Raw genomic sequence first — 72,089 nt, forward strand, 5'->3', positions numbered from 1 at the left:
GTCGCCCTTGACAACTGCTGTAGTGCTTCCTGTGTCTGTTTGGAAAAAGAGGGTGTAGGAGATCTAGGACTCATAGGTGGGCATGGCACTAGCTGAATGATTTGCTCAAGGCCATTAGACGATTGTGCCATTTGCTTTGTTGAGTGAGCAGCCTTGCCATGAGCAATGTTGTGCCTATGATGCTTGTTCTCCCCTTGGCAAATCAAAGGCTCTTTGGGCACTAATGATTTTTGTGCATGCTCAATGGCTACATATGACATCTGTCTATTTATCATGCTAGGTTGAGGCTCTTTCTTTCGAACAGTCATGTCTGGTTTGTTGCCTCGAGACCTAGAGTTTCTCTTAGATTTCCTCCTATGCTTCATTGCTTTTGATGCACTCAGGCCTTCAGTTGATGGAGGCGGTTTAGCAAGGGATTTTGGTATCCAAATCCATCAGTTACCTGCGTAGTACCCTTGAGCACGTAGCAATGCTTTGGATATCCATCGTGGCATTGTGCTGACCCTCCATCGATACCTGTGTCTATAAGGCTTGGGCTTCTTTTGGGGTCTTCTACGATATTTGTAAGTCCAAAGCCCGTCCTTGGCATTGTCTCTTGACCTTCTTGTTTCAGGCATGGCCTCACTCACTGGTTCTCATTGTTCGACATGTGATTGTATTAACTCTTCCAACAAATCCTTGCTCTCGTCAGCAAGCTTGAATGTTATGTCAGCACCTTGCTTGCCTTTCCCTTGAGGTTTTATTAGGTCACCCTTGCTAAAAGTTGTGACTATCCTCACACCCGGTAGTGTCAGGTGTATCCTCTGTGCTACATAGTCGGCCTCACACTTGGTCGCCCTTTTGAAGGGTCTTCCTAGGAGGGTTTCTTTCCCGCAGCTAGCACTATTTGGAGGAACATGAAATAGGATAGGCAAGCTTTCCGTTTCAATTGTTGCAAGGATTTTGCACTTCCCTATGAGTGCTTGTGGGTGTCCCCCATAAGGGCTTAGAGTTGCACTAGTCAGTGTGAGCTCTAGTTGGCCTAGTAGGGTCCATGATTCATAGGTCAAGATGTTAAAATATGCTCCTTCATCAATCAGAGCATCGATAGTATGCTCTCTTTTCGCGGTGAGTTTGACCCTAAGATAAGCAGGTGGTACTATGTCTTCATCTTCCAAGTCTTGGCTTGTAAATTTAAGCCTTCTGACAGATGCCTTTAAGTCCCTAACTGCACAGTTAGACGCAGATTCTCTACTGAGGTCTTGGGTCGTTTGTGCAGTGCTGCTCAAGGTACATCTATCGTCAGGACTATCATGTCTAGTGATCCTCGCATTGATAGCTTGATGATGTTGCATTCTGCTTCAACTAGACGCAGTTCAAACACAATGTATATGTGTTCTTGTGGTGTGGCCTTTTTGCCCTGGATGGCTAGATTGGCGCGTTGAGATTCTAGGGTCTCTATTTCTCTCTGTTCGGGTATGGGCTTTTGGTTGCTCTTTTACAAGTGAGGATCCATGCTCGTGTAGAGCCATTACTACACTAGGGTCTAATTTGGAGGACCTGTCACGATGCGCGTTTTCCCTCCAACCTACTTGGGGGAGGTGTAGAGGGGGCAGAGCCCCCTCTACGAGGGTCCGGGGGAGCAGTCCCCCCCGGCCCGCAGGGCCGTTACGGTAAACACCATGCGCAATTTGGAGGACCGTTATAGCCAAATTTTGAACTACTTGCTCTAAGTTTCAGCCCAATGATGGATCTGTGATGTGCCTTTAGCTCTACGTAGCCTTTGGGGTCAATTTTGGGGTTTAGATGCGCCAAAATTTGTGTTCTAGATACCTGTTTGATTTTAACGGTTTTTTGTCCGATTCTCAGATGTCCGATTTTCAGGAGTCTGATTATCAGAATGGGACGTCCGATTTTGGGTTGGTCCGATCGGCCCAGTGGCCCGATTTTGGTCACGTCCGATTTCTGGAATCGAATGTCCGATTTTGGCAGGTGCTCGATTTTGAGTGGTTCGATTCTAGGAATCGGATCGAACAGGGTGGTCCGATTATGGGTAGTCCTGGTCCGATCCTGGGTGGTCCGATTCTGGACTGGTCCGATTTTGGGTGGTCCGATTCTGGGTGGTCCGATTCTAGACTGGTCCGATTCTGGACTAGTCCGATTCTGGACTGGTCTGATTCTGGATTGGTCCGATTCTGGGACTCGGATGGCCTGGTCCGACAGCGCAGACGGTGGCCTGCGAGTTGTGTGCGATGCTCTAGGTCACATCTACTCCACCAAATCATCCAATGCCTTCCAAATAGGTAAAAAACACTACAAGGAAATGCCAAACATGCCGGGAAGCACTATGGTGCTCTAATCAAATGGCACTCCAAGGATCTGTGCCCCTATTTCCCTCTTTTAGCCTATTATACAGCAATAGAAAACCCTACTGTTTGCTTCTTTTTCTTTGTTTTTTCCTATCCTATATGCATAAAATCACAAAGCAATCACCTACGCTACTCCAACATGCTTTTCCAAATCCAAAAACCCAAAAACCTACTTGCTAAGGAGATCGAATACCTCTTCAAACTCCCTCGCTTCCTACCTATCTACCTCAAGCACCAGTTCGGGGAAAACCCTACTCCAATGCTCGATTCAAAGCGTGCAAGCGCTCAAGGCTTGAATCCGTTGGTCCCGGCAACGAAACCAAAATGTGAGAGCTTTCGCTCAACCGCCAAGACCCACGGACCGCTTATTGTTCAAGCGTTCCAAGCCAAGTACTAATGGCTACCTCTCACATAGCCGATGCGCCATCCATATCTACGGGTGTAGTGAGCCTACCTTCATGCCGATCGAGTTACCTCCTCTCCCGCACACTCCAGTAGCTCCACGATCCAAGTGCAAGCTTCAAGCAAGCTCCATCCTCAAGCTCCACGCTCCAAGCTCCATTGCCGCAAGCAAGACAAGAGAAGAGAAGAGAAGGAAGAAGAGAGGAGAAGATGGAGAGCTTCTCGTCCCCGGTCCCTCACCCTCACACACTCACTCCCTCACACTCTCACACTCCCTCTCTCAAGCACAAGCTCAAGCAAGCAAGAACAAGAAGAAGAGGAAGAAGAGGGGAGCCACTTTTGGCCACACACAAGAATGAGCTTCTCATTCACTTTTCAACTTTATATACAAAAACCTAAATCCCTTTTGGGCGGTCATCCCCTTTTCCCCTTTTTTACATGGTCGACCATAGCCTAGCCCTTTTTCCCATTGTCCTTCTATCTTCCTAGCTTCCTTTCCACTGCCCGTCTACATTTACAAATTGCACGGGTGAGAGCCCGGCACTCTTTTACAAGATTTCAGGGTGCGCCTTTTTATTTTAAAATGCACCTTTCCCCTTTTGCATTTGCCTTGGACTTTTAAGGTTGCCCTTGCGTTTTTGGCCTTTTCTCCTATTCTTTCTTCAGTCGGGCTACCTTTTTTCTGCCTTTGCTCTGCGTCTTTTTTATTTCCTTTTGCTTTCTTCGTGTTGGGGTTAACACCACCAAATTTCTTCAGGAGAGGAGTCCCATTGCCTCTCCTGATGCCAAATCCGACCACCTGGACCTTTTGTAACCCATCCACTGAGTGACACTCCAATCCACTATGTGGAGGAGTCAAATGATGATGAGCCCTATGTGAACCCTTATATCTCGTACAATGAAGAGGGCAATCCAATCCTCATGGATTATTGACCAGTATCGGTGATGGCGCTAGGTAGAGGTAGAGGCAAAGGCTTAGTGAAAGGGAAGTGGAACCCGGGAGGAAGAAGCTTGGCAGTGAGAGCTATGGTGTATGGAGAGCAAGAACCAAGAGAGAGAGAAACTCAAAAGTGGGAACTCCAACAACCACAATGTGTGGCCGGGCCTTCCTTTATTCAAACTGTCACTAAAAGAATAAAGAATAAGTGACTGTGACAGGCACCTGCCACCTGCAGTGTGATGTGGTAGATACTATCAGTGTAGTAATACACACGCGGCTAGGCGAAGGCGCCTTTACCCCCAACAACCTCCCACTTAAAGGCGAATCTGCCCCAGTGAGAGAGAAAGAAGAAAATATAGTACAACATGTACACATGTACAATAGGATGAGGAAAAAGACGTCATCTCATCCAATGCCTATCAATTTCCTGAGGAAGGCAAAGCACTCGGTAGTGAGGCTCTTCGTGAGCAAGTCTGTAGGATTCTGCTCAGTTGGAATCTTGACAAGGTCAACAGACCTGTCCTCAATGACCTCGAGAATGAAGTGATACCTCACCTCAATATGTTTTATCTTCACATGGAATACCGGATTCTTGGCCAACTGAATGGCACTCATAGAATCCGAATGCAGTGTAGACATAGCATTTGTCAGACCAAGGTCTGCAATCAAACGGCCTAACCAGATAGCCTCTTTGCAAGCCTTTATGGCTGCAATATACTCGGCCTCCGTAGTAGAAAGGGCCATATACTTTTGCTCCCTGGACATCTAAGAGATAGCCCCTCCAGCATAAGTGAACACATAGCCAGAAGTGGACTTCCTACTGTATACATGTCCTGCATAATCAGAGTCAATGTACCCCACGACTCTTGTATCTTGGCTACCATAACAAAGACACATATCTGATGTGAGTTTTAGGTACCTCATGATACCCTTCACCACATCCAATGTTTCTTACCAGGTATAGCCATAAAACGTGCCACAACCCCAACTGTAAAAGCAATATCTGGACGGGTGGCTATCATGGCATACATAAGACTGCCACAGCTAATGCATAGGGAATCTTGGCCATCTCAGCCCTCTGCTCATCTGAATCGGCCTGTGAAACCTTCACATGAGAAGGTAATGGACATCCAATAAACTTAACATCCTGCATGCGGAAGCACTCAAGGACTTTATGTACATACTCCCTCTGTGACAGATAGAGGAGTCCCTGAGATGTATCACGCGTGATGCGCATACTAAGTATATGAGAGGCATGTCCCAAATCTTTCATCTCAAAGCTCTTCTTGAGCTGAGCCTTAAGAGCATCGAGCTCCTCATGAGCTATCCCTACTAAAAGCATGTCATCCACATAGAGTACCAAAATTAATAAAGAACCATCATGGGCTTTCTTCGTGTACAAGCATGGATCCATAGCACTTCGGTTGTAGCCCTGTGACTGCATGAATGCATCAAACTTATGGTACCATTCCCTAGGTGCCTACTTTAAGCCATATAAAATCTTCTTTAGCTTGCACACTAGGTGTTTCCTGCCAGGGTTTGCAAAGCCCTTAGGCTGCTCCATGTAAATCTCATCATGCAAGTCTCCATTTAAAAAAGTCATCTTGACATCCATCTGGTACAAGTCTAGGTCAAGCTAATGCAAGCCAACGTTGAAATGTGTCTAAGACATCAGATTTTCTCTTGATGGGATAAGCCCAAACCTTACGTTAGTAATCATCTATGAAAGTAACAAAGTATTTTGCTCCACCAAGTGATTGACAGGGCATGGGCCCACATACATCTGAGTGCACAAGAGCCAAGGGCTCACCCATGCGTTTCTTACCAGACCTTTTATGCATATTTCTAGTCTGCCTGCCATACAAACAATGATCACAAGAATCAAAATGCGAAGAGTCAAAAGGCGGAAGATATTGCAAAGCATGGAGCATTTTCATTCCTTTAAGAGACATATGCCCCAAACGAGGATGCCAAAGGGATATATGCAGGATAGAACCCACAGACAAAACATGATCCAATGTAGCTCCAGATACAAGTAAGGGATAAAGGCTGTCAGACTTGGCACCTCTTGCAAGCACAAGCCTTCCATGAGTAATCTTCCATGCAGAGTCTCCAAAAGACACAAAATACCCTGCATCATCAAGCTATCCAGCTGACATAAGACTGCGAGTCAATCAACGCAAGAACATGGCGTACATCATGCAAAACAAGAGAATTGCCAGAAGGAAACTACAGCCTAACATCTCCAATGCCCACAATGTCAAGAGACCTATCATCACCAAGACACATAGAACCAGACATGGTACGATAGGTATGAAACCAATCTTGACAGGGTATCACAAGAAAGGATGCATCCAAATCCAAGAGCCAGCACTATGCATACATAGAATGTATCTCAGAAGCCTGTTAGGCATCGTATGAAGAGGCTACAAGTATGTAATCATCCTCTGAATCAGTCGCCTGCATGACATTAACCTCTTCTATCTTCACACTAGACTTTGCAGGTACAATACTACGCTCAGAAGACTTTTCCTGTACTTTTTCTTTTCCCTTGATCATGGGACTTGGACCTGCACTTCTGAGAGTCCCTGCCCTTATGATAATCATCATGCCTGCCATGTCTGCCACCTCTAATGGTCAATGCATGTGAAGAGCAGGAAGCATCATTGTTTCTCCTGTTGATTTCCTCAGTCAATAAAGCACTCTCAACATCTTTGAATTTCAGCCCATCAAGCTTGTTTGTGCATATGGCCGTACGGAAGACATCCCATGATTCAAGCAAGGTGCCAAGTAGAAACAATGGGTGCAAGTTGTCTTTGAACTCAATACCCTGTGACAACAGACTCTTCATGATAGCATGAAACTGACTGAAATGAGATGAAAGGGAGGTCCCCTCCTTCATGCGAAGGTCCATTAATTGCTTCAGCCAATACATCTGTGACGCAGGGCTCTGCTGCGCATAGAGCTCCTAAATCTTCTCCCATAAATCCCATGCACTCTGATTTTCATCTTCAACAACATTATGATGGACTTCTTCTGAGAGTGGAAAAATAATGATAGACTTGCATAGCTCATCAACTTCCATCCAAACATCATCATCCATATCCTCAAGTTTAACACCCTTGAAACGTAAGGGTTTAATTTGCAACTTCTGCACCAAAACCTGCCATATTTGGGACTTCCAATACCCATAGTTGGTACCATCCAACTTGGAAATGTTAAAGAGAGCTGTGTCTTTCAAATGACCAGCCATATTGTCCCAAATCAAAGCAAAAAAGCAAAATTGCAAGTTGCTGAAATTAGCAAAAAATGCACTAAAAACACTGCTAAAACTGGCTAAAAGGATGGATATCACAAAGAGAAGCACCTATCCACCAAATATGACCAAGATAACATCAAATGGTAAGCATTAACCTCATAGAAGTGCTCAAAATCTGCACATTTTAGCTTGTTGTAATAAATGACAGCAATATGTAAAACAGTCCTAAAATGAAGCAATCACTGATACATATGTAATTGTAACTGCCATGTAGCAAGATACATCCAACAGTGAGTGTCCAGGGGCAAGAAGGTACCAAGAATTGTCAAACCAATAACCTGTCAAGCAAGAGACATCTCATAGATCTAGAAGCCATGCATGTAATGGGTCTCCGAGTAAGAGAAGAGACCAAGCACAAGCACAAGTGATAGAGCAAGAAGCTCAATGCATAAGCATCCAAGATGCATACAAAACTGACAAACCTGTGACAGAGATAGGTGCCTGCCCCAATAGGCATATCAAATCAGCCCACTGCAGACATAAAGCTCCCAAGAGAGCAAATGCATATAATTGTTCCACAGGCTCAGCTCAAGTGTAAATAAGAATCTGTGTACATCCGAATATACCAAGAAGCTCCCATTGGAAGTGAAGTCGGATGCAAAGAGAGCAAGCAACGCTCGAATACATCGAATACATAGCATCAAACATGCCAAATCCCAGTAGGGTACATGTGGAGCATAAATCCCAAGCTATCTCAGACCCGTAGAGCATAAGCCTAAAAGCATTCAAAGAGCATGCAACTGGCAACCAAATCTAATGCCCAGTAGATCCAAATTTCTCAAATACATCTGAAGACAAAGCTCCAATTAAATGTCAAGCATGGGCAAACCAAGTGCCATCCATATCTGACCAAAGCATAAATGCAAGAAGCCTAAATGTCAAGCAGTGACAATAGGCATAAACCGGTCCAAAGCATGACAAGCTTGTAAAATATTACACGGCGCAGCGAACAGAATCTGAGAAAGAGATAGAGAGTACACAACAGATAAGAGGAGAATCAGTAAATTCTTTAACTCCAAACAACTGATACAAAGATGGCTCTGTCCACCCGTGCGCTTCCACTGTGTGAAGCTTAGATGGCGATCTAGACAGAAGATAGGTGAAGAGCTTAAGGCTAGCTGGAACAACAACTCTGACTGGGTGAAAGATGAGTGTAAGATGGCTGCGAAGGGGTTTAGCTTTTATAGCCCGCGAAGGTCGTTAGGTCGGCCTGCTGACCGACCTACCATATGAGCCTCCACTAGTCGGCCAGGGAATATTCCAGGGAATATTCCCTTTACCATCGGGCCGGGGGCGCTGCCCCCGGACCCCCGCCAGGGGGGCCGCTGGCCCCCCTGGGACCCCCCAGCCAGGGGCCGCTTCCGCGGCCCCCGGACCCCACAATAGGGGCCCCTTTTAACTCCCTTACCACGCAACTCAATGCAATGTGCCTCGAGTTGCTACCAGCTTAACCACTCCGTCTAACCCAAAGATTAGACCCACAACAGTCACCTTTTTGCCATCCGGTCACATAGACCTCATCTGATATACAAGTCAGGACTCAACCAATGTCCGGGCTCACATTTGGCTTCTCCTCATAATGGGGGCCTTACAACTTTGAGCACCATGGATCATTGGTAGCACCTAATGAGGGTGGGGCATTGATCATATCTAACACCCCCCCCGTGCGCTTCCACTGTGTGAAGCTTAGATGGCGATCTAGACAGAAGATAGGTGAAGAGCTTAAGGCTAGCTGGAACAACAACTCTGACTGGGTGAAAGATGAGTGTAAGATGGCTGCGAAGGGGTTTAGCTTTTATAGCCCGCGAAGGTCGTTAGGTCGGCCTGCTGACCGACCTACCATATGAGCCTCCACTAGTCGGCCAGGGAATATTCCAGGGAATATTCCCTTTACCATCGGGCCGGGGGCGCTGCCCCCGGACCCCCGCCAGGGGGGCCGCTGGCCCCCCTGGGACCCCCCAGCCAGGGGCCGCTTCCGCGGCCCCCGGACCCCACAATAGGGGCCCCTTTTAACTCCCTTACCACGCAACTCAATGCAATGTGCCTCGAGTTGCTACCAGCTTAACCACTCCGTCTAACCCAAAGATTAGACCCACAACAGTCACCTTTTTGCCATCCGGTCACATAGACCTCATCTGATATACAAGTCAGGACTCAACCAATGTCCGGGCTCACATTTGGCTTCTCCTCATAATGGGGGCCTTACAACTTTGAGCACCATGGATCATTGGTAGCACCTAATGAGGGTGGGGCATTGATCATATCTAACACCCCCCCTCAATGTCCACCCATAGGTGAACTATCTCCTCGGCCCAATGCCGAGTCTCTGAAGATGAACTTGAAGCAGATCCTTCGTAAGTGCTTTGGTGAAGATATCTGCTCCATTCTCCTCTGTTGGACAGTAGACCAATTCCACTATCCCATCCTCCATCAAATCACGCACATAGTGATACTGGATCTCTATATGTTTGGTGCGTGCATGAAACACTGGATTTTTGGCAATGGCGATGCAACTCTGATTGTCACATCTCAGCACAGTTGGTTCTTCATCCTGCACTCCCATATGCCATAGAATCCTTCTCAACCATACGGCCTCACATGCAGCAAAACAAGCTGCCTTGTACTCTGCTTCGGTAGAAGACAATGCCACTGTTGGTTGCTTCTTACTAATCCAAGAGAAAATTCCTGAACCCAAAGAGAAACAATAACCAGAAACTGACTTCCTGGAATCAATGTCTCCTGCCCAATCTGAGTCACAGTTCCCCACAAGAGAAGTTCCGAAACTGTATGTGATACCATAGTCAAGAGTTTTCTTCAAGTATCTGAGCACCCGCATCCCAGCCTTCCAATGACTCTCATGAGGTTTGTTTGAGAACCTGCTCAAAACACCAACAGCAAAACTGATATCTGGTCTGGTGTTACACAAGTAGATTAGACTGCCGACCAACCTCCTATACCTCCCAATGTCTGCTAGTGCTGATGTATCCTCAACGGATAACTTTACATTCACCTCCATAGGTGTAGCTATCTCCTTGCACTCGGTCATGCCAAATGCCTTCAAGATCTCCCATGCATACTTCTTCTGAGAGATGAAGATCTTTCCTGGCTCTTGCCAGACTTCAATCCCCAAACAATAGTGCAGCAAGCCCAAGTCTGTCATTTCAAACTCAAAACTCAAAGCCTTTCGAGTTTGGTTGATCATATCTTCATAGTCACCTGTAATAAGAAGGTCGTCCACATATAGGACAATCACTACAGACTTTTTACCATCCCTGTAAACATACAAGTTAGCATCTGAGGCACATCTTTTGAAGTTTAGGTTTAAAAAGAACCTATCTATCCGCTGGTACCATGCTCTGGGGGCTTGTTTCAGCCCATACAATGCCTTCTTCAGTTTACACACTTTGTTCTCAGAATGGGGGGCCTCAAACCCTGGTGGCTGAGCCACGTACACCTCCTCCTTGAGGTCACCATTTAAGAACGCTGACTTAACATCCATTTGGTACACTGGCCACTTCTTGTGGGCAGCCACTGCAAGTACCGTGCGAATAGTGGTCATTCTGGCAGTTGGGGCAAATGACTCTTGAAAATCAAACCCTTCAACTTGTGAAAATCCTTGGGCAACCAGTCTAGCTTTGTACTTTTCTAAGGTACCATCAGCCTTGTACTTTACCTTCCAGATCCACTTGGTGCCAATAATCTTCCGCTTTGCTGGCCGATCCACTAGCTCCCAAGTGTCATTCTTCATTATGCTGTCATACTCCGCCTGCATAGCAGCCTTCCATGATGGATCTGCAAGTGCTTCTTCTAAGTCAGTTGGCTCCTTTACTTCTCTCATAATCTCAACCATCAAGGCCATGTTGACTATGTGAGCAGAAGCCCTCCTTTGCTCCTCTATTCTCTGAGACCTCCTTGGTCCGTCTGCCTTCTCCTCAACAGATGCAGGCATAGGATTATTGTGGTCATAGAGCTGCTTCACCCAGCGCGGCAATGGCTTTTCCGGTGGGGTGATGTCAGGTTGGTGAACTTTTTCCTCATCATCTGAAGATGATGCTTCCTCCTCCTTAAGGATAGGGATAGCTCTCGGGACAGGTTCATAGTGGACTACTTCTTCGCTTGATGATAAAGTGGAAGACCTTGCCTTCTCCTCCTCCACTGTATGCGGCTCCTCCTTGAACACCACATCACGGCTCGCGATGATCTTCTTTGCCTCTTGGTCATATAACTTGTAAGCCTTCTGCTCATCACTATAACCCAAGAAGATACATTTTCTGCTTTTTGGTTGTAACTTGTTTCTCTTCTCATCTGGAACATGTGCATAACATTCACATCCAAAAATTCTGAAATGTGAAACAGATGGTTTCTTACCAGTGTAAGCCTCATGAGGTGTTTTTCCCTTGAGAGCCTTTGTGTAGCTCCGATTTAGAATGTAGACTGCAGTATTAACAGCTTCAGCCCAAAAATGGTTAGGCAATCCCTTGCCCTTTAGCATGCATCTTGCCATCTCCACAATGGTACGATTCCTGCGTTCCACAACACCATTCTGCTGAGGTGTGTGAGGCGTCGTCAATTGACGCTTGATCCCTTTGCTCTTGCAAAAGCCTTCAAACTCCTTTGAGTTGAACTCACCACCACCATCTGTTCTAAATTTCTTCACACTTTTCCCTGTTTCATTCTCAACAAGTATTAGCCATTCTTTAAACTTACCAAAAGCTTGAGCCTTATCACGAAGGAAGTACACCCACATCTTCCTACTGTAGTCATCGACAATCAACATAAAATAAGAAGATCCCCCCAAGGCCTGTGTAGGCATCTTACCACACAAGTCAGCATGCACCAACTCTAGAGGAGCATGTGCTCTATTCTTGCTTTCTTGTGGAAATGCCTTTCTCTGTTGCTTGCCCATCATACAAGCTTCACATGGTTCCTTCAATTCAGTTATTGTAGGTAGGTGAGCAACCATACCTTGCTTTTGCATCTCCTTCAATACTGCAAATCCGATGTGTCCAAACCTTTCATGCCAAAGCTTACTTGTGCCCACTCCAGCGGTGGCTGTAAGAGCACTTAGCTCATACAGGTTGTTCCTTCTTTCTCCTTTGCCAACAATTGTGCCAGCACTATCAATAATTTCTGCACCTGTCTTCTTGAACCTCACTTCATGACCAAGATCAGTTATGGCAGCAACTGATAAGAGATTTCTCCTGATTTCGGGAACATACAACACATTTGAAAGCTTTTTGACTTCACCATTTGCAGCAACAAAAGAAATAGTACCTGTGCCCGCAGCAGGGCATTTAGCATCATTTCCAACCGTCACAGTGATGGATTCTTGTAGAGGCTGCATAGAACTGTATAGACCTTTCTTGTTGGTCATGTGACGGGAGGCCCCACTATCCAACACCCAAGAGTCAGTGGTAGATTCTTCTTGCGCCGAGGAGCACACTTCCTCAATGGTCGCCATGAATAATTCCAACTCTGCTTCAGCCGTATTGGCTGTCTCTTTCCCTTTACTTTTAAGGGTACCATTCTTTTCATCTGCCTTCTTGACACGACAATCTGCAATTGCATGTCCTTTCTTCTTACAGTAGAAGCACTCTCCTTGAAACTTCTTCTTGCCGCCCTTCTTCTTTTTGTCACCATCATTTTTGGTGGAGGAAACACCTTTGCCTTTTGCATTGGCAGAGAATGCAGCATCTCCATTGTTGCTTCCTTCTCGGGCTTTCAGCCTCAACTCCTCCTCCATTAATAATGCACAAAACTCCTCAAAAGTCAAAGCTTGAGGTCTCACCTGAGTATTAAGGGCAGTTACTAGTCCATCAAACTTTTGTGGACAAATCCGAAGACACCTCCGAGCTAGCTCTTCGCTAGTCTTTTGTATCCCAGCGCCAGCCATCTGGTCGCGCAGATTCTTAATCCGAGTGATGAATGCTTCAACCGTCTCTCCTTCAGCAAACTTCTCCGCTGCTAGTTGATTCTCCAAGTTTTGAATCCTTGTTTGGTTTCGTGTTTCATACTGACTCCTTAGTACATTCCAAGCCTCTGACGCTTTGGTTGTATGCTGAATCAGAGTCAAAACACTGTCAGAACAGCTTGTAACTAAGGCACACAATGCATCTGCATTCCTTCGTTTCCAAGCTCGTAGAAGATCTGCATTCGGAGGAATCATCACACTAGGATTTGATGGGTCGGGGGTAGGCTGTGGTTCTGCGTCAGTCCCCAGCACAGTCTCCAGAAGCTCATAAGAATCAAGGATAGTAGTAATTTTGAACTTCCACAAGGTGTAGTTTGTACCATCTAACTTGCCTTCGCTGAAGGTTGGTGGACGAATCCTCAGTGTTTGAATAGCCGGTACAGCAGCACCACCTCCTGCACCGCTTCCTGATGCGCCAGAACTGCTTCCCGGAGTCGACATCGTTTCTCTTTGCTGTTGAAGCCTTTGCCTCTTGCACGCTCTCCGATCTCTAGAGCCCCCTGGGCTCTGATACCATGTAAAATATTACACGGCGCAGCGAACAGAATCTGAGAAAGAGATAGAGAGTACACAACAGATAAGAGGAGAATCAGTAAATTCTTTAACTCCAAACAACTGATACAAAGATGGCTCTGTCCACCCGTGCGCTTCCACTGTGTGAAGCTTAGATGGCGATCTAGACAGAAGATAGGTGAAGAGCTTAAGGCTAGCTGGAACAACAACTCTGACTGGGTGAAAGATGAGTGTAAGATGGCTGCGAAGGGGTTTAGCTTTTATAGCCCGCGAAGGTCGTTAGGTCGGCCTGCTGACCGACCTACCATATGAGCCTCCACTAGTCGGCCAGGGAATATTCCAGGGAATATTCCCTTTACCATCGGGCCGGGGGCGCTGCCCCCGGACCCCCGCCAGGGGGGCCGCTGGCCCCCCTGGGACCCCCCAGCCAGGGGCCGCTTCCGCGGCCCCCGGACCCCACAATAGGGGCCCCTTTTAACTCCCTTACCACGCAACTCAATGCAATGTGCCTCGAGTTGCTACCAGCTTAACCACTCCGTCTAACCCAAAGATTAGACCCACAACAGTCACCTTTTTGCCATCCGGTCACATAGACCTCATCTGATATACAAGTCAGGACTCAACCAATGTCCGGGCTCACATTTGGCTTCTCCTCATAATGGGGGCCTTACAACTTTGAGCACCATGGATCATTGGTAGCACCTAATGAGGGTGGGGCATTGATCATATCTAACAAAGCTGAAGCTAAATGCCAGTGATGACAACCAAGGCGGAGCCTATTCCAAGCTCAAAAGCATTCTGGAACCAAGAAGAAGTATTTGACAATCTCCAAATACATCTGTATGATCATTCAAACCTCTAGTAGCACCCCGTATCCATGAACCAATGCATACATCAAGTAAATGAGCTTCAGTCCACTATATTATAGCAAGCAATTTACTATTAAATGAAGCTCAAACAATGCTTAAGTCTGCTCCAAATCATTCCCAAAGCATAGACATAGCATCCCATAACATCCGGGCATCAATAGGCATCAAACGGGCAATGCCAAGAAGCATCAAACAGTAAATGTCAAGTGCTGCCCCGTTTTGACAGTCCTGAGACTATGTATACAATAAGGGCTGAAGGGAGAAGCACTCAAATCGATCATCGGGAGCCAAGCACTAATGTCGGGGAGTCCAACAATGATCGGCAAGGTTGCCAAGAGTGCCGGGAAGCTGAGAAAGAGCAAGGAAATGCCAGGAGCAGGTCAGCCCAGCCCCCTAAAAATGCGTGGAAATTTGTGTTGGCTGTTCCTAGGGGCTAGGGGGTCTTCAACAGTCCTCGGGGCACTTGACAATGTCGAGGGGTCTCCAATGCACCCTAGGAAGAAGCCAATGAAGGTCCGGAAGCTCAAGGAGGAGACGAGAGATCAAAACATACCTACAAATGAAGGTGCCATGGCTGCCATTGAAGCTTGAGTTGAAGCTCTTCTAATCTGAGCTGAAGATAATGCCGAACAAGCTCCAATGCCTTTGCTTTGATACCAGTTGAAAGGGAAGTGGAACCCAGGAGGAAGAAGCTTGGCGGTGAGAACTATGGCGGATGGAGAGCAAGAGCCAAGAGAGAGAGAGACTTAAAAGTGAGAACTCCAACAACCACAATGTGTGGCCGGGCCTTCCTTTATTCAAATTGTCACTAAAAGAATAAAGAATAAGTGACTGTGACATGCACCCGCCACTACAGTGTGTTGTGGCGGGTATTGTCAGTGTAGTAATACACGGGTAGCTAGGCAGAGGTGCCTTTACCCCCAACACTTAGGAGGGCAGACCCAAGAGCCTATCTCATGTTGGATTTCCGGTCATCCAGGATACATCTCCTCATGCTACCCTAAAAGAGAGCAAGCTAATCAAGAAAAGGCCAATCTTAGGTGCCCAGATTGTGGAATCACTCACTTGTTTGCCAAATGCCCTAGACAAAAGCCACCCTCTAGTCCGCGGTGAACAAGCCATCAGTACCATTGGGGATGTTTGGAGTTGAGACATTTGACAGAGAGGATACACCTATCCCGTTACACATTATGACTCGTGCATAGATGAAGCAAGCCAGCATATCACTGCCTAGACCTAGCAATCTAGACATAGCCTCAATCAGAAAGAAGAGCCATAGGTGAAGAAAAAAGAAAACTGATGCAAGGGTCACACTTAAAACCAAGAGTGCCACAACACTGCCTATTGGAAAGAAGGTTACCAATGCAGAGGCAGTGACATCCACTCCAAAGACAATTGAGAAGGGGAATGGCAAGGTAGGGGAGTACCCCAATCCAAAACACGAGCTCGAAGCCGTAGAGAAGGTCAAGGAGTGGGTGAAAGAGGCCCAAGAACACTTGAAAGACGTTGAACCTATCCTAGAGGATGAAATCGATGAGCTCTCTAGCGTGAGCACACAAGGGTAAAATCGAGATGTATCAGTACCATAGGTGTGGCATCATAGAGATGGAGCTTAGACGCTACGGGCCAACAAACTAGCGAGGGCCAATGACCAAGGAGTGTTGAATTTAGGAGAGACATAGGTAGCGGATAACCTCCTCACTACATTAGTGGACGACCCCTGTGACTTTGCCTTTGGGAGATCTGCTTAGGCAGCACCCAATACTATGGCAAGGGTTGAAGTAGTGGATTGAAGGACCAATGGAGCAAGGGACAGCTGACCTACATGATCATGATGCGGTAACTTAGATACCCTGCCTAACGCTACACTCAGTGCCCAAGTTGTTACATGTGAATGCTTTTTGGGAGGGCATAGAGATACATGCAATCCTAGCATTAGGAGATGCCACACAAAAAGAGATCGTGGACACAGGGGCAGGAGTTAGTGTGCTTAGCCATGTAATACTCTTGGCTTGGGGTAACTCACCTGTCAAGAATGCTAGGTTTAATGTTACATTGGCCAATGGAATGAAGGTTAGGCCATTTGGAGTGTTGAAGAACTGGCCGTTGAAGATTGCAAGTGTTCAGTTTTCTGTGAACTTCATTGTCATGAATAGAGTGGACTACAACATCCTGTTGGCAGACCCTAGATAAGGAATGTGCAAGTCATAGAGAACTAGGGCAATGGTTTGATCTTCTTAGGTACCCGAACAAAAGCAGTGAGAGTGGAGAATGCCTGGAAGACCGCTTCAATTGACTTGGATGCCATCTCTGCCATGCTAAAGGGTGATGCACAAGTAAGGAACTCTTATAGGCTACTCACAAACTATATCCCTTGCCTAGAGGATGAGCAAGATTGGATGCATGTACTTGCTATAATCGATCTACCATTCTCAAATGAGGAGAAGAGGAATACAAGCAAGTTGCAAAGAAAGTGAGAGTGCCCAAGAAGGAGCCTACAGTGCCACTTTGCATGATGGCCAGAAGCTCTTGCAGCCAATCCAAACATGTTACATTCCACATGTCAGACAACAAGCAAGAACTCCTTGAGATCTTAGAGCATCTGATGAACAAGCTAGCTGGAAACCTAGCACCCAATCTCAAACCCCTCAAGGATCTCTTGGACAAGCCCAAGTGGAGGTGGACCAAGATGCATGATCTCAACTTGATGTACCATTGGGCCCTAGTCACCGATGAGAAAGAATGGAGCATCGAGGCTAAGGAGATGACAAGCAGTCCGATGAGGACAGTTCAAACCATGATTAGAAAGACTGTTATTATCCATGAACAAAGACTGCAAAGAGGAGGATAGTAAAGAGGAGACTGGCACGGTAAATCTTGAAACCCCAGATGGAAAGGACACAGGCCTCTTTAACGAGAGTTTCATTAGGAAGTGTTACCCTCCCATGCATCCATTGCACGAGCCTCCCATGCTAGAGCCCCCTGTGAAAGTCTAAGTTGCCACATTAACAAAAATTGAGGAAGAAGATGAGGAGGCAATGGCACCCACGTACCTGCGCATGACTATCACTACCAAGCAAACACACACATTTAATGTATTGATCAAAGAGGGTGCTAATTTTAATATCTTGACTCATGATCATTGAGTTCAAATTGGCATACCATAGTTACAACCCACTAATGCTAAACTCAGCCCATATGGGGGCTGATCATACACACTTTTGGGAAAGTGCAAGGTTGCTATCTCTATCGAGTCTAAAAGCCTACCCATGATCTTTTAAGTGTTGCCAAATACGAAGGATGCAGGTACGGAATCATTGTGTTAGGATGTACACACTTTGTAATGTCGACTACCACTCACAGCACATTCATCTAGCCATCGGTAACGTACATATAATCATGGCTTTCACCAAGGGCAGCACAGCTCCATCAAAGCTTGCAAAGCCATCGGTAGAGCAACCCACCACTAAGCCTGAGGGGGATTGTAACTCATCCCCACTTGCCAAACCTCAAAGCTAGCAAACTGCTGAAATCAAAGCTAAGGCCTAGGAACCACAACTCAAATGGATGCCTAAACATCAAGGGCCGCCGCCTAAAAGCACAGAATCATGACCTCGCAAGGCTAGGAACTCATATTTGAGACCTAGGAGGTAGAGAAGGAACTATAGGCATCAATGAGCAAGCACCAACAATGGGTCCCCAAAATCTTATTGCAAATGCAAGGCTATTACAAGGGTAATGTCTGGATATGGGTACCTAAAGCCAAGATGGCCAAGGGCACTACTCAAATGCCACGTGCAACCTTGACCACACCAAGCTATGTGATAGAAAATGCCCCAATGCCACAAATGACTCAGGTTGCGAAGCCCATAGAGCCTCAAACCCATAAGCTGACAAAGACTAAACAAGTCTATCGACAAAAGCCACAGTAGCCTGCTACTCACACATTGCCTCAACCTAGTCTTGCTAGTGTTCCTAAAACCTCACCAGAGTCTAATAGCATGACATCTGCATCACAAGCCAAGCCGAGTGCACCAATGACTCAACCGCACCATCAAGAACAACTAAATCTACAACTATCAGCTCTGATAAATTATTTAGTTTCGTCAAACCCCAACCACCTACATGCCTTAGACCCTCTTGCAAACAAAGATCAATTCTTACTTTGGTTGTGGAATTTACTGAAAATACGAGGAATGACTTGGTTGCTTGCCTTCGACGGTTGGATGCCACATTTACTACACTTGTAACATCTATGATCAACTAGACCTAGGTCTTTTAGACAAGCCTTTAGCAATAGAGGTACATAGCTACCTTGTTCATGGGAGGAATCTAAATTTGTATTTGTTAAGGCTCCCCAAGCATCCAAGGAATTAATTGCCACCGAGATATCCCAAGAACACACATGAAAAAAATGCCTCATTACGTCTTATGACAAGAGCATAGTCCTTGCCACCGACTAGGAAATGGAGGAGTTGAAATAACTTGATGATAATGACTCCTCTTTCTTGAGGAAATGGTATGCTCTTTGACTTCATTAGGAGCAAGAGGGCTACCAAATCATGACCGACACTGAGCAACAATGTGGAATCAAAACCTCAGAGTATGACCCCACGTATATAGCTCCAACCTCCTATAGGGTGTTGACCACCATTCATAACCAACGACCCCTAGAAGAGCACCTCTCCTTACCCACCTATATTTAGATCGAATTTTGACTAAGGAGAAGTTATACATTTCCAGTCAAATAGACTCCGGTGACTTCCTCATAGATGTTCTCACCTATATCACTCAAGTAGGCATCTGTCCTTTCGACATGGACCACTATGCTAATCTAAAATATAATCCAAATTTCTATGCTTGGCTCATGCAAAAGCAAAACATCGAGAGCATGTGCTGAATGCCCTTGACCTCTCAAACCTTAATCCTAGAAAATGATTCTTCTCAATTCCAAAGGGGAGGGGGGTAAGGGGAATCAAACACATAAGGTGAATGAGACATGCAAGGAAAAAAGCCTCAATCAATGTCCAAAAGCAGAAAAGAGTGGATGAAAATCAACTTGTGATTGAGGAAAAGTGTCATAAATTTTTTGGAATGAATGGACTGCTTGAAGGAAATTTCTCTTTTTATACTTAAGCATTTTATTATTTCCATAAAAGCATAATCAATTGCTTCTTACCTTTTACTAAGAAATTATCTTAAGGACACTAATGGTGAACTATGATATCATGGCAGGAACTCAAAATGGCAGCACAGCAAGATTGAGCCCATCGACTTCCATTCATGGAAGAAGAAAGGCCAAGGTACCATATCTCCCTTGAGAACCACGCCTACAACCAGCTAAAGTTCAAGACTATCCACTATATTGGAGAAGTCGTGGCCAAGGAGGAGGTTGCCAAAAGAGTCGTAGAATCGTGTAATCTGGTAAAATATGTCAATAAATTTGGGCAGGAGAATGACCACACTAAATGCGTAGAGTTCTTGAGAACCTACGTTCTTGATAGAGAATGTGGCACAGTGACTGTTGGAAGAGGAGAAGGAGCCAAGAAGGTACAGGTCCAACTCAATAAGGTCTTGGTGGAGAAGGCACCAGGGCTGGAACCCCAGGTGGAAAGGGGACCGAAAAGAGATGTCTATACCATGTTAAACATGAAGAAAGACCAGGTTCTGACCAATGATGGCATCAACATTCAAGACATCCCCAACCAAGAGATAAGGCTCCAAGCAAGGGTCATCCACTCCCTATTCTCCAGCCAAAGGTATAATTTGCTCATGCATAGAATCAACGTGCCCATGTTAGAGAGCTTGGTAACCCACTCACTGGATGAGGTCGATTGGAATGAATATGTGAGAAAGATGATCAACCAATCAACTAAATGTCAGGATTGTGGGAGAGAAGGAAGGAGTCTCACTTGTAGCTTTCTTGCTTGCACAATGGGGGAATACACACGGAGATGGAGGCTGAAAACAGTTTTTCTCTTCTTAGTTGTGTAAGCCAAAAAAAAACTCTCATACAAAGAAATAGAAGAACCCTATATATGGGTCTCAAACCAAACTCAACTAACTAAGGTGGCATACTAACTGAGCCACGAACTAGAGTAGATAAGGATAGCTATCATGTAGCTATTATTCAGGGGCGGTGTACCAACCGCATCTGCAACTGACAAGTCGGTGACATAAATACACAACGGTCACCCTGGCATATCACGAGTGGAGCTCGATATCTCAACACTCCCCCTCGAGCTCAATCCCAATTCCTGCACACTAAGCAGGTCTCTGAACTTGTGCAGCTTCTCTGCGCCTAATGCCTTCGTGAATATGTCAGCTACCTGATCCTCTGTGCTGACATAAACTAGATCAATAAGACCTAGTAAAACCCTCTCCCGCACATAGTGATAATGCACCTCAATGTGATTTGTTCTAGCATGATAGACTGGGTTATTTGCCAAGTGTATACTACTCATGTTGTCACAATAAATGACAACTGACCCATCTGTAGACTGATACATATCATAAAGTAGCTTATGCAACCAAGCTACCTCACATGCAGCCATTGCTGCACCCCTGTACTCAGCCTCTGTGCTCGACAAGGCAACTGTAGGCTGTTTCTTGCTGCTCCAAGTGACTGTAGCACTCCCAAAGGAGAACACATATCCACTGGTAGATCGTCTATCAGAAATGCTACCAGCCCAATCAGCATCAGTGTATCCATGCAACTGTATCTGAACTCAACACTAAAGGCACTGGCCCTTGGAAGCAGGTCGACATGTGGAGAATACCATGGAGAATCCCCAGCATCAAAAGGTGGAGCTGAAAGAAAGAAACCATCATCAAAAGCCTCATTCATTGGGTATGGGGGAGTTCTGATAGCTCTTATCCAAGAGGCAATGAAAGAGACACAGAGAATGATGAAGAAGAAGGGGTCAAAGAGACACCAGAAAGGTCACCTCCCCACCATGAACGAGAGCGATCTAGTGAGAGAACAGTAAGTGACAAAGAGGAGGAAAAGAAAACACAATCTAGCTGTGGAAGGGCTAAGAAAGCAAAGTAAAAGACTGCACAGGAGAAGCAAGAAGAAGAAAGCAAGAAAAAGGAGAAGGCAGACTTAGAAAAGGCTAAGAAGGAATCTAAGAAAGTGGAGGAAGAACGACAAAAGAAAGAAAAGGAGGAGTTAGAAAGGTTAAAAGAAGAATCAAAGAGAACCAAACAAGAGAAAAGGAGAAAGGCAGCTAAAAAAGAGGAAATTTTGAAAAGGAAGAAAGAAGAGGACATCACGCTAGCAACGGGCATGTCAATAGAACAATAGTGTAGACAAGACGAGCTGGGTGCTATGAGACCACCACGAGATGAAGGCCTAGGCTCAAGTACCCAAGTTCCAGAGATCTTTCCGCCTCTAGTCAAAGAGGGCAAGGGCAAGGGCCTTATTGATCCCATCCCTAGTCTCCTAGTGCCCACTACCACCCCTACAACCACAACCACCCATGGCTGCATGCCTAAAGTTGATGCTAGCAACATGTTGGCCTGGGTGCAATTCTTGGTGAATAAGGAAATAGCCCAAGGGACAAGTGAAGGTACCCCTATAGTAGAAATAAGCGACCGACAGCAGCAGACACCGAGTCGAGAAGGACCTTAAGAGACAGAGGGTGGAAGCCTCCATGACCTCCATTCCCACAATGATGACGCCACCTGCAAACTATGATGAGTACGTCAAGAGCTTCTCTCGCAGTTAGAGAAAGCAAAGGAGAATAAGAAGGTAGCAGGGCTGAGTTAGAAGCCGAAAAGGAGTCCATGGCGGTGCTCCAATTAGAGAAGACCCGCCAAGTAGCCATGTGCTAAAAAGAAATACATGAGCGAAAGGTAAAGCTCAAAGCTAAGGAGGGCGAATAAGGAAGGTGAAAGGCAAGGCTAGCTGAGAAGAAACAGGGTATGGTGAGGATGCAGCAATGCATCGAGGAGCTGGCACAGTTGTATGAAGAGTTGTAAGAAGAAATGAAGAATGTCCAAGATGCCACAAAAATGCTAGAGGCAGCACGAGAGGAAAGGGCATGCATGTATCAAGTGGAGATAGAGATTTTGAAAAAAGAGGCAGCCTTGGGGCAAGAAGAGCAAAAGAGGTTTGAGAGAGAAATTGAAGATCAAGAGTAAAGACTCATAATCCTGGCTCAAAGGTAAGGGGAGAGTCTGAAAGAAATAGGAGATAAAGTGTTAGTAGAGAGTAAGGTGGTAAAGACTGCTCAAGTGAGCCTAGAGACCCAAAAACATGCCTTCCTTAACACAATACTGGATATCACTCAAACTGAAAAAGGGGAGACTGTTGAACCATTGAAGAGAAAGCTGGGTATTTCCCGCAGGGCCCTGAGAGCAGGATTGCATATGCCAGCACAACTAATGGGTGTTAACCTTAGCTGCGAAGGACACAAGAGTTACCTACTAAGGGCATGCTTGACCCCACAAGAAGTGGATGCCCTAGGATTTGCGGAGGAAGCATAATAGTAGGACAAGCAAGAGGGCAAGGCGGGAACAAGTTTTGAGATGGGCCTCAAGAGGAAGAACTCATTCCACTGCCCCCTTCCCCTTGACCAATAGAGCACCAACGAGTGGAAACCTCTGTAGAAAGGAAAACTACACTTAAAAGGAAGAGAGAATAGATGGTAGAGCAAGCATGCATGCTCAACCAGCAACAATGCCAATAACACCTATCCTACTAGGTGAAGAAGACCTCCCAGCGAACTTCCATGTTGAACTCATAATCTGGGAGCAACAAGAGAATGCTCGCGAGCCCTTCAACTTTAATTTCCAATTCCCTGCCAATTTGAACAGAGTAATGTCAATCAAGGTAGTGCAAGAGGTAATTAACATTGGAAGAAGGCTAGGAAACAGATGGACATCCGAGAGAGCACAGAACCCTATCCTATGGGGGACAGAGGGAACAAATTATTGGTAGAACAAAGTTTTTGAAGTGCCTAGGTCAGTGAAGGGCTATGAATGCCAACCAAAGTGGAGAATATGAGTTTTTTAGGGAAATATGGATGTCTGGATGGCATTTTGCAACACCTCCCCTTCAAAAGGAATAACCCGACTTTCATGCCATATCCGAGAAGGGTAGAAGTGGATTGTAATTCGAGCATCCATAGCAGATATGATTTCCAGGGATCTACAATGTAAATGCTACTAAACCCAAAGAAGCCCTCATCTTCACGCTACACGACCTATATGAATCTATAGCCCACTTCATTAATGAGTTCTCTTCGTGTCCCGATCTCACCTTCATCACCATGTGTAACTATCTTAGATTGCTTAGGATACTACTAAGGCAGGATCCACTTCCCTCATTTTGCTTAGCCCTATTAGAAGATATGAATGATAGCCGCTTCACCTGCTGCAATCATCCATTTCTTTCCACCACCACTCTCCAAGTACATATGAACCTCAAGGGGTACATGCAAAGTTGGAAATTCCTTGAAAAATCTCTTAAGCCCTCAGAACCACCCTCTCTCAACTTGAATGACAAGCACTAGCTTCTCGTCATAGTTATGTAATTCAAAAAAAAGGAGAAGAAGAAGAAGAGAAAGAAAAAAAAACAAAAAACAAAGGAAAAAGGAAAAAGAAAAAAAAGAGAGAATGAAATCATAAGAAAAGTAATCAAATCACCTCACTACACGTAGGCCACAACCACTGCACCTATAGGGGTTCTCAAGTTAGGTGCATCCGCCGGTCGGCCGGCTCTATCTCTAACCCCCTAGCCCATTTTGATTCCCCACATCATGCTTAGGGCACATCAAGGGTAGGACATACCTAGGGAGGTCACACTCGCCTATGGTTAGACCTATCTCCCTAAGACATGCACTACACCTACAACGATGCATGAACTGGGTTCTCAAGTGTGGGACAACACCGTAGGTTGACCCAGCTCCACTAGCACTTGCACCATGCACTACATGGAGAGGTAGATACACCCCTTAGGAAGTGCACAACTTTGTCTTGCAGGTTAAGATCACGTTGTATCAACCTCGGAGGGCACGAGGAGGGATTCATCCAACACCATTGTCGATTTCAAGGATAGATATGTCCATCCGCCATTCTCCAAGAAGGATCCGTCCAACACCATCTTCAATTTCAAAGGATAGATCCACCTACCGTCAGCGTTATAGGGAGGGACCTGCCCCAACACCATCTTGAATTTCAAGGGCAGTCCAGAGAGAGATTATGTCATATAGATTATACGTATATTGAGACTGGACATGGACAAGATAAGGATATTGAGTTATGGCATAGAAAAATTAGGAATGTTAACTTCAAGCTAAATCAAATGTAGTTAGATAGATTGTTCGTGGGCTTCTACAATTTGGCTATGTCAACGATGATCGTAAATTTGAGGCATGTCAATTTGGCAAGCAGTCTAGACTCGTGTTTCCAAAGAGGAGGAGAGCTAGCACATATCCTTTGGAAATGGTATATTTAGATATTTGGGTTCCATGTCAGAATGTTTTTTTGAGTGGGAGATGCAAGTTTTACATTACATTTATTGATGATTTCAGTAGAATGACATGGGTTTATTTCTCACAACATAAAAGTGAGGTTTTGAGAAGTTTTTGGAGTTCAAAGTCATATCAAAAAAGCAGTTTGGAAGTTACATAGAGTGCCTAAGTTCAAAAAATGGAATTGAATATATGTCAAATGAGTTCTCTAACTACTTAAAAGAATGGTGTTGGAAAAAGAAAGAACAAGACCATTACAAAAGTTATAAGAGCTATGATGAATGAGATGCATATTTCTTTAACCTATTGGGCTAAGGTAGTACATATTGTAGCTCATATCATGAATAGGACTTCTATAGCATTGGCTCATCACATGTTACCATATGAGAAGGCATATGCAAGAACACCTACAGTTGCATATTTTAGGGTGTCTAGTTGTGTATGCTATGTTCATGTCCCTGATGTTTTGAGAAGAAAAATGGAATTGAAGGCTATCAAATGTATTTTCCTTGGCTATCCAATGGAGAAGAAGGGTTATAAATGCTATGATCCTATCACGAGAGAGGTCTACATAAACAAGGATATAAGGCTCAATGAATATGAGTCTTGGTATAGACCTAGAGTTGTAGTTGAGATGGATGCTTATGAAAGCAGTAATGATGATGGTTATAGGAAGAAAATTGTAGCAAACAATAGTCAAACAAATTAGCATATTGAGGACATATTTGGACCTCAAGTTTTGTTGGGATAAAGGGCAGTTCCCAATGCAATGGTCATGCCTGCCCTTAAGGGCTGACCTGTACATGATTTATATACCTATCTAAAACATTATTGAGGTACCCTTCAGTACCACCAAAAGACTGTTTCTCTGTCTCTCATCTCTCTCAACCTACATCAACAACTTCACTCCATTATCCGTGCATACAACAAAGTGGTATCAGAGCATGCAGAACTCGGGAGTTGGAGCTGGGCATTGTGAAGCATGAGCTTGGGAACAAGTAGAATAAGTCTATGAGAAATGTCACAGGTTGTGGGCAGCTATAGCTCAACGACACAGTGGAGCTTCTCTTTCCTATTTTGTCTGTAGCCTATCTAGGCTTGTTTGGCCTTCCTTGGGTACCATTGGTGGCCCCCTTGAGCCTCCTCACCTTCAACATCTCAAGTAAGTCTTCAGGATAGCTCACACTGATTTGCGCCTATTGCAGGCTGACATTGACAGGCATCTCCTCAGGGACTTTGCACTTCAGTGGACATATTTTGGGCAGCTCTAACATATTTGGATGCTTGACATAGACCTTGAGCATTTGCATTGGCCATTGCTATTGACATTGGGCTGATACATTTAGTCCAGAGTAGGGAATATATAGTTTTACAGGCTATATACATAGGGAAACACACATCTTTATGGGTTTGATGCTCACATGCCATGCTCATATAATAGCTATTGGATGCCGGTGGATGCTGGATGTCTTGGAGGTCATGTGCCATTAGCTTGAAGTCTTTTTTGGGCTGATCTTGGCACATATTTGAATTAGTTTGTAGACTTACTTGTGGCTGGAATACATAGTCCATAGCCTGAAATTTGCAGACAACACTGTCTTGAGATGACATTGGTCCTTGGACATGTATGTTGATGCATATACATGCTCATATGATGTCAAGACATTGCGGAATGATATGCCTATGACTTGAAGTGCATTTGGGTTGATTTTGACTAAGTTTTTACTTAGTTTTGACAGGGATTTGTTGGCTGTAATGAACAAGGCTGAATGCCACTTTGAGGATTTATGCATTATATCCTGCTTCCAGACTTGATTTCGAGCATCCAGAATGATGTATTGATGCTTGACTTTGATGTCATGTATGTGGAAATGGATTTGGGAAGATCTTATGCTTGTTTTGGAGGATTGAAATCTTGCTCTTGACTGTCATAAAACTCAGGTCACATGGACAAATATGAGAGGGTTTTTCTTGAACTCTATGCTTTTTGATTGAGTTGGTCGACACTGTTTTGGTATTGGATTACCCGCATACACTTTGGGAAGTGATTGGACATGTTTTATATGTCATCTTTGGGCTGAAATGCATCGGTTTTTTGTAGACATTTTGAAGTTGTATACAGTGGACAGCAGGTCTTGTCTTGCAGATAGGTCATACATTCAACTGTCAAATGCTTGTTGGACATACACTGATGTATGTAACCGAGTCTATATGCCATTGATATGCTAGGTTATGATCAGTAAAATAATCTGAATCAAAGATTTTGGAATCTCTTGCTGGTTGAAATTTACAGTCCTTCTTGGTCACTTGTCTTGACATTTTTGGCTTGCATCTGCATACTTTTGGGCTGCAACTATGACTGGCAGTAGTTACAATAGCAATCTATTGCACATCAAGAAGCTTGAAGGAGTACACAACTTTGCAGTTTGGCAAAAGCAGTGCTATAACATCTTGTTGTGGAAGCAGCAAGCAAATCCAATCAAACAGAAGGGGATAAAACCAACTAATGTAGATCAAGATGATTGGGATGAGCTGAATGAGCTTGCTTGCTCAACCATCAAGCTTTCAGTTTTCGATGCTTTGTTGTTCAACATAGGAGGGCTTGATATTGCCTATGCTATTTGGACATGACTGGAGGAATTGTATGCCTAGAAAAGTGCTGCAAGCAAAGAAACTCATGGATTTGTGCATGAAAGAAGGCATTGCCATGTCTACTCACCTCAATGAGTTTAATTCCATTTTCATCCAGCTTGTTGCCTTGAAGTTAAACATTGATGAGGAATTCAAAGCTACGTTCTTGCTATGCACTCTGCCAGAGGGCTGGGATACTTTTAGGATTGCTATGAGCAATTCTAATGCCATGTTATTGTATTCAGATGTAGAGAGTGCTCTACTCATGGAAAAAATGAATTGACAGAACAATGCGTCTAGCAAGTCTTCTAGTGCTTTGAAAACTAGAGGTAGATTGCAACAGAAAGGGAAATCTGATAGCAAGGGATACAATAAATCCCGTGGTAAGGATAATGAATGCCATCACTGTGTGGCAAGAAGGGTTACTTCAAACGTGACTGCTATAGATGGAAGAAAGAGAAAGGGAAAGACAAGAAGATAGATGACAACAAAGAAGAGAAGAAAGAGAGTCAGCTTGCTAAGAAGAGCAGTGCAAAGATTGAAGAGGTGAATGTAGTCAACCATGAGAGCGACAGTGGGAATGATGTCCTTTTTGTCTCTTCTTGTTTCAATGCACATGCCTTGATTGCAGATACGGATGATGATATGCACACTTGGATTTTAGATTCAGGTGCCTCTTTTCATGCCACCCCTCATCGTGAGCGGTTTTCTGACTACAGTGGGGGCAAACATGGAGTTGTCCATCTTGGGGACAACTATGCATGTGACATTGCAAGTATTGGTAGTGTGTAGCTGCAATTTCAACATGGATATGTCTTCACTCTTCACAATGTTAGGCATGTACCTCAGCTCAAGAAGAGCTTGATAAGTACTGGTTAGCTAGATGATGATGGTTTTCATACCACCTTTGGTTCTACCTCTAGAGAAGGAACTTCCCCTACCTCTAGGCATAAAGTCTCAACAACCAAAAGAGCTATAACTACGTGCAAAGCTATCTTCATGATCATATAGAGATCCTCTAGCTATGGATGAGCTACCATGACCTCCCTAATGTTAGAATACACTATCCTAACTAGCATTTTTCACACGAATAGATGCATTAAGGCCCACCAACTTTATTTCTTCAGTAAGTAACAAAGCAACCAACTCCTCAAAGTTAGCCATAGAGCTGCCTCTCATAGAAATAGAGGTGTCAAGGGACGTGTATGCAGATCCAAGTCCATTTGAAGTAAGAGAAACGAAATCATCATCATTCACATGTGCATTTATTGAAGCAAGGGCCTCCACAATTTGCTTTATCTCAATAACATAATCACTAATGGTGTGATTGCCATACCATGCACCATGTAATCTCTACTTTAGTATAACTTCCTTGCCTCTGTGTAAGTGCCATGCATTGTCTCAATGATCTCCTAAGCATCTTTACATGTACTAGCCTTCTTGATGTGTAGGATCAATGTCTCTGAAATGCAGAAAGATATCCAATGTAAAACCTTTCTATTTTTACCTTTCTAATCTTTGTAAGCCTTCACTTGTTTCTTTGTGAGCTCTTTAGGAATTTCAAAGCATGCATTTTCACTTGTAATGAGGTCTCGTAGACCTCTCTCCGTAAGAAAATTTTCCATGCAATAGGACGATACACTATAGTTGTCTTAGTCAACTTGTCACCAATAATTTGAGTAATCTATGCTGTTTCTAATATTATGATAACTACAAATTCAAAAAAACTAGTAATATACAATGTGGAAATCCCTATTTAAGCATGCGAACAAGTTTAGCACGAATCACTCAAATTCGAGACAAAAAAACATTAAAACGCCCAAGAAAATATACATAAATAGAGTTCCTATTATATGGTTATCATACATGTATACAACTACTATCACGTACATCCATATGTCCTACATTTAATATCTAGCCAGAAACAATGAAAATGAAGCTCAAATGGTGCCCGTCCAATCCAAAAAGCATCAAAATATGGGTCTACAATTGACCATTTTCCTTGCTTTAAAAAAAAACAAATTTTAATGCCAAGAATGAAGTCTTATACAAGCTCAATCCATAATAATATTTCTAGATTTTTTGGGATATTTTTTCCCTTCAAATTGCCACCCAAAAGTTATGTAGAAATGGCCTTTTTATCCTTGAAAAAGCTAGTTTTATCCACTGTAGTGTGAATGTAGAAAGTGTGAATCATTTCACTAAAATAACAAATTCTAGGAGCTCTAGTGTGGAAGTAGCTTTTGAAATAACCAGTTCTTTTATTCTCTAGTGTGAACACTAAAAAAAAAAAAACCAGTTCAATGCTTGACTAGTGTGAAAAGGATTGAGTGGGGGGGAGGGGGGGTGCCAGAGCCAAGTTTTAATTAAGCTTTAGATAAGGCTTAAGAAGCCTTTGAGAAAGGGAGAAAAGCCATGGCTACCTACGCTGATTTTCGCCATGCCTTTTACATGTGGCAAAATGATCGATTGCGACGACTGATGCTTTTATCTTGTCCGATTTGATTGAGAGCTTGAAACTCAAATACAACCATAGCAATGACTTTTAAAAAAAGAAACTCTTCTCTATCTCTATTGTTGAAGAAGGCCCTTGCTTCCATTGATAAGAAAACCTCGGGCTTCAGCAAGTTGCCCTTGTGCTTTTTTCTCACAAGCAAGCCCCCTACTCAAGCTAGGCCTGAGCTTAAGCAGTCCCCAAGCTTCCAACATCCAACCATGAACCAAATTTGTAACCAAAATTGATCAAAGCCTTGTTGTCATACATTGATTCCAGCCTCTTTTACTTCCCAAAAACATCTAGAGCGAGCTCAAGAGCTCTCGAATTTGAGCTACAATAGCTCTTCGAATCCACGTACCTATTTCAAGTTGATTAGATGAGTATTTGTACCCAATTTAATGGTAGACAGTAAGCTTTCAAGTTAATGTAGGCCTCGATTCGTCGTGTTTCTCAATCTGATCTTTCACTTCGGCACTCCTGCTTTGATACCAATTGAAAGGATGCAATTTAGATGCATAACAGAAGGGAGATGTCATAGATATGGAGGCTCAATCCATTGTCTTCTTCTTCATCTTCATTCTTCTCTATCTTTCATTGTCAACAGTCTACACACCAAGTACCTCTCAAAGTGATAGATACCTTTTGACTTTTAAGTCACTTTACACAAAGCCTCTAATTTATTTAATGCATACACAAGATATAGACTTAGCCTATCTCCTGCAGGCCATGGTTTTGCATAGTTGGGTAGGCAGAGAGAGAGAGAGAGAGAGAGAGAGAGAGAGAGAGAGAGAGAGAGAGAGAGAGAGAGAGAGAGAGAGAGAGAGAGAGAGAGAGAGAGAGAGAGAGAGAGAGAGAGAGAGAGAGAGAGAGATCTGTAGGCCATCGACCATCGCTCCACCGAGCCCACAACTACCTCCCAAACATTGTCATTAGAACCACTAGTTGTCGCAGGTCTATAGCTGAGCAAGCACACACACACACACACACACACACACACACAGATATCTCTCCTTGTTTTCTGTCCAACCTGCCTCTCTCTTCGTTTGCTTGTCTTGCATACACAACTTCTCTCTCTCTTTCTCTCCCTCCCATGCATACGTTCCCCCCCCAAAAAAAATCAATTAATTAAAAAAATCAATGTTTACACATGAAGCTTAAGATTGTTTTTCTACCTCCCTTTCACATAACATACTTGCTTTTTCCTTGATCAATCAACCAAAAAAAAAGTCAATTTTTATATATGCAACTTGATTGTTTTTTATTTATATTTTTTCTCAATTTTTTCATTTATATAAATTTTTCCATATGTACTATGGTCCAAATTTAATATACCTTAACATTCTAGATTGTCAAACAAAAATTTCCCTTATAATTCTTGAACACAAGATCAATAATAAAGAAAAAAAGCCAAAACAAACCTCAAATCCACATTCACATTCATCTTTTAAAAATTACAGAAATGAAAAAAATAGAAAAATTACATTAAAAATAACATGTGAAAAAAGAAAAATAGAAAAGAGTCCTAGGCTGAAAGAAGATCCCTTGTGAGTGTGTGCGATTTGGCGCTAAAAGAAGGTTTAATCTGGATTTTAGTTACCTGAATAATTCACAGAGACGGCTTCTTTCTTTTGCACGTTCTTTTCATCTTCACAGAAACTGCCTGTATGGCCTTCTCTTCTTCTTCTTCTTCCTCTTTCCACTTCTCCGTTCCATGGACGCCCCCCCGTGATGGAGAGAGGCCTCCCAACGTCTGCGACCCCCGAACCGCAGACATTTACTCCCTGCGCCTTCCCCCTTCCTCGCTTTCCATGGCCGAGCAGAAACGGCTTCGCAGCGCAGTACATGAGCCCTCTCCCACCACTCCTCTCGTTTCCAGTTTGTGCGTCGCGAACGGACTTGCTTACCAGTCCAAATGCGGCACGCAAACCCTAACCAGGGATCCCGTCCCCTCTGCCGGAGACTCTGGTCAAGAAGGCGGCTATGGCGTACAACGCCGGCCCAGACAGCGGCCTTCGGAACATAAAATTGCAATGCAAAGAACCGACAGGCATGGTAGTCTTTCAGAGCGCAGCTGCAGCGGCGTCACAGAGTACGAGGATTACAATCGGCCGAGAAAAAGGATTGGGAAGCGCCTCACGAGACACAGAAATTTAGAGGAAGATTCGCATTTCGACGCCCTTCAACATTATGTCCCGTGTTCGAATGATATGGAATCCTTCTATGCAGATGCAGCAAGGAAAAATGGCAAAGTTGGGAATCCTTTTTCAACAGCGAGGAATTCATCTGCAGAAGCGGCTCATTTTGATGCCCTAGAGCATTACAACGATTTGGTATCTTTACACTTCGATGCAGAAGCTTATAACTCAAGGAACAATCCTATGGACATTGCAAATACGATTGGCATGGACTTAGACGCTCCCATATCAGGTGCGAAGTTACAAACTGGAACAACAAGTTCACAACGTTGTTCAGGTAGTGAGAGGTCTGAGGAGGAGGCTAACCATGAAATTAGCCCCGTAGTAATGGACACCGTTCCATTATGCACCACAGAAGTGCAGAATACACTGAAAATCGTTGAGTCAATAGAAGATAGTGATTCATCTAATCCGAATGCCAACTTCCCTGAATCGTGTTACTCCAATGAGTCCTGTTTAACAGAAGCACAGGCTGGCAAATCAGACAAGGTAGACGCTGCTAGAGCTGAAAGTCAGGGTTACATTAGTCAGGAGCAAAAAATTCGAATGGAATTAAACAAAGCTGCTGCTATTGCAAGACGCAACATGAGAGTTTGTGAAGAGAATGTTGTTGAAGCAGAAGGTAGGTTTGTCAACTTAATAATTTTTGTATAGTCAACATTCGGATTAATATCTACCTGAGACATTTAAGTGCCATGGTAAAGGTCATATTGGCCTAGCAATGAGCAATCGTGCTATTATGATGTTTAACTCAAATCATTTTCCTGGTATTGGGGTTCCAATGATTTATGATCACCGTGATAAATTTTTATCAGGATGAATGTCTTAGGTGACTTGGAACCGGTGTGCCATTTTCTTCAAGTATTTACAGAGTTTGTGGTATTGTTTTCAATAAATCAGCAAAAGGTCTGCCTTTTCCCAAATTTCGGAGTTTATTAGTGGAGAAATCATGGCTAGAAGCCATTGGAGGAGAACTTCAGAAGCCATACATGGAGCGCCTTTATCAGTATGTTTGCCAGGAAGCGGCTGCAAAGATTCCCATATATCCGCCACCTGCCAAACTGTTCAATGCTTTCAATTCTTGTCCTCTGGAGAAAGTGAAAGTGGTTATTATTGGCCAGGTAACTCATTTATTTAAGATGGTTTAGTAGTTTTTAAAGGAGGTACATGCCTCTCATGAAGTGGATTTGGATGGACACGTGCTTGCATCCGTTAATCCCCAAAAGGCCTAAGTCAATGGAATTTAACCTACAGATTAATCTGATACTGTTGTTGTTGTTGGCATGTGAGTTGTACTCGTTGCTGAGAGCTTGTGTTAGGAAGCCTTTTGGCTCTCCTCCCAAAGCACCATGACCTAGTGATTCCTTATACTTTTAACACATGCTCAGATCATTGCCTGCATTTCCAGGATCCATACCATGGGCCAGGGCAAGCTATGGGTCTTTGCTTTTCTGTTGAGAAAGGTCTAAAGCTTCCATCAAGCCTTGCTAATATCTTCAAGGAGTTGAAGAACGATCTTAAATTACCATTTCCATCACATGGGAACTTGGAGAAGTGGGCACATCAGGTTCTAAGCTTATCTTTATCTTTCAAAGACATGTTCTCTCTCTGTATACTTGATTTTGCCTATCTTTTGAGGTCAACACTCGCCTTGCAGATGTGAACAGAGGGTTTTCAATAAGGCAGAATATCTGACTTTCATCAGTTTTCTTCTGCTGACAGGGAGTTCTTTTACTGAACACTGTCCTAACAGGTGAGTTTTATGAATGTGGGAAACTTTTTTTGCTGTTTTTCTCATGCTCTGCTACAATGTATGACATACCATTTTTATGCAGTGCGTGACCATCATGCAAATTCACATGCGAAAAAGGGCTGGGAACCATTTACAGATGCTGCCATTCGTGCAGTGGTTCAACAACGAGATGGTGTCGTTTTTCTTCTTTGGGGAAATTCTGCTCAAGAGAAATTAAGGTGCTCTGCTCATTTAAAAAGAACATGGAATTCATGTATCTGTTTTGTTCATACTCCAATCTGTTGCCATTTCCACTTACAGGATTATCAATCGGACAAGTCATCACATTCTGAAGGCTGCTCATCCGTCAGGCATCTCAGCCAACAAAGGATTTTTTAATTGCAGGTTATACATAGTAGTGATTCCATACTGTCCTCTAACTTTTATTACTTCACACCTTTGGCTTCATCAAATCCCATCTTTTGCAGGCATTTTTCCGAAACAAACAAAATTTTGGAAGATCAAGGAATGCTTCCAATTGATTGGCAGTTGTAATCACTTACAAAGTCCAATATGTATATTTGAGGTATAGGATAAATTAAAACCCCAGTCAAACATGTGTATGAGGTTGGTGCTACGAGATAGCCACAGTTTCTGGGAGGTTGGTTTGTGCCTCCTCCAATACACAAGATGTAGACTGAAGGAGGAGCTCCTATGTAGAATCAGAGACCAGTGAACTGTGCAGACTATCAGTTGGAAGTTGTTGGCACACTCAGCCAACTATCACTCCAAGGTTACAGTGGAAAGTTGTTCAATCATTTGTTGATCACAAAATGAGCATTTATGTCATGTGGGAGGAGTTCTATATCCTCTGGACCTTCAAAATTAAATACTATGAAGATTTGAATACACTTGTTACATTGATTCACACCAAGCTACCTTTGATGGCTACACCATTCTTTTGTATCCATATCCAGAAATGCATATTCTCTGTTTGGGGTTTCAGGTTAACTTGGTTAGAGAAACACTCGAGCCAAGTTTATGAAGTTAAAACAATACTTTTGCTGAAACATAAAAAGTTATCACATGCTAAACATGTTCATGATAGTGAGTTTATTCTGTCTGTATATGGTCAGATTTTCAAAACAGAAAGGAAGATGATCAATTGTATCCCATTTTTCTCTAGTGTGCTAGATATTGGAATCAAGATTGAGGTAATAAATCCCAATGGGTCACTACCAGACTGGCTATAAAATTAGTAGACTATAGTCACCACTATGTGGCGTGGGTCTTCAATACGATACTTTTATGCAAACCAGCCATAAATAATTTAGGTTGGTGTCAAATCTCAGGACAGACCATTCTTTATGTGCATCTGATGTCTTGCTTTCAATGTTAGGTTGTACCATCCACATATGGCAGCACACCTCTCTCTCTCATTCCATACTATTAAAAAAATTTCCAGTGTTATGTCCACACATGCACACAAAATATGAAATTCGAGTTTGTATATCTTTGAAACATAAAATCAATAATGCAACAAATGCTAAACGTCTTCTTTACTCATCTTGCATGCTTGCAAACTGTTTATATATATGATGTATATGGTATGTGTTGGAATTCAATCTATTGTTACGCCTGCATGGTGTAAGAAGAGGATGTGGTTACCACATCACAGGTATTTCTAATGTCCCTAACAGGGCAGTTCTAGGCATCCTCAGAACTGTTGTACAAGTAAAGAAGAAGATAATACCACATCAAGCTCAGGTACAAAATCTCCAAATAATCACAAGTGAACCAGCAACATGAGGAGCCATTTTGGAAAACCCTTGAGTGAATGGATGACGGAGACCATACATTCACAATGTCAAATAATAAGACAGCCTTCACCACGTAAAGTATGTGCAATAGTCACAAACTTTAAGGGTCACCAGATAGAAGCACTTACAGACACGGGAAGCACAATTTCATCTATTAGTCACAAATTAGCAATGAAAGCACCAATCATAAAGACACAAGAAATAACGGTACTTTTTGGGAAGAATAAGGACTTATATCACACAAATCAGATCACAAACCTACACATTACACTATAACAAACTACACACAAACATGCTTTTAATCTCTTCCTACAAAGTCATATTAGGACTAGATTGGCTACTTGCACAACAAGCAATCCTAGACTTTAGAGCACAAAGAATAAAATTAGACAACAGCACAACGATGCCACTCACCGCAATAGATAATAGAGAAGCCATAGCCTGCATACTTGTTAAATGCACCACCTCTAATACCACAAACCATCTGAGCACAAGAGATTAGAGATATACTTAAAAAATACAAGACTTAACTCCAGCACAAAACACCACTACTACTATACATCTACCAATCTTTCATGAAATAAGAACATGTACAACAAAACCAATCAAAGTGGCAATATGAAAGAGATCCCCAAAAGAAAATTAGTATATTAATGATGTAGTGAAGGAGATGATAGCAAAAGGAGTCATCATACCATCATCCAGTGACTGGACCTCAGAGCCACACTTAGTAAAGAAAGATGCTGGAACATACAGATTTTGTATAGACTTCCGTCCCCTCAACAAAGGCACACAGCATGATGTATATCCTTTCCCAAGAGTGGATGACTTATTGGATACATTGGCCCACTCAAGGTACTTCACCTCTCTTGATTTTGCATCCAGGTATTGGTGAATAGCACTCTCACCAACTGATGCTCATAAAACAGCCTTTCGAACAACAAGCAGCTTATATGAATTCACCCGAATTCCATTCGAATTAAGTGATGATGGTAGCACATTCCAGCGCATGGGCAATTAGATCTTCACTGATTTAATAGAAAGAAGAGTCTTGGTAATATACTTCGATGACATACTGATTCATACAGAGACTGGGAACAGCATGAGGCAAGATCTCAAGCAAGCAATGCAGAAATCAATACAACTAAGTTACCTTGACTTCAGCAAAGAATTCAAACTGTAGACCGATGCATCCAATTCTAGCTTAGGAGCTGTATTGTTACAACAAGGAGAAGATAGCAAATGGCAGTCAATATCCTACATAAGCCGTGCAATAACAAAGACAGAAGAAAACTACAGTACAACAGAAAAAGAGTTATTAGCCATAGTTTGGGCCATAAACAAGCTGCACCCATATTTACATGGCAAAATATTTCTGATCGAGACCGACCATCAGCCAGTGATACCAATGATGCAAAAATCATATCCACCAAGGCGACTATTGAGGTGGATTCTCGCCCTACAAGAATACAGCTTCATCATAAGATACACAAAAGGAAAAACAAACAACATCGCAGACAGCTTGTCAAGGATACCAGAAATACAAAAATGTCCAGGTATGTCAGATACCCACTGATCTGGACACATTAGCAACAATGCAACAATCAGATCCACAGTTACAACAGATAATCTAAGCAATGAGAAAGGAGCCAACACATAAAATGGCAAAATCTTTTCTCAATTAATTAGTACATACTTGGAATACTATCACACTAACCCAACGTTTGGCCATTTGGGTTTCCACAAGCTGCTAGCAAATCTGAGAAATAAATACTACTGGCCCAGAATGAGAAACAGTATATCACAGAATACATACAATCATGCACCACATAAGTCCCCCCCAACAAACTATGGAATGTTGCAGCCAATCACAGCAGCAACTCTGTTTGAAATTATTGGACCCTTCCCAAAATCACAGACTGGAAATAGATACATTGTATTAGTAACAGATTATCTAACTAGATGGGGTGAAACACAGGCTTTACTAGATAGCACATCATCAAGAGTGGCAGACTTCATGCTGAAAAAGATAATCCTCTAGCACTCCTGCCCACAACACATATTGTCAGATCAGGGCCAGCAGTTTAAAAGCGAAATTATGAAAGTATTAGCACAGAGCATGGGCATTCAACAAATATTTACCTCTCCATATCATCCTTAGACAAATGGGCTAACCGAAAGATTAAACAAGACAATAAAGCAGATGCTAGCTATGTACATAGACTCATTGCTGCCAAATTGGGATGAGATGCTGCCCTTTGTCACACAAGCATACCGGATGTCCGTGCAATCATTCACAAGAATCAGCCCCTTCAAGGCACTATATGGGCGTGATCCAACTTTTCCATCTGATCTCAGTACAATCCAGATTCAACCAAAAATAGTGATGCAATAGATTGGTATGCATACATGTCCACATATCAACCCATGCTTCGCTCTGCCATCCACAGAAGCCTGTAGCAGGCACAAAACAAACAGAAAAAGATTTATGACTCAACACATAGACACAAAGAATATAATTGAGGGCAGCCCGTCAGTATCTGTTATCAGATTAGAAAGCCAGGATTATCTGAATCCTCCCTCCACCGCAGGATTGGACCCTTCAAAGTTCAGGAACGAATAAGGAAATACGCATATCGAGTGAAGCACCTAAAAAAAGGCACAACAATAGTGGCTCATGTCCATTGTCGCAAACTCTTCTTCCAGCCATTTGAAGCAGACAATAGAAATCAGCAAAGGATTAGAGAAGCACATCGCCCTTTCGAGCAACCTGCACAACAAAAAGCAACATTAGGACTCCGGAAGGAACAGACAGGAATCATCACAGATCAACAAAGACAACACGACAAGTTAGACACAAACTTCAGCAACAACATGCACACAAGGGTAGTGCTAGCGACAAAAACCAGAAAAACCGCAAAGCACGTAGCAACAACAGGCATGAAATGGGAAGGGGCAGACCAGAACCAGAACCAGACCAGACGACTCCGCGGGTCCACACAGATCGACAGCATGAACAGCCAGAGAAGATCACTCCAACACAGTGACACACCCAACCATGCTAAAAGCCCAAGAGACTATCGAGTCAACACTCAAAACCAACCACAGTCGCCAATAGCGCTGGATGCTCTTTTCCAGCCAGCCAGCCAGCCACCTCACAGCTACACGTGGCTCGCCCTAAAAGCGCGTTGCTGCCACATCGCGGGCAGTTCTAACGTGCCTAGACTCACCCCGGCGGCCCCAGTGCGAAGGGGCAGGCGTGATTTTTGCGGGCGGGGGCGGCAGCACCCGCCCCCGCATTCTCTTTTTCTTCTTGTGGGGGAGGTGGGGGCTGCCACATGGCACTCGTCCCCCACCTCTCCTTAACTAATAGTATAAATGTTCCTAACATGCTAGTTCTTGGCATTGCCCATAAATGTTACTATTTAAACTATATGCCCATAGCGCACTATCAATTCCATCAATTTATCACAAGCACTTTCACTTAGTGGAAAAAGTTCAGTATATCTCTGAGAGAGTAGCAGTAAGGAATAAGAAGTTAATACAAGGGCTCCATCTGGATCAAAGGCTTCCTGTGAAACTGAGCACATTACACTATTATCGAACTTTAGATTCCCACTATTAAGAAGTATTTAGCATTAGACCATATTATCTCATGATGAGCTTATTAAAATGTTAGCTTTGTAATATGCACATTAGCAATTGATTTGACAAACATTCTTAGATAGCTATTGAAAAAAAATCGTAATTGAAAGTGCATCAAACTGTGCATTCTTGATGATATCAAAATAAAATCTTTCCTTATGATGTCGTGACCTTGGGATTATTAAAACTTTTTAAAAGATCCCAAACAGGAGTATCCCATTCTATCTCAAAAATGACCAAACCTAGATAGTTTCTCTTGTTAGACTTGACTCCCATTTCTATGATTATTTCCAAATCATGTTGTAGAGCATGCATTTCTTGTCCATCTGTACACACTACATCTATCTTAGCTCCCAACAAAAACTAGCTAAAAATACAATCATTTCAACACTCAACATATTTTCACACTTAATCACGGAGCGTCCTCACAACCTTGGAAAAAGAGAATAAAAGCTCTAAAATAACAAATTTCAATCATAAAATCTAGCTCGAACAAATCTACGACCCCTTCTAATAACTTGCATCTTGCAAACAAGTCTGACAAAAGGAAAACACCTTGTATCCATTAATTCATCCTTAAAAGATTAAATCATGATAAATTTATAAAGGATATAGTAGGCTTCATCTGTCCATTTCAAATTCATAAAAAATCAAGCAATCACCAAGGAAACACAATCTTGATTAGCTCCATAAAACCATGAACCCTTCATACACAACTCACACACCACATATACAAACTATACATTAAACAATTACCTGAATGGCACCTCCAAAAAAATAGAATATATCATTATGGCCCAGCAAAGATACATCAAGAATCAATGGAGTGTATGATGCTTAAAAGCTTGATGGTTTCAGCAACTATCTATGGAAAGGGATTCATCCACAAATGTCTTGGAAGGATTTTGAAAGAATTGTAAACAACACATTCTCTCCACAAGTACAATATATCTGCTCGGAAGACATAGAGCATGGAAAGATAATATGGCCAACCAATGGGGATCAACATCCACATTAGTATTAAGTCACAATTTATATACTAGCTTCTGATCATTATGAGAATGACGATGCATGTACACTAAGTACCAAGCAAAATGAGTTGTCAATCTAATTGAAAGATCAACAGATTGATGATAGATTTGGAAAAATAACTATGATAAGCTTGTATAGGACTCTTCCATTTCCCTAGAATAACAAGCTAATTCATCTAGGGATCTGTCAACAAATCAGCGTGACTCCATCCTCTACGTCTAGGTATCTGCAAATAAAAACCCGAGTAGCTACTAGCCAACTGAGGTGGATCAAAATTAAAAGATATGGAAGAAAGAAGAGGAACACACATTAAAGGATGAAGTGACGGATATGCAAAATCATAAAAAGAAGAAAGATTTAAAGATGGATATTCATGTAGTTTTGATAGAATTTGATAAGAAAGAAGTTAATAAATATATTGGAAAAGTGAAAAAGAGTGTAGTAGACAAAGGAGGACAAGGAGGGGGTGAAAAAACACAATCTATGATGAACAAACAAGGAGTAAAAATAAGAATTTGGGGATTCGTTTGAGATTAAAAAAGAAGTGGAGGAATAATATGTGGAGTCGATTGAAGTATGGATAAATAAGAATCAAATCTATGGGCCATCCATTGAAAATAAACAAGTGAAGGTACTGATGGGCATAAAATAGATCAATGTTTGCAAGCTTCAAATAAGGATGTGTTAAAAGGAGCTTATGTAGAAATGTGGGCTAAAAGATCCTCCCTTAGTTGGTTAGCATTTTGTTGATGTGTAGATGCTTTTAATTGGCGAGGATTCACGGCAACATAATCTATCATTAGATACCAAGAAACTTTAGGACAATTAATCACTTTGGATGAATAATCTTGAAAAAACTCATCTATTCTTATCTCCAAATGTCGAACATAAATGACAGCTTGCAAAATAATATCTCCCACATACTAAGACAAATTCTCATATTTTGGAATCACAATATCACCTTGAATATACATGTAAGCCATCGACATGGTATCTGGTGTAATAGAGGCTTGAAATACCACCCTCTCCAATTTCATAAGGATATCAGATGACCAAGCACTACTCCATCCATCCTCTAGAGGACACAAATCGATAGTGGACAACTTCATATAAAAGGCTAGCTTTTGTTGTTGATAATGCACAAAAAGGAGTGATCTAGTAGGATATATTCCATAAATTGCTCAAAATTGGTCCACAAAAGTTGCATTCTAGATTGAATCCTTGGCTTGAAATAATGAACATAGCATTGCATTACATTGGAGAGCAATCAAGTCTATATCTAACAAAGAAGGCACTGGGGATACACTAGGACTTTGTGGAATAGAGCGTAACTAAGCCAATTGGTGGAACAAAGCATAACTAAGCCAATTTTTCTTTTAACTCCTTGATTTGGGTATTCTAGCTATCAATTGTGGAGTTTGCTGACTGTAGCTCTACTGTATGTGCAACAATTAAAGCTTAAACTCTCGATTTTCATTAGAAAGGCGGTTGCTTTCCTCAGTAACAGTAGCTACCTTAATTTTGGCTATAGTTAATTGGGCTTGCAAAGAGGATCTTTCCACTTTTTGCAATTCTAATAATCTAATATGTTGCTTCATTTGTTTGAATAGATTAGAAAGGGTTTCTTTAGTAAAGACAAGCTCTGTAGTAGCCTTGCAAAACTCCTCCTTAGACTGCTATATCTCCTCATAACAAGAATAATATAACTAGTAAATAGAGGTAGTAATTGATATCTCAATGGAGATTCTAATATCCTTACATAAGAAAAAAATGACATCTCTTGTTACTAGGCATTGCAGAGAAGGAACTGATGTGTCTATATTACCATCTTTGTGTGCCCTAAACAAGTTTATAGATGTAAGGCATGCAAGAAGAGCACTTTTTGATATAGTAGGGATTAACACTAGAGAAACTCGAATAGTTTTAGCCACATACTTTAAGTGCATTCTTTGGATCACCAAAGAAGGAGGAGAATCATTATCTTCAAGGATGGATCCAAGATCATATGAAGGAGGAGGAACCACTTAAAGGGTTTCAAAATGTGATGAAATTTCTTCGGTAGGGTTGCATACAAATATGACCTATAGGTGACGTTAGTCATAGTATCCCTAGTGACCCTAATAAAATGTTGATCCATTTTTATACAAAGGTATGAGCTTTAGTCAATGACCACTCCTTTAAGCAACATTCTAGAGGCAGTGAGCAAATCCTCGGACAAGTAATTGGATGGAGTCTTGGCACGCATAAACCTATCCTGAAGAAATTGACACAACATATTCCAAAATGGGTATGAGATCATTGCCATTGAGACATCTGAGGTAGTGAGAACTTTCTTAGGATCTAGGATGGTATGTGTTTGTTCCTGTAACACCTTGATAATGTCCTCATTATGTCCTACTAGGAGAACCTCTCTACGGTAAGGAAGAGACAAAGCCTTTTACAAGCCTCTAGGCATCATTGTAATAGTGATATCTCGGACAGAACATCTCACTTGCTATAAGAGGATAATAACTCATCACATAAAGCAAGATGATCCAGAATCAGTGTGGCAATGAAAGAGCCATAAAATTGGAAAGGTCAACATTAATAATAAGATCCGATTTCAATAGTGAAGAATAATCTTGATAGACCAAAGGAACACATTTATGGAGTTGAGGTGCCATTCAAATGTTTAGAGAACACACACTCCACACAGACACATAAGAAGATACTTGAAAATAGAAAATAACACATGGATAAGATTTCAATCAAAGAACTACGTGGACACGATACAATCAACTTTTCCAAACAATCCACAATCCTATGGAAAAATTTTGACATGACTTATACACTTTCTAAAAATCCATAAAAACACAAAAATAAATTACAAAAAAATACATGTCATGTTTTTGGTCTTTTTCTTCATGTTGTCAACTTTTACATTGGTTGGATTACATTTTAGTTTCTTTCGTAGATGTGGCCGTTCCTTTTTAGTGTGCGCATTTAGATTAGGGTACATACACATACCTTGCATGCATCAAAATTTTCCCTTTTTTGTGCACATTAATCTCCATATAATTTCTAAAATAAACTCAACTAATCATATTTTTCCATGCGCATTTGTGCCCAGCATACCATTAAAATAAAATAAAATAAACTCATCATTCACATTGCATGTGCTTCATGCGTCAAATACACACATCTTCATATGCCAAACACACCCATTACTAATAATTTGTAAAATACACCTAATATATTAAAATTTACTTCGTACACACTGTACCTCTTTCACCTAATTAAGGAATATATTGCAAGGTTTGTGGGTAATGCAATCTGCCTCTAGTGAGTCTTTGTCGATGTCAAATCTAGTCCATGGTATTCTTGTTGTTATGATATTTTGTAAGTTATTATGGCTAGGAAATAATTTGTATTCTTTTATTTTTTTATTGCTTGATACGTAGATTAGGGTGCTTGCCTGTTGCATCTGATTCGAAAATGTAAATATCAATGGGAAATGTAAAATTTAAAATGCTATTTTTAGGGATTTTTAAAGATTTTTCCATTCTTCTAAGCTATTTTTGTAAAATTTTAAGGATTTGAAATGGAAAATTTCAAGTTTTGAGTGGTTTTTTATTTTTTATTTTAAGTAATTTTAAATGATATTTGATATCTAAAAATTTATGGTTTTATTTTTTATTTTTAATATTTTTTTGGGTAATTTTATGATTTTGTTTTATTTTTATGTATTTTTTGTTTTTGTTTTTATTTTATTGTGAATGTTAACTTTATTTTTGTGTTTAAAGGTTTTCAATAATTTAAAATAAATGTTTTAGGTTAGCAGGTGCAGCTAGGGCCGCAATCTTCTTAATTTTGGTAGGGTTTATTGGTATTCCTTGTGCGGAGACAATGTGGCCCAACAAAATGCTTGAAGAGACTTCAAAGAGTTTTAGGTTAGTTGGTGCAGCTTCTTGGACTGTTCTTCTGCAATTTGCACCTGATTGTATCTACTAAAATTATCCAGCAAGGAATAGAGCTCATTATCTATCATTGTGTCTAACAATTGTTCGGTGAAGGGGATATGAAAATGATATTTCTTTATTTTGGAATTCAGCTTTTGGAAGTTCATATAGATTTGCAACTTTCCATTCTTCTTAGGTATGACCATAATGGACAAAACCCATTCACTATTGGCCATTTGCTAGATAAAATCATCTTCTAAAAGCTTCAATGACTTTGTTTTCACCAGGGCCGAGTCACTTGGATTCATCTGCCTTTGTTGTTGCAATACAGGCTAAGTATCAGGCTCTAGGTTGATGTAATGTTGACACACAGTGGGATCAATCTCCTTTAATTCTTTACAAGACCAAGCAAAAGCATCGAGTTTCTCCTTCAATAGGTTATGAAGAGTCAATATCTCATCTTCTAGAATGCCGTAGTCCACTTTGAGACGTCTTTCCATGCCATTTGCACTAATAAAAGTCAATTTCTTTTCACCTTCCACTTCTTGAATGATGGTCCCACAGATTGCTTTTGGATATAGATCTGACTCGTTCAAGGGAGTGGTGTTCTTGTGTGATGCTCCGCTAGAACCACCTTCAAACTTTAGTGGGGACTCATTTGGCTCTTTGGAATGCTGAAATGATATCAAGATTGTTTTGGATTTTTTTAAAAGAGTTAATTACTTATTGACTCAAGAACTCTTTTGAGGATGCATCTAGGGATGTTGTTGGCAAGGTATATCATCATCATCCTTTCTCAAGAAGGGTAGTTTAGGGTGACAAGAGCCACTACTAAAGGAATGGTTATTTTTCTTAATCCACTTCTTATAAATCTATTACTTATGATGAGATTCGTTTACCAATCCAAAGGGTACCATAGTCATTCTGTCCACTAACAATATGGGATCTTTAGCTTCTATGGCCTTTGGGATTTCCTCCTCATTAGTATCCTCTTTCGGCTGGATAGATTCTTCCATGTCACTTTCATAATCTGTATCTTTACTCTCATCATCGTCCTCTTCGGACTTTGTCTTTGCCTTTATAGGGGCTTTGTAAGAGAAAAATATGCTCTCTATTTTTACTTTTTGAAGTGGGAGTTCACACTCGACCGCTAAGACCCACGGACTGCTTATTGTTTCAAGTGTTTCAAATGAGCTCTAATGGCTATCTCTCACCTAGCCAACGTGCCTCTGATCCTACGAGCGTAGTGAGCTTACCTTGATGCCCGAATGATAGCCTCCTCCCTCAAGCACAATGGTAGCTCCATGATTCATGATGCAAGCTCAATCCTCTACCGTCAAGCTCCATCCACCATAGTCACGCGCGCGAGATGAGAAGAGAGGAGAAGAGAAGAGAAGATGAGAGGAGAAGATGGAGAGCTTCTCCACCACAGTTCCTCACCCTCACAAACTCACTTTCTCACACTCTCACACTCCCTCTCTCAAGCACAAGCACAAGTACAAGCAAGAGGAAGAGAAGAGAATAAGAAAAGAGCTACTTTTGCCACACACCAAGAATGAGCTTCTCATTCACTTTTTGAATTTATATACAAGCCCTAAATCCTTTGGGCACCCATTCCCCTTTTTTGCATGACTGAGCATCTTGCCAAGGTTATCATTTCCTATTCCCTTCTATTTACCTTATCCCTTTATCTATGCCCATCTAGATTTTACAATTTGCATAGGAGGGAGCCTAGCGCTCTTTTACAAAATTTTAGGGGCGTCTTTCAAAAAATGCACCTTCCATCTTTTACATTTTTCTGAGATTGCCTTTGCGTCTTTTGCCTTTTCTTCTTCTTGTTGACTTCATTGGGTTTACATTTCAAAATTTTCTTAGATTTTATTTTTTTTTCTTTTTTTAAAATCCTGAACTAGGGTTAACATTACCCCCCTCCTAGTTGAGTGCAAGTCCCATGGCACTGGTGGTTCTTTGTTGATGATGATGAGACCTTGTGGGGATTAGTAGTGGAAGAGAAGCTTATCGAATGATTGAGGTGGGATTGAGGTGGTGGAGGCCGAGGGTATGTCAAGTGAAGGACGGGGCCTTCGAGGTTGGTGGTCAGTCACCTTCATCTTTACTTGAAAGGAAAAGAAAAGTGTGTTGTCTAGGGGGTGTGTCTACCTTACCATGCGGTGTAATGTGCTCATGCTAGTGGAATTGGGAACTGGGTCAATCTTGGGTGTTGTCCTATACTGGAGGACCTAGCTTGTGCATAAGGAAGGTGCGATGGGCAAAACTTAGGGAGACAGGTCTAAGCATAGGCGAGTGTGACCTTTCTAGGTATGTCCTGCCCTTGATGTGCCCTAAGCGTAAAGTGGGGAATCAAAAGTAGCTAGGTGGTTAGAGATGGAGCCGGTAGTGACCACAAAAGTCTCAAATGGATCTTTACTCAACCAAACCTCAATATGAGGCAGCACCGGTAAATTGAAGTCTTGCAAGAATTTGATTTTGAAATCAAGTTCAAACCTAGAAAAGAGAATGTGATTGTTGATGCATTAAGTCGTAAAGATTTTCTAAATGCACTTATCATGAAAGAGCCATCTAAAGGAGAGACGTTAGCTACCATGATATCGATGCTTAGCAATCTAATCATTAAGCTAGCCAAAGAAGAGGCAGACAAGGATCCTAAGTATTAGCTAATGCTTAGAGAAATCCTAGTTAAGGACACTGATAGAGTCAAATACCAAAATTTCGATGTGGATGATGGACTTGTGTCTATTTTAGGACAAGGCTCTGCATTCCCCTCAGTCAAGTCTTGAAAAAGAAGATATTATGGGAAGCCCATGACTCCCCATTCTCAAGACGCCTTGGCTATGCAAAAACTCTCAATGCAGTCAAGAAAAGTTACTATTGGGAAAGACTAAAGGATGATGTACTTAGATATGTTACTGAATGTCTAAGTTGCCAGCTGGTGAAAGCTGAGCGTGTCAAAATGCCAGGCAAGCTCCAACCACTTGACATTCCACAAATGCAATGGGAGTTCATCAGTATGGTTTTCATAGTTGGCTTACCTTCTGTTCAAGGAGAGTATAATTCAATCATGGTGATTGTGGATATGTTGACAAAGGTTACTCATCTTATCCTAGTCAAGACCAACTACAAAGCTTTAGATATTGCACGACTATTTGTGAAAGAAATCTTTAGGCTTCATGGATTTCCTAAACGAATCATTAGTGACCGCGACTCTCTGTTTACGTCACATTTATGGAGAAGCCTATTTGAAGCAATTGGAACCCAACTTTGCTTTAGCACAACTTACCATCCCCAAATTGATGATCAAATAGAGCGGTTAATCAGGTCACTGAATATATACTGAGAGCTTATTGTTCCAGAGTGGATTTGTGGATAAAAATGGGTGATTACACCTAGTGAAGCAATTTTCATTCACGTCCTCTAAGAGGGTCATGCAAAAAGGATGGTAATAGGGTAGCTCGCATCACCAACCTAGCCATAGCATAGCTATCTATGCAAGCATTAAGATAAAAATTTTAGGGGTGGGAGAGGCGGTATTCTTGTGGTGTGGGATCCTGTTTAAGTAGTACCCTAAGTAATCTAAGATAATTATAAGTAGTGATAAAGGCAAGATCTAGGAAATAAGTGAACTCATTAAGAAAATGGGCAATTGAGTCCCGTAAGTGATTCTCGGAGAAGGTTAGGGCATCCTTCAGCTTGGTCGCATTTACATTATATATTTTCGAGAAATCATATCTGCCGTGGATGTCATGGTTGAAGTCCAACCCTATCCTTCTCAGATATGGCATGTATGTGGGGTTGTTTCTCTCGAAGGGTAGTGTGTTGCAAAATGATATCCAAGCATCCATGTTGTCATCCCAGATTCTCATCCACCACTTTGGTTGGGACTCGTAGCCTTTCACTGTAATGGGCACCTCCATGACTTTGTTCTCCCAGTAATTAGGTGCTTCCATTCCCCACTGCGTTGGATTCTTCTCCCTCTCTTGGTTCCACCTCTCGCCGAGCCTTCCTCCCATGCTTATCACCTCCTCCACCAATTTGGTTGATAGTATTGTGCATAGTGTAGAGAAGAATTTGAAGGTGAAGTTGAAGAGTTGGCGGCCGTTCTCTTTCTACTCCCACACTATGAGCTCTGCATTCCAATTCATTAGGAAACAATCTTTTCATATTGGAATGGGTGCTTCTCGGGATACTATGGGTTGGGCTTTCAATCTTCTCCTTGCCCACTCCAACATCCTCATTCTCTTCCTCTTGATTTCTTCTTTCCTCTCGGAAGTGGTGTCCACCTATTGCTGCATTTTTGGTCGTGGAGAGGAAGGTTACATGACTAGCTCATCGTTTGGTTGCCCCATTTAAAATTCTAGCCTTGCTTCCACAAGTGGCCTTTGCATTTCATATTCTCTCCTGGCCTCTTGTGGTTCTCCTTCGTTGAAGCTTAGCAGGTCCACATCTTGGACCATTAGCCCTTCCCTTAGCAAATAATTTATTTGATCTTGTTGGCTTAGGTTGGTCTTATCTCCTTGTGGTTGAGCACACAACCCACGCCTTATGGCCCTATGGAAAATCTCTAACTTTTTCTTTAGTGTCTCAATGGCCTTCTCCTCTTCTGATTGTGTGATGTCCAAGATAGTGTTGAGGAAGGCACGTTGTTGGGCTTCCAATATTGTATGTGCAGCCTCTATCACCCCTGCTTTCCACTAACACTATGTTCCCTTCTGCAAGGACCAGGTGGCTCGCTAGGTCTTTCACTCTTCTTTCACTCTTGATCACCCATTCGTCGACTCCCTCTTTCATTTCTCTAAGCTTTTATTCTGTCTTTGAGTTAAGGCCATTATGGTTGCTTCTTGCTCTTTCCATTTTTCGGTTATTTTCTCTTTCTCCTTCATCAAGCCTTCGATCTCTCTCTCCAATCTCCCTTGCTCTTCCATCTCCATCAGCAACCTACTTGTCATTTCATCCATCTATCTTTGTGCTCTTCTCCTTCTAGAGATTTCACTGCTTCTTCTGTTGCGAGCCAATCCATGGCTTCTTAGATTTTGTCCATCTGCCCTAGCAGCTCTTTATTTTGCATGATGAGGAGTTTGTATTGTCTTTGTAGGCCGATCAACTCATGATGCTCTTCCTCAAGCCCTTTTCTCCACTTATCTTCTTCTCCTTCTTTCGCCTTGAGCTCTGCCTTCAGCTTACTTATCTCTTTGATAGTGTGCCACTTGGTGTGTTCTCTCAAGTTGGTAGGTTGCTAGTGTTTCCTTCTCAGCCTCCAACTCAACTACGACTATCTTCTTATCCTCCTTTGCTTTCTCTAGCTGTGAGAGAAGCTCTTTGATGTATTTGTCATAGTCAATGGAAGGCAGCACGACAGTGGGGATGGAAGTGATGGAGGCCTCTATCTTTTGCCTTTTGGGGTATTTTCTTGTCAAAACCTTTTTCACCTCTTTGTATGCATGTTGGCATTTCTCGGTCCTTTCGAATATTATTAGCAGTTTGTAGAGTGGTCTAGCGATTAACGCATAGTTCAACACGAATCGCCGATAGTATCCCATATGTCCTAGGAAGCACTGAACTCCCTTGTAGCTAGTTGGCGGTGGAAGGTCAAAAATAACCTTGAGTTTTGAGAAGTCAGTGGTAATGCCATTCTTGGACACCCATTCCCTAGGATGCAGCCATGTTTTACCCAGAATCGGCACTTAAGGGGGTTCAATGAGAGACAATACAATCTACATTGTTCAAAGGCTCTTGTCTAGGTGTTCCCTCCAACTTGAGTGAACACACAGATCGTTGACAAACACTTCTAACTCTCTCCCAAGCATGCACTTCTAACTCTCTCCCAAGCATGTCCTTAAAGATGGTACACATGAGTTATTGGAATGTGGCTACTGTGTCCATTAGGCCAAAAGGCATGACTATGTAGGCAAAGACACCCCATTTGGTTGTGAATGTGGTCTTATGGTATGCTAGTCATTGGGGTGGACTTGCACCTGATTGTAACCTGAGAAGTCGTCTAGGAAATTGTAGGCTTCTTTTCCAGCCACGCTCTTGAGCATATGCTCAATATACGTAGTGGATTGTTGTCTCTCTTCATAACAACATTGCCTTTCTTATAATTAATGCACACTTCGATTTTTTCATTCTTCTTTAGGAAGATCACAATGGGCAAAACCTAGTCAATGTGCTCAATTTCATAGATGAATCTTACTCTTAACGGCTTATCTATCTCCTCCTTGACTACATGAGCATGCTTGGGATTCATAGGGTATGGTTGATGTGCTTGACCGGCATTGCATCTAGTGTCATGGGAATGTTATGAGTCACTACACTCGGATCTACTCCTTTTAGCTCGTCGATGGACCAAGTAAAGATGTCTATGTACTCTTGTAGCAACGGAATGACATCTACTTATTTTTGCTTAGTTAGGTTGTTAGCTATGAAGACAAGTTGGGGATTTTTCCCTTCCCTAGCTAGGTTGACTTCCTTGACCTTGGTAGGCTCTTCCATGTTTGTTCGGTTGTCCTTGCCTCTTGGCACCTAGCAAGATCACTACTCTATTGCCTTTCTTAAATTTTGTGAATCACTTTGGTAGATCTTGTGGTTTTTTCTTCTCCTCAGCATTTGAATCCCTAGGTTGCCTCTTTCTTTTCTCCAATCGTTTGCGCCTTAGGTGGATTGGCAGGTCCCTCAGTGTGCATTTGGTCTTAGGCAGTCAGGGTATCTCAAGGTCACTATCTGAGCTTATTTCTGACTCAGAGTTGAACCCTCTGTCTTTGTTGGAAAAGGGAGTCTCTCCTGGTAGTCATAGCTTTGAAGGTGATTCTATCCTTAGTAATGGTGTAGCACTTGGTTGGGTGAGCCCTGCCCATTCATAATCAATCACTCCCATGTGCTCTATCCACATGCGATCACAATCCATTCGCATGACTCCTCTCTCAACTCTAAAGGTGCTCTCTTTTTGCGGCTTGGAAAGTACTCATATTTACTCAATCTCATGTCCATCAGTGTCATACTCTATCGTGTCTTCGCTCTTTTCACTAAAGGAACATCAGTCTTTGTATTCATCATTTGAACTATCCTCATTTGACTGCTCGTCATCTCCTAGGTTTCTACATTCCTTTTTCTTCTCATCTGCGACCAAGGCCCAATTGTAAATCATGTTCAGATCATGTACCTTAGTCCATTTCCACATGGGTTCTTCAATGAGATCCTTGAGGGGTTCAAGATTAGCAATTGGGTTTCCACCTAGCTTGTCCGTCAAGTACTCTAAGATCTCGTGGAGCTCTTGCTTGTTGTGCGGCGAGATGTGGAACGTGATAGGGTTGGGATGGCTACAAGAGCTTCTAGACATCATGCATAAAGGTACTGAGGGCTTATCGGCTGCCTTAGCTTAGCGGCTTGCTCATATTCCTCCTTGTTGTTTGAGAATGACAGATTGATCATGGCTAGCACATGCATCCAATCTTGCTCATCCTCAAGGCAAGGGATATACTTCGTTGGTGGCTTGTAAGATTTCCTAACTTGAGCTTCACCCTTCAGCATGGTGGAGATGGTATCCAGGTTGACTAGCGTGGTCTTCCAGGCATCCATCTCTACCCTTATTTTTTTCGTTTGATTGCCCAAGAAGATCAAACTGTTGCTCTAGTCTTCTATGACTCATGCATCCCGCATCTAGGATCGTCGGCCTATTAGGATGTTGTAGTCTACCCCCTTCATGATGATGAAATCCAAAACTAGACTCCTGCAATCTTCAATGGCTCTTTAACACCTAGAATGTCTTAACTTTCATCCCATTGGCCAGCGTGACATTGAACCTAGTGTTCTCGATAGGTGGGTTACCCCAAGCTTGGAGCACTGCAAGGCTAAGTACATCGATTCCTACGCATGTGTCTACGATTCCTTTCCTTATAGCATCTCCTAATGTGCCAGGATGGGCAAGACCACATGCATCTCATTTCCTTCCAAGAAAGCATTAACATGTAAGGACTTGGGTATTGAGTGCAACATCAAGCTTAGTATTTGAGTCACAACATTGAGGTCATGCAGTTCAGCTGCCCCTTGCTCGATTGGTCCTTCTATCCCATTGCTTCAACTCCTGCCACAGTGTTGGGTGCTGCCTAAGCAGGTCTCCTAAGTGCAAAGTCACAGGGGTTGACACTAGTGTTGTAAGAAGGTTGTTGCCTACTTCCCTCCTAATTCCATGCTTCTTAGCCAATGGTCTTGGCTAGTTTGCTAGCTCGTGGTGCCTAAGCTTTGTCTATGCGATACTGCTCGTGGTTTAGATGCATCTCTTGTGTTCAATCAAGTCAGTGAGACCAGTGTGCTCACACTAGAGAGCTCATTGATTTCATCTTCTAAGATGGGCTATGCATCCTTTAAGTGCTCTTGGGCTTCTCTCACCCACTCCTTGACCTTATCTATGGCTTCAAGCTGGCACTTCAGGTTAGGGTACTCCTCGACCTTAGCACTCCCCTTCTCTGTAGTCTTCAGAGTGGATGTTTCTGCCTCTGCATCTGTGACTCTTTTTCTTGTGGGTAGTGTCATGGCACTCTCCATCTTAAGCGCAATATTTTACTTAGTTCTCTTATTCCTTCGCCTACAACTCTTTTTTCCTATTGAGGTTGCATCTAGGTTACTAGGCCTTGGTAGTGATATGTCGGCTTGCTTCGTCTATGCTTGGGTCATAAAATGTAACTAAATGGGCATAGCCTCTCCGTCGACTGTTTCAACTCTGAACATCCCCAATGGCACTGATGGCATGATTATCAAACTAGAGGATGGTTTCCTTCTAGGCAATTAGCAAATAGATGGGTGATTTCACACTTTGGGCATCTAAGGTTAGCCTTCTCTCTATTGGCTTGCTCCCTTTCAGGGCAGCATAAAGAAATGTACCGTGGGTGGCTCTTGGTTCTACCCTTCCAGGTCTCTACCTCTACCTCTGCCTAATGCCATCAACAGCATTGGTCGATAGTTCATGAGGCTGGGGTTTCCCTCTTTGTCATACGAGATGTAAGGGTTCATGTATGTCTCCTCATCATTTGGTTTCTCAATGTAATGGACTAGAGCATCGCTTGGTGGGTGGGTTATGAAAGGTCTAGTGGCCTAGGGATACCTGTGGGATTAATCTCCATTCTAGGGTTGGCCGATTTCATGTCATTAGGTGCTAGAAGAGCCAATGGGGCTCCTCTTTCAAAGAAGTTTTGTGGTCTATTTCCTAGGTATGGCTGGTTTTACGGTTGTGAGTATGGAAGCCTCCTTGATAGCTTGCAATGCATGGAATCATAGCCAAACCCACCACAATTGGTGCAAGATTGGGACCTAGGGTCCTAACATTCTGCTAGAAGGTAATTTTTGTTGCAATACATGCACTGGACATGTGGGCACGTAGGTCTCCTCACTATTTCTTGTAGCCTTTTTCTAGTTCCATCTTCATCTTTGCTAGCTCTTGGCTTGGGTCAATGCTTTTCCCTTTATCTTGGATGCCCAGGACTGACCATTTTCTAGATGTCGTGGTTCTCTTTGAGAATCTGGAGTTAGTATCATCTCGATTCGAGTTCCTAGAGCTTTCCTCTTTGAGCTATTCATCCATTTGTATGGACTCTTTGAAGGACCCTAGCTAGCATGTCTCTTGGCAAGCTTGAGCTACTTGCTAAGGCCTTGTAGAGTTCCTCACTGCGAATTCTGTTGATAAAAACTGTGTGGAGATCGCTCTCTCAGTGGGTCGTTTGTTAGTCGAGATTCTCTTAAAGAGACTTCTCATGTGGGTAATGTAATCCATGATGTCCTCCTTATTCTTCTGCTTGACACTCATTAGCCTAATGATGAGATTGTCGGAATACCCAACCTTAGAGAACCTCTTGATGAAAAGATTATTGAGGTTGTTATGCTCCTCTCGTCTAAGCTGGTGTACCATGCCCTATCTTTGTTACCCAGCAAAGGCTGAAGGCTTGTGAGCATTGGGCAAGGTCCGTGAGGCTGTTAGCCTCACAAACTTGCTCGAACTGCTATACAAAATTGTACGAGTCATTATCCAGCTTGTATTTGTCTAGCTGCTTCACGATTGCAAGGATTTTTGATTGGCTCTTGGAGTCCTGGGTGACTTCTAACCCTGCAAGCAACAAGGTTGCTAGGGTTGCTACACTTTGCTCTGCCACCCACAAACGTATTGTCTATGAGGCACTTCATGAGAAGCTTGCTCAGCATCAGGTATTCCTAGCTTGCTGCTCGTGGTTGTAAGTTGCTATCTTGTGTAGTGCTTGGCGTGCTAATCTCCTCTTCTCCTCCTCGAGGTCTGCTATGATGTCTTCAAATGGCCTGCCATGGTGGTCCATCCTGGTTTGTAAGTTGTATTTGTTCACCATGTGCTATGATATGTTTAGATGTCCTACCATGGTGGTGCATCTTGGTTTTTAAGTCGTATTTGTTCACCATCTATTGGATGTCAATTGGGAAATCTCCAAAGTTGAGCTCGTCATTCTCATGGCTGGAGCTAGATCCTGACATATATGAGGCTTCTTGTTCCATTAGGCTGTCAATGAGGCTGATTAGATTGGGCAGTGTTGCACCTCCAATGGTGTCAGTCCTTCAATGCCTCTAGTGTTCTGTGTTGGCTCCCTCTTGGTCCTACTAACTGGGGTTCTCAATCGTTCATCTAAGTCTAAGGGTCATCTCCTATTAGTGACCATAAGAATATCACGATAATAACTTATTAATAATTTTTGATATATTTACTTACCAAAATATAATTTTAAAAAAATATAAAAATAGTTTTTTAAAAAAATATTTTCTCTCTCGAGGATCCCTTACAAGGCATTTTTGAGACCTCAAAACTACCCTAATGCATAGTTGTGAGTAAATAGAGTGAAAATATTATCGAGCTATTGAATACATGTGACAATGTCATTGCTAATATCCATAGCCATGTTGATAACTAGTTCAAAGAGAGATTGTATTTCATATAAAAAGGTTTGAGGCCGAGAGGGGCATATGGCTATTTGTGGTTAATTTGATTGAGCAATACTAATGCTTATCATAGGCATTGAATTAAGGGTGGTTTTAGGTGAGGTGGGGGTTTGCCATCCACTAAGTGGTTTTGGTGTAGTAAATGAGATTGGGGTATAATGGAGATGGTCTCTAGTGTTTCTTTATAGTTAAGGACAGTTAGTCAATGGGGTTCTCGTAGCTCATTAGACTATGATCCTTTACAAGGTAGTTGTTGGGGTGGTTCAAAGGTTGGGCTTTGTATAGGATGGACTTGAGGACCACGATTGGTAAGGGTGATCATGGCACTTGCTTGTTTAGTTGTGGGTGTTGAGAATAGCAAATGATGCTTGGTATGCTTGCCCATAGAGGCTAGATGTATGCGCTGAAGAGGCTAGAAGATAGACAAATGATGTATGCTCTAGGAAAAGATGTCCAAAATCCATAAGCATGGTGAAGAACAGTGGTACTACTCAAAAGCTATATAAGCATGTATTTGACACTCATTTCAATGTAACGGAATGATCAGATTGAGTCACTCAAGATTATGTTTATGAGTCCAAGCTAATCTATCTTGGAACCTAATTCACTTGAGTTACAATTCCTCATTCTGATAATGTATTGTGTGTTTGACTTGCATCCACCATAGCTGGTCTAGCTCTAGATTCGTGTTTCTTAACATGGTATTAGAGCCATGGCAAGCTAGTTCTAGCATCACTAATGAGTCGTACTCTAGTGTAAATGGATAGTAGGAGTTGAAACCCACCTTAAGGCCCTCTGCCATATCCATACCTTAAGCCCATCCTTCTCTACTTATCATCTCAAGCCCATCCTTCTCTACTTACCCTTATTAGATTGATGCCGATCACTCACAAACTTCTCCTTCAATTGTTTTCATCATTCTCTCTTTGGATTTTACAGGAAGGAAAGGGAGGGAGAGAGAGAGACACACACATAACACACACAGATCGATCGTTGTGCCTGCTACTCGCTCTCAAAGGCTTTTCTCTTCGAAACCTTGGAATTCCTGCACTCGTTTTCTTTTGCTCAGGTCTAGAGGAGTTGTGGATCCGATGGAGGGAATATATGGATCACATTCTTGAATATTTTAAACACTCTATCGATTCCCTTGTAAATCTCCTCATCAGTTTCAATGGATTATGACCTTGTCGTCTCAAAAACGAATGGTGAAAATATTGATTCTTTTCTCAAGTTTCCCTTTTGAAAAAGTTATGGTCTTTGAAGTGGTAGAACTATGAGATCCTTCAAAGTGCTTTTTACATCTTCAAGTGCTTAGTGCCGATCAGGAACACCTTGTTGGCAAACTCCATGAACTTCTCTTTCGTGACTTCGCACCATGGATCCTTCTCCACCTCCTGCTAAGCTTGTCGCCAAACCTGTTGAGCAAGACTGGGACGCAGATGATTTTGAAATACCTAGTTTAAATGCTGGAAAGGGAAGTTTTGATGTCAAAGAGAAGAGTAAGCACATAAGACTTACATCACCAACTTCAATGCTGCCATGAGTGGAAGAAGAGCTCAAAAGCTATCCGCCTGTGTTGTTGCTCCCATTTAGCCTTCACAACTTGCGACAAGAAAAACAGTGTGCCTGAAGCAGCTTGCCGCCTGCAGCTCAACGCTATTTTCATTTCGTCCACCATCATTTTGATATTGTATCGTGTGTTTGACTTGCAACCTGACTCGCATCCACCATAGCTGATCTAGCTCTAGATCCATGTTTCTTAACATTGGGGGCATAGAATCTTGATATTTTATGTATGGGGATATCAAAATAGTTTTGTGTGTGAGCTTTAGCAACCAGATGAGATTGTTGCTAGTGTAGTAGCCTTGTGCTTTGAGCAAGACTTTAGGAATCCATTGAGTTGGATGTGGGGCACATCATTTTTGTCACTATTAGACTTGGTGAGAGGTCGGTCTATGCTGAGGATGAGCATGTGAGCAGGTGCCTTGCCTTTTCTTATTTAGTATTGGCTCCCAATGTTGATGGTTCCTATTGGATGGATATATTTGATTGGTTGGCCTATCATGGGCTACCTGAACTTTGAGTAACTCCTTGAGAGCATCATTAGTATTTTTAAAGGGTGAATTGGGGTGTGTGGGGAGTGTCAGTGGTACTATCTTCTCCATTAAGGTATTAGTACCCTTGCTTAAAGTCATGATAATCTTGATGTTGGGTAGCTCCAAATGGATACATTATAGTTTGAGATTGACTACGCACTTGGTGAGTCGTTTCAATGGGCATCCCAATGGTACCTCCTTACCAACTCCTTTGGTTTTAGGCAGCATGTAGAAGATGGCAAATAGACTTTCAATCTCAATAGTTAAGGTGATATGACATTTTCCTAGTAATGTGTAAGGAGATCCCCCATATGGATTTACTTTTGCTATCATAGGTGTGAGTGGTGGTTGCCATCATATGCTAAGATGTTACAATCAACACCTTCATTGATTAGGGCCATGATGTGGTGAGATGTCCTTGTAGTTAGGGTGATACTCAAATAAGCCACATGTATGGGATGTTCATCCTTAGGGTTGTGTTCAGTGATTCAAACTACCCATACAACAATGAGTGGTAGTGCCATTAAGGCTTTGTGTAGAGAGTGTACTAGGAGATAATATTTTGTGATTTATCTACCATTAAAAAAGCCTAGACCTTCACCATTAAGTGTCTCAAGTTCAACACTGTTGGTTCTCCTAATGGCATGCATGTAGAATGGACCTATATATCTCAATTTCATTCTTTTCTTGTGCCTCTTAATGGAGTACAATAGCACAAGGTCATCCTTGTCAAAATCTCATTGCTTGGCACGTCTGTCAAACCAAACCTTCCCTCGTGTTTTTTCACAAATGAGTGTATAGGTAGCTAGTAATCATGTTTCACAAAGTCACTCTAACTCAAGCAAGTGATTAGTCCATGCTGCTCATCCCTTACATCTTTCATGGATAGCTATTTTTAAACTTGGAACAAAGAATTCTATAGGTATGACCACATTTGTACCCTATGTTAGTTTAAAGGGCTTTTTGCCGATTGCTGTTTTGTAGATTGTTTGGTATGCCCATAGAGTGGCCATGAGTTTATTATCCCAATCGCTTCGAGAAGCTAAGACAATTTTGGTCATGACATTGATGAGCGTTTTGTTTGTGGACTCTACCTAGTTGTGGGTTTGGGGATAGTAAGGGGAAGATTTTCTGTGAATAATCATAAAGGTGGACAACAAGTGTGGGATCACCTCATTAATGAAGTGGGTACCTTGGTTGTTTACTATTTCAATTGGATAGCCAAATTGAGAGATCGCTTGCTCCCATAAAAATTTGGATGTGGTTCTTGTGTTGTTATTTCTAGTAGCTCTAGATTCTGCCCACTTGTGAGATAATCTATGGCAACAATGATGTATCTTGCCTACGAGTATTGCGCTACAAGGCTTATGGGTCTGACAAAATCAATTTCCCATTTTTCAAAAGGCTGTCTTGTTGTTACTAGGTTAAGCTCCATTATATCCTTTTTGGTTGTAATTTTGGTGCATTGGCACTTGTTACAATGCTTCACAAACCTTGCAATGTCGTGTGTGAAACAAGATAGGACACCACAACTAGGATTGCAAGATTTTTCGAGGTATGGAATCTTGATCAAAATGGCCTCCCAAAATTCTTGTGTGCACTTTTGTTAAGACTTCATACATATCATGTTTGCAAACATGCCTTAGCAACCCATCTTGTCATAAGTAGTACAATTGTCCTGTGATCAATTGATATGATTGCACTTTGATCATGAGGCGATGTAGTTTGGCTTTTTCTATTGGTCTATTTGATGTTCCTTTTTTTAATATCTCAACAACGTTATCTACCTAGAAAGGAGTGACATCAGTCTCTTAACAAGGTATTCATATTTTGAAATCCCAAATAAATGAGCATTTGGTAGGTCATCCATGATGCCATCTTCACTTGGCTCCTTGTTAGAAATGTAAGAAAGATGATCGGCCATGTAGTGCTGTTTTCTCTTTTGCGCAACCAGTGAGAAGTCAAATTCACAGAGAAGCAACAACCATCTAGCTATGCACCTTATAGTATAGGGCTTGTTCATAAGGTACAACAAAGTGTGTTGGTCCACAAAGAAAGTAAAAGGGGTCGCTAGTAAATAATGTCAAAACTTTTTCATTGCAAACACCATAGTTAATCCTTCCCTCTCAGTGGTGGAATCATTTATTTCCATATCCATGAGTTGACGGCTAGCAAAACTCATTATATAATCCAAATTATATTCTCCATGTTAGCACAAAACTATTCCAATGGCAAATTTCGAAGTGTCAATGTGCATGTGGAAGGTTATGCTCCAATTTGGGGCCCATAGGATTGGTGCAGTAGTTAGAGTCTTTTTTAGTTCTTTGTAAACACATTGGCATTCCTTATTCTACTCGAATACAATTAACAATTTGTAAAGGGGCTATGCAATGAGTGCATAGTTCAACACAAATTGTTGATAATATCTTGTGTGTTTGGGGAAGCATTAAAATCCCTTGTAATTTGTTAGTGGTGGGAGACTAACATTGACGCAGACTTTGGAAAAGTCAATAGTAATGCCGTTCTTGGAAACCACATGCTGTAAGATGCATCTATGTTTTACCCAACATAATTGGCATTTTAAGGAGTTCAAGGAGAGATCGTACTAGCTACAATGTTCGAGTAGACCGCTCAAAGTTTTTTGAGATGTTTAGTCTAGTTGGTATGGACACATAGATCGTCTATGAACACTTCCAATCATTTGAAAAGCGTGCCTTTGAATATCATGCATATTAGCCATTGGAAAGTGCCAGGAGCATTTGTCAATCCAAATGGCATCACTATATACACAACATGCCCCATTCAGTGTGGTGAATGCCATTTTATGCCTACCATGTGGATGGACTTGCACCTGATTATAGCTCAAGAATATCTTGAGCTTGTATCATGGTGTAACCATTTCATCTCTTAGTTATCCTTACCTCTTCTTGCAATCCTCACTCCCTAGAGTTCTTCTCACATGTAAGTGTTTTCTTCTAGGGGCTTTTGGCTTCGAACACATCAATTTTACCAACTCATGTCCATAGATGATTTTAGTGGCTATATGTTGCCAAATGGCTATACTTTTATTTTTTCGGATTTTTTTTTTGAAACTTGAGTATTTTACCAACTCATGTCCATAGATGATTTTAATGGCTATATGTTGCCAAATGGCTATACTTTTATTTTTTCGGATTTTTTTTTCGAAACTTGAGTAGGTTGAGTTATAACTCCAAAATTTTTTATTCGCCAACATTTCTAAGGTATATCGAGATTTTGAAGGCTCTTTCGCCATTCATGCAAAACAAATATTGAAAAAAATATATTAAATTTGCCATAGTATTTATAAGTTATGGGATATATATAGAAACATTCGCCACATGTACATATGTACTCATACACATAGTACATACATAGACACATGCCACATACTACTTATCCTTGCTCCTTCTTTATATACTCATACACATGACTCACACACCCCTCCACACACACACATTACTTAGCATTACATCTACTCTTGTATTCAAACATATATATACACAATTCTTAGAACCAAAAGGTTTGAGGTACTCATGGTCCAATAACTTGAGCTAGTCAGATCTTTGAAGCATGCATCTTAAAACTTGCAAAGCAAGATAGAGCTCTACCTAAAACCCATAAATGCTAAGGGGCTTCCCCTCTTCATAGACTTGAGCACAAATAATACCTCCCCTTCAATGAATGGTTTATCCAAGAGCAAGCTAATTTTAGCAAGGTGCCAAGGACTCTCACCATTTCCACATCCAAGATTTTAGCAACACACTAGGACCAATCAACAACACTATTGGGATTAACTTTGGCTAGCACTAAGAGATGCTTGTGGAAAATAGTAGCATATCTAGTCATTAGTAAAGGTGCATATATTTTCATCCTAAATATGTAAATGTGATAGTTATTTAGGATGAAAATAGATGCACCTTTACTGATAACTAGGATATGCTAGTTATTTAGGACGAAAATAGATGCACCTTTATTGATGACTAGGATATGCTAATTTTTTCCACAAGCAACTCTTAGTGCTAGCCAAAGTTGAGTCCAATAGTGTTATTGATTGGTCCTAGAGTGGAAATCCAAGATTTTAGCAACACAATAGGACCAAAGTCATCAGTCTAGGTGCATCTATTTTCATCCTAAATAAATGTGATAGTCTCTCTTGAGTGCTTAGCTTTGAGAGAATTGAAGTAAATTGATATGAAGCATCTCGTAGGAGGTCCCACCTAACTTAGCAAGAGGATCCAAATCGAATGTTTGAGCTGCTAACACACAATGATAAGTAACAATGTCAATCAAGAGGTTGGGACCCTCAAGTGGTTAGCTATGTGCAACTCCTTCTCAAGTAGGGTTTTATACAAGAGGGGGTGATGCTCTAATTTTGGGTGTAGACCAGGTTACATGAGAGAATGATAGAGAGAAGAGAGACGTTGTTGCATTGAGTTGGATTCGATAGAATTGTTTTGGGTGGTACATTGCTCATGATTTGACAATCCCTACAGGCACTGTCAACTCGATATATATACGATTTCTTCTAAAACGGGCATTGAGAGTTGTATTTTTATTTGATTTCATTGACTTGGGATTGATCTTGAATTTCTATGGCAAGTGCACAACTAGGGATAAGCCTAAGTGCTCTAGCGTTCTTCTTGGGCAACATCTTTAGTATGACTCATCATGACTAGCAGTTCCATGGGGCATCCTTCAATATGTATAGGCATGTGGTTCACAAGCAAGCGCATGAGGCCTTGAGTTTTAGGAAGGATGTCCATCATTTTTTCCACATTGGCCATTTGGATTGAGACAAACTTTTGTGGAGTACTAGGGAACTGCCTTCTGATGCACATACTTCAAGCTAGGTCGAGTAACACCTTAGTAGGATCGAGATTCATGTTCTATGCTAGGATGATAGTTGTGTGAACACAAGAATTTGTGTACATGGTGCAAGTGAAACTCACGAGTCACTACATGGTCTAGGGACTAAAATAGATGTAGCTAGTTTTCCTAGCAGCTCAACAAGATAGAGGTACTTCGATATTACCTTTTTCAATGACATTTGTATACATTGTGGTATTACTTTTTGATTGTAAGTCACGTGTGGATGAGGGAAGGAGAAATTCGACACAAAAGAAAAAGGCTTGTAGGTGATAAGTCTAGCAAGAGATGTTGAAGACTTTTAGAGCTAGCAATGCGGGTCAATGGCTAGAAGTTGTACTTTAGGTGCGAAGCACCAACCTGGGTGCATAGAGCCGAGTAAAAGCATTTACAGGTCTAATCTTTATGTGAAAAAACCTTGCATGACTATTGATTAATAGGTGTGTGCACCCATAATGTTCTCCTAATGATAGTAACTCCATGGCTTCTTTGTGATCAAAGGCAGAAATAGCTTCTACATATGCTTCCTATGGGCCTTGGAGTGTAGAAGCTCATTTCCAAGTGAGTAATACTTATACATGGCAAAAGCAATGATCATGGTGATGCCATTTGCTGATCATCTAGAAACGTGGTGTACTCTCTCAAGTGCCTCTTGTTGGATATAAGGAATGATAAAAATAGCAAAAATGGCATTTGAAATGTTGTGTAGTTACTTCAAAGCAACATTGCACCTTATTTTCCAAAGAGTAATGTTTATATAGATTTTGATTATACAAATGGAAATGATGATAGGCAAGAGAATGTTTATGTAGATTTTGACTATACAAATGGAAACGATGATAGGCAAGAGAATATGGGTGAGTTCAAAGCTTCACAAGAGACAAAGTAAGCATTTTATGAGCTAGATTGCTATTTCTAGATTATGCCAGCACAATTTTTGATGCATTTATCTTGAGACAATGAATATTCCCATGTAGTGTTGCCACCGTACTTTTATCTAAGTGTGAGTTGATAAGGTTTGATGTGGATATGAGATAAGTGTGATACAAGCTAAGGTTCATAGGTTGGGCCTAATAGAAAAATGGTGATTTTGTGCTAGGCATTGCATTAGAGAGCATGCATGCTAAGTGTGCTACGCTTATAAAAGTGCAATAAGTGTTCAAAAAAAGCTTATAGCACCACATGTAGTCTCTTGGATTGTCCTAACTACTCAATATCTGGACATGGACATCATGATAAAGCTTTAAGATGCTTTGGACACATCTGAGATGAAGGTCTCTCTCTAAATGTTGTTGTGCAGGTTTACACACTCACATGTGTCTAGGTCTATGAGTCAACAAACATAAACACACTTTGTCTAAATTAGTGCTCAAAAGCGAGAAATGCAAGGGGAGATAGATAGATAGATATGAGAGATAAGTCTAGGAATCAACGAATATAAACACTCATTTTCTAAATTAATGTGCAGGTAGTGTAGGAAATGCAAGGGAAGTTAGAGAAAGAGAAAGATAGATCTAAGAAAGTGTGTATATTGAACTTGCCTGCATGCGCGTGTGTGTGTACGCGTGCGCACACGAGCACGTGCACACACACACACACACACACACACACACACACACACACACACACACACACACACACACACACACACACACACACACACACACACACACACACACACACACACACACACACACACACACACACACACACACACACACACACACACACACACACACACACACACGTGTGTGTGTTTGTGTGTGTGTATGTGTGAGGAAAATTTTAAATCTCGACAAAGGTGGAGATGTGAGCTACCCATTCTTGCAAGTTGCGATGGTTGCCCTAAGGCTATTGAGCATGAAAAACCAAGATAGTGCGCAACATGAAAATTAGGTGCTCCTCTACACTTCTCCAATCTTTGGAAGAATCTTAACAAAGATTCATCGATCAGCCACTACCCAATGATAAGCTCCAACAACACCATCCCAAAGCTGACAACATCGAGTTCAAAGATCCCTCTCACAATGGTGGGACAATCACAACATCAAGGTTAGTTTGCCCCAATATATTTGATTATGAGTCATGATGTATTCCACATTTGCAAAACATGAAATCTTGTGAGCTCTCATAGAGACATGACTTTTTCTTTCGCCCCACTTTAACCACCGATCAGTGCAAGGTCTCTAGTTTTCAAACACAAAGCAACAGTAGATGCCTTGTGGTTGGATTGCCGGTGTACAATCCAACCTAGGTTTTTGAAGAGGTCAAAAAAGTTGAATCAATGTCCACACTTAAATTGAGTGAATGGGAGCCTCAAGAGCAGAAGAAGTTGTCTTTCCAAAGGAGACTACTCATGTTGTGCGACTGATGAAGGATTGTGCAAAGCAAAATGATCTATTCAAGGGCACAAGGGTACATGAGGACATTTGCAAATGAGGGTTACTTGAAAGAAGCCCCTATGTTGCAAGCACTTTAATAACTATGTATGCTAAATGTGGTGCTCTTGAAAAAGCATAGCAAGTGCTTGACAAACATGTTGTTCATGATGGATTCTCTTGGACTGCACTGATTGCAGGAAATGTGCAAAATGGTCACGATGATGAAGCTGTAAAATGCTTTGATAAGATGCGGCATTACCTTTTTCCATCTCAAAGCCAACATGGGCCTGTAACCAACAACGACCGGCATGCATAAGGGGACCCATGCGTGTATTTATCCACAACACACTACATGGGTGCCATAATATCATCTTGCTTCATTATGATTCATAACAAATACCCCCTCTCTCTATATGATAATCAACCCATACACTCCCTCTCTCAAAATTAAAAAACACGAATTAAAATCTCTCTCTCTCTCTCTCTCTCTCTCTCTCTCTCTCTCTCTCATATACAAACACACACACACCCCTCTCTTCTTCATTTTTTTTCTTTTTTCGCAAAGTCTTCCCCCCCTTTTCTCAAAACCAATCTCTCTCTCTGTCTCCCGCCTAGTCATGCGTTACTTTTGATGTGCTACAATGGTGGTCTTCACACTGACTCGGTATTCACCATGTCATTTTCTTAAGGCCTTCCAATATGTCATCTTCAGGTCATTTTCTACTCCCCTCCCTACTATGTGTAGTCCTGTGTGTGGTCTTCCTCAGCCAGTTCTTTAGGATAAAGCCTATGTGAATGACCTATCTCGTCAACCTCTAGCATGCCCCAACCACCCAACGTGCCCCCACATCTTGCATTGAACATTGTGCCCCCACATCTAGCATTGAACAACGTCACTGATTATACCAAGAAAGGTAAGATTTCAACAAACTTGGACTACATGCCTTCATTGATAAGCTTTTCTATTGTAGTATAAATAGCAACTCACTCTGAAAATTGGCTAGCATGTTTCTATCATTTTGATTATAATGACAACTGTAGCACACCCATGCTATATGCCATCACTGTTTAATCCTTCAAAGGCTTCTAACTATGAGAATATTATTTTGAGGGGCTTGGAAGGGGATTTGTATGTGGCCAGTAAATTTGTGGACATGTACTACAAATGCTACTCCCTTGCAGAAGCACAGTTGGTATTTGACAATTTACCAGTTCCAAATGTGGTCACATAGAATGCCATGCTGGTTGGGTATGTAGAACATGGGTCTTGTAAAGAAGCATTGAGATGTTACAAAATGATGTACTTGCAAAGCATACTTGCAGATGCTATTACATTTGTCATGTATTTGAAAGCTTGTGGGACCTTGGGGGCATTAAGAGAGTAGGCTAGGAAATACATACTGAGATCAAGAACTCAAGCTTAGGAAATGATCCTACAATAGGAAATGTGTTGCTAGACATGTATGGGAGGTATGGTTGCATTGCAAAAGGTCACGTGTTTTCAACAACATGCTGACCACCGGAGATGTTGTATCACGGACTACTAATCTAATTAAGGCATATTGTGATAAACATGAGGATGATAAGGCTTTAAAATGTTTTGAGGAGATGCAAGAGCAAGATGTGTTTGTGGATGATGCAACTTTTGTCCTTTGCTTGAAGTCTTGTGGCGTTTCACGTGCCTAGATAAAGGATGATGTGTGCATGGTGAAGTTTTTTAGAGTGGGTTTGACAAGGAGCTATCTATGAGCAGTGAGATGGTTGGTATGTATGGCAGATGCAACCCTCTTGCAGAAGAAGAAAAAGTATTTGATAAGCTGTCAGTTGCAAATGCATTCTCGTGGAAGGCATTCATGGGTGGATATGTTGACCATGGGCATGGTGAAGAGGCCATTGTCACGATTAGCTATGCCTTGAAAGCATGTGCTTCCATAGGAGTAGTTGACAAGGGTTAAAAAACTCATAATGAGATTGTTAGACTACGGATGTTGGAGGGCAAGATTGTGTTAAAAAATGCTTGGTCAGTCACTATGTATCCTGGGTTAGTCATTTTGTATCCTGGGTTAGTCACTATGTATGGTTCTTGATTATTATTGAGGTATAACAACACTAAAGTAAGGCAACTATATTCAAGATTAGGGTCTAAGTCCCTAAAAAATTGTGTAAGATAGAGGCATGTGACTTGGGTTACTAGAAGCAATCAAGATTTAAGTGGGAACTACCCCAAGGTAACAAGAGTATTGGCTCAAGGCAAGGGTGTTGGAAATAAACCCAATGCAATAAATCTAATCTTATGCAGCACCTGTGGGAAACAAGGTCTCTTCCTCTCTCTTGCTCCTCGATTCTGACACACAAGCTTGTACTACCACTTTTTGGCTACGTGGCAATGAAGTTGCCCAAGCAAATGCCAGTCTCTCCATTTTTAGTCCAACTTCATGGACTGAGAGAAGTTCCGCTCATTTTGGGTTGGAGTTGAAACTTTGAGGCCTCGAACCTTTCCACATATTTGTAATTAGCAAGGTAGGGAATGTTGAGTTAGAAATCCTAGATGGATGGTCCACATTGGCCATTTTAATGGCAATAGAATAAATAAATACTATCCACTTGGACCTCCTTCACGTGAACCGTCCATGGTCAATGATGATAGTCCTTTGCTGAATATAGAATAAACCTTTTATGAAGATATTGAGCAATAACAACAACACAATCTTACATTATACTCTCGACCAAATCCATCAACTCTAGTTATAAATGTTTGAGTTGTTACCATTAGCAGCTTAGAAATGGAAGACGAGTCTCTTATTCTGGCAACTTACTATTGCATATGCCTTATAGTAGTCATGGTTGATGAAATCATTGATGAGGGGTTGGATTATAGCACACTTCCTTACTAGTATTGAAAAAACCTAGGCTAGTTGCAGTTGCAACCATGAATGGCATTACTGCTTGTTAGGTGGTTGTAAATTAATAGTCATCATTGAGACTAAGAATCTCCCACTCCTTTTCTACGTCCTTTCAAAATCCGAGGAGAATGGCACTAAGATTATTTTGGGACAAATGCTCAAGCTTTTAACTTATTGCAATGTTAACTATGTTGATAATCACATTCATCTATAGTTACTAGATACATGAGTAATTACAATCTTTAGTTCCAAAGAGGCACAATCTAAGCCTACTCAGATCACCCCTACATTATAGTCCAACTAACCATCTAAAACCATGATGCTCTTAACCCAGCTCTTGAACAATCAAGCCCACAAGAAGTCACATGTCAGCTCCACCACATAGTGGAAGTGGAAATCCAAAAACTTTCTCGCACACCTCTACACATCGTATGCTAGGAAACGAAAACAAAAACACACTTGTTTATGATGATGCCAACCCTATAGTAATGCATGCATAACAACTCAACATGTTCCAAAGGCCCTTCTAGAAGCACAATGGTATTATGAAGACCATCTCAAACTCTCATTTCCAAATTTGTCCACGGCTGCATGCATCATCACACCCTCACACCAACTATAGCAACGGCTCCAACAACATAACATGGACCAACCAAACTAGTTGCCTACACTATGTGCCTTCATGTAGCACCTATACTTAGAAAAAGGGTTCACCCATATCTTCTAGTCTACTTATCACGTCATCTCCACCCTTCCCTAGGCATCTCAACATCTCAATCCTCTAAACTAGCAACAACTATTATTGGCACAAGCTCTTCTATCACTAACTTACCTCCATAGGATAATATTATTCCTAAATTGTACCAAGTCCCCCCATATTGAATGTGTGAATATCAACCCTCTACACTAGCTACACTGAAAAAACCATGTCAATGCCATTTGATTTAGCTGAAAACTTATCTAGAAGTGCTTTTTCTAGTGGTGAATTCCATGTTTGGCACCTTTGACAAATTATTTGCAATGATGGGTCTTGAATTGACTGACATAGATATGATCCTACTCAGCTCCCAATGGAAACCCACTTGGGAGGAGCAATAATAACTGTTTCAAAAAAGCATTTTCATGCAAGTCCACTGTGGCGACATGAGCGTCTTGGTGGAAAAGACGATCCCCCCGCGCCCTTCCTTCTCAGTCTCTGTCTTTCTTTCCACGTGTGTTCTCTGGGCATACATTTTCATAATAGCTTCGCATGAGCGGAATCTGATCAGAGAGAAGGAATTTGGAGAATCGCAGCCGAGCTGGACGAGCATGTAAAAACTGATCACACGATACTGATAAGGGAGGGATATGGACATCCTAGCATCACTATGACGACCGATGGTTCTTTCTCTTTCTGCATCATGAATCATGATTACTTCTTGACAGTCCCATTGGAGCATATCAGCCATGGCTCGCGTCAAAGGATGGCCTTCAAGCTACCGGGATGAAGATACTTGCGTAGACAATGGCATTCTTAAGGATATCAGAGCAGCAAGTGGTTATAAAAGGGAGAGTACACGTCCAGCAAATTATGATGATTCGCAGTACCAAAATCAAAAGAGGAAGTCAGAAGTGATGATGTATGCTCCGGTTTGCTGCATTTGGATGTCTTGAGCATATCCTATTCATGGTTTATTAGAGGTCTAAAGTGTTCATGGGATCATCACAAGTTGAATTGACCTGTTTCATGGTTCTTACTCTGGTGAAACAATAATTTGTAGCGCTTATGTTATTCCTGGAGTGTTGATTTTGTGATCTTGGCAAGTGCAGGCTCTTAGGGATTGTGCAGTGCACAGAATAGAGGGAGGGGGATGCAAGTACTTTGGGGTGGTTAAGATGAAACAGAAAGTGGAGCCAGAGAAGTTTGCCAAGTAGCACCATGGTAGCGAGGGTGTAAATATGGTAATCTCCTGCTTTCAGATTACCAAGGTGTTCCTAAGCCAAAGCTATACGGTCTAATATTTTTTCAAAATAGTACAGCTGAGGATTGGATGAGGATCCTAATTTAGCAGGCTCATGTGTTTGCATACTTATCACAAAGTCCCCAGGGTATTTTAGGGTCACCCAAGGGCAGGTATGTAAAAGATTTACTTCTAATGTTGTTAATATGTTCAGGGAATTGTCTTGTAAGGGTGGATCTCGAGAAAGGTAACGAGAGGCCTTTCAAATTCTGTCACCTGTTCTTTAATCATCATGTGTGGATCTCGAGAAAGGTAACGAGAGGCCTTTCAAATTCTGTCACCTGTTCTTTAATCATCATGTGTGGAGAGTAGTGTTGTGAGATGCTCTGCGAGAGTTTCTCAAGGGACATGTACTGAGAGGCCTTTAAAATCTTGTCACATGTTCTTTTAATCATCGTCCGTGGAGAGTAGTGTTGTGAGATGCTCTGTGAGAGTTTCTCGACCTGGCTCCTATTAAGTTACTGATGCTGTGCTTGTTTATGTTTAGCAACATCACTTGGGCACATAATAGTTTAACATGAGTTGCTAGCCCATAGGATCCACACATTCTTTTTTATTCCTTGACCTCGAATGATTACATCAATATGGATGGACCAACTTAGTAGTTAGATCGTTCCTTGTGGAAAGGAGATTGGATTAGAGGATATGATAGCCATCTTGTTCAAACCATGTTTCTTTTCCAATATGATATATCTTTATTAAAATTTGCTCATCATCTCGTACTTGCATAATAGTTTGGAATGAGAGATGTTAGAGTCTATGGTTCTTGAGTAGAAAGCTTGTCATCAATAGCCATCCAATGGTGCTGTGGTGATTGCCAAAGTTAACTTGTAACTGTTTTTTGCAAAAAGGGCGACACAGAGAGGATTAATGCTCTAAGAAGAATTGCCATCATCACTTAGAGCATTGCCATTGTCACCCACAAAGGTGAGATGTTTGACACCAAGAAAAAGGACCCCGCATGAGTTGCAATATTAGAGAGGTCTTCAAACATCTCATCTACTTGAGAGAGTCATTCAGTCACCTTTGGTATTTTGATAGCCGAAGTTGTGGCGTGTGGATAGTGAAGCTACTAGTCAAACGGATGTATGATGGAGAAGATCCATTAGTGTTGTGTAACAATGCAAGTTTGTGATGTGTCCATTGGGCAGAATGTCTCTTCTACTAGACCCACACAACAATGTTAGGTTTTGAGGCTCTTTAGAATGCAATCTGTATACTTTCAATATATCAACTTGCTTGCCAAACTTAAAAAATGCACGTGGGAAAATGCACTTGGGTTCACTTCACTAGCATATCAATGAAGGTAGGATGCCCGACTACCATCACCATCACCCTCTTACACTTCCTCTGGCGTTGGATAGTTGCAAGGGATGCCATCACCATTAGGGCTAGAAGGCAAAAGAGTAGGTTGGAATGCCTTCATCTTCACCACAAAAGAGGAGCTGGTTGTAGTCTTGGCCTTTACCGTGGGGGATTTGAGTGGGAATCAGAATCTTAAGAGAACAATTCTCTTTGGTAGAGTCCCTACCCTTCCTCTTCTCCTTTGCCTTTTGCAATGTTGCTAGGTCCTTGCAATTTTTTTGGAAATGCCCCTTCTTGTCACAATGATAACATTGGCTTTCTTCTTATGCTTGTCACCCCTCTTTGAAGCTAAAAGACTTTCTAATTGCCACCACATTGAGATCCCTTCTAAACACAAAGAAGCCTCATGCTCAAGCAGCATATAGTACATATCCTAAAAACTAATAGGTGTTGTGGATGATGATAGTGAGCTTGCTGCAAGTTAATGTTCATGTTACATGCTACATTTAAGGAGCTTGATTGAAGAAAAGGATTTGTATAGTTGGCCTTATAGGTTTAGGAGTAGCATCAATAGAAGGAGATGAGATCAGCCCACTCACTAACATTTTAGACTTATTCACATTCTAGGCTTAACTTGGAGCAATTTTTTTGAGCTATACAACTTCACCAGCTACAAACAAACCAGCAATTGAAGTTTCATCTTGAAGACCAGTTTGAACTCCACCACACATGTAATGTGCTGCTGGTACCATAGGTATCAGATACTTGTCATTTCTCTATTGGCTTCATTTGGTCTTCCTGAGTAGCTTTAGCCATAGCTTGCAACATCAGAAACAAATGCCGATTGCAACATCCGTCTCAGCATAGTTACTTTGAAGGCCTTCAATAATCTATTCAGGATTCAACAGACTTACAAAATTTTCTTCCTTATGGTTGCTTTCTCATGGAAGTCCCAGAATGGGCACTGGGTTAGGCTAAGTCATCACTTGAAGCATCAGATTTGCAAGTTCCTTTGTGTTGATTTGGATTTGAACACTATTTCTCTCTTCTTGGTATCTAAAGACTACCAACAACAAAAAAAAGATCAATGTACTCCTGTTTGATTTCTAGAAATTGTCAAAGAAAAATTTTTCCCCCACCCTATGCATAGCAATGTCCTAGGAATACACAGATCTCGAAGCACACATTAAGGTGGACAAAATTGAGTCCGTGGCAAGATAGTAGC

At 41.9% G+C, this 72,089-nt stretch overlaps 1 protein-coding gene and 2 long non-coding RNA genes across 3 annotated transcripts; 2 read left to right on the forward strand and 1 right to left on the reverse strand.

The window, feature by feature from the left end:
• The first annotated feature begins 31,588 nt into the window (after window positions 1–31,588).
• On the forward strand, window positions 31,589–34,847 carry LOC148028862 (uncharacterized). The gene is made up of 7 exons (XM_087687635.1): window positions 31,589–32,785; window positions 33,064–33,284; window positions 33,572–33,730; window positions 33,886–33,916; window positions 33,999–34,134; window positions 34,217–34,300; window positions 34,384–34,847. Exons 1-7 carry the CDS (start codon window positions 31,633–31,635, stop codon window positions 34,448–34,450), a joined length of 1,851 nt encoding a protein of 616 aa, XP_087543761.1. The 5' UTR covers window positions 31,589–31,632; the 3' UTR covers window positions 34,451–34,847.
• A 190-nt stretch (window positions 34,848–35,037) lies between these two features.
• On the reverse strand, window positions 35,038–38,832 carry LOC148028863 (uncharacterized). The gene is made up of 6 exons (XR_015692335.1): window positions 38,677–38,832; window positions 38,365–38,485; window positions 37,858–38,169; window positions 37,412–37,761; window positions 37,251–37,292; window positions 35,038–36,199 (listed from the first exon to the last, which is right to left on the reverse strand). It is a non-coding gene; the product is annotated as an uncharacterized LOC148028863 (long non-coding RNA).
• A 30,014-nt stretch (window positions 38,833–68,846) lies between these two features.
• On the forward strand, window positions 68,847–69,708 carry LOC148028864 (uncharacterized). The gene is made up of 2 exons (XR_015692463.1): window positions 68,847–69,178; window positions 69,369–69,708. It is a non-coding gene; the product is annotated as an uncharacterized LOC148028864 (long non-coding RNA).
• The last annotated feature ends 2,381 nt before the right edge of the window (window positions 69,709–72,089 follow it).

This window comes from Lygodium microphyllum, chromosome 11 (genome assembly GCF_053477565.2).
Source record: "Lygodium microphyllum isolate KBCC chromosome 11, Lygodium_microphyllum_v1.1.10, whole genome shotgun sequence".
Taxonomy (NCBI): domain Eukaryota; kingdom Viridiplantae; phylum Streptophyta; class Polypodiopsida; order Schizaeales; family Lygodiaceae; genus Lygodium; species Lygodium microphyllum.

What these genes read in the sequence shown, in the direction of transcription:
- LOC148028862 (XM_087687635.1), top strand. Translation starts at nt 31,633, where the DNA reads ATGGCCTTCTCTTCTTCTTCTTCTTCCTCTTTCCACTTCTCCGTTCCA. An exon ending in AAGTGGTTATTATTGGCCAG is followed by an intron (nt 33,285 to 33,571) that starts GTAACTCATTTA and finishes CTGCATTTCCAG; the next exon opens with GATCCATACCATGGGCCAGG. An exon ending in TGGAGAAGTGGGCACATCAG is followed by an intron (nt 33,731 to 33,885) that starts GTTCTAAGCTTA and finishes TTCTGCTGACAG; the next exon opens with GGAGTTCTTTTACTGAACAC.